At 42.1% G+C, this 62816-nt stretch overlaps 6 protein-coding genes and 1 long non-coding RNA gene across 12 annotated transcripts in view; 5 read left to right on the forward strand and 2 right to left on the reverse strand.

Moving 5' to 3' along the window:
• LOC109525408 (uncharacterized) overlaps positions 1-3885 on the forward strand; it is a 5413-nt gene extending 1528 nt beyond the window's left edge. Inside the window, exons 2-3 of the long non-coding RNA XR_002170144.1 lie at positions 2062-2278; positions 3803-3885. This is a non-coding gene — a long non-coding RNA (uncharacterized LOC109525408). The remainder of the gene's footprint in view (positions 1-2061; positions 2279-3802) is intronic.
• ccdc92ba (coiled-coil domain containing 92Ba) overlaps positions 1-4156 on the reverse strand; it is a 6967-nt gene extending 2811 nt beyond the window's left edge. The window contains exons 1-2 of the mRNA XM_019885850.1: positions 3784-4156; positions 430-477 (exon numbers count right to left, since the gene is read on the reverse strand). Of these exons, the coding sequence (XP_019741409.1) occupies positions 430-477; positions 3784-4147 (412 nt within the window). The 5' untranslated portion in view covers positions 4148-4156. The remainder of the gene's footprint in view (positions 1-429; positions 478-3783) is intronic.
• Positions 4157-5435: 1279 nt separating this feature from the next.
• On the reverse strand, positions 5436-22885 carry tlcd2 (TLC domain containing 2). Its single transcript, XM_019885851.1, has 4 exons — positions 22307-22885; positions 21985-22067; positions 17520-17602; positions 5436-8306 (listed from the first exon to the last, which is right to left on the reverse strand). The coding sequence occupies exons 1-4, from the start codon at positions 22483-22485 to the stop codon at positions 7926-7928; spliced, it is 726 nt and encodes a 241-aa protein (XP_019741410.1). The 5' UTR covers positions 22486-22885; the 3' UTR covers positions 5436-7925.
• Positions 22886-24418: 1533 nt separating this feature from the next.
• aifm4 (apoptosis inducing factor mitochondria associated 4) lies at positions 24419-31259 on the forward strand. Its single transcript, XM_019886059.1, has 19 exons — positions 24419-24585; positions 25074-25163; positions 25753-25862; positions 25940-26049; positions 26150-26194; positions 26274-26355; positions 26436-26548; positions 26927-27013; positions 27086-27177; positions 27263-27393; positions 28012-28127; positions 28206-28277; positions 28370-28433; positions 28917-28993; positions 29082-29199; positions 29270-29368; positions 29435-29510; positions 29910-30014; positions 30296-31259. The coding sequence occupies exons 2-19, from the start codon at positions 25075-25077 to the stop codon at positions 30324-30326; spliced, it is 1617 nt and encodes a 538-aa protein (XP_019741618.1). The 5' UTR covers positions 24419-24585; position 25074; the 3' UTR covers positions 30327-31259.
• A 307-nt stretch (positions 31260-31566) lies between these two features.
• On the forward strand, positions 31567-46429 carry prpf8 (pre-mRNA processing factor 8). Of its 4 annotated transcripts, none has more exons than XM_019885973.1 (43): positions 31567-31757; positions 32313-32436; positions 32531-32699; positions 32890-33054; positions 33220-33438; positions 33517-33729; positions 33865-33990; positions 34121-34226; positions 34547-34737; positions 34850-34969; positions 35100-35289; positions 35438-35557; positions 35651-35785; positions 35944-36073; positions 36364-36560; positions 36673-36879; positions 37169-37332; positions 37409-37535; positions 37807-37999; positions 38504-38691; positions 38830-39068; positions 39247-39393; positions 39479-39689; positions 39853-39969; positions 40129-40376; positions 40467-40646; positions 40955-41090; positions 41249-41418; positions 41556-41685; positions 41784-41930; positions 42012-42172; positions 42289-42480; positions 42607-42844; positions 42962-43090; positions 43275-43388; positions 43480-43653; positions 43814-44007; positions 44115-44354; positions 44580-44721; positions 44825-44965; positions 45083-45222; positions 45577-45779; positions 45908-46062. In XM_019885973.1, the coding sequence occupies exons 2-43, from the start codon at positions 32325-32327 to the stop codon at positions 46060-46062; spliced, it is 7020 nt and encodes a 2339-aa protein (XP_019741532.1). In that variant the 5' UTR covers positions 31567-31757; positions 32313-32324. The 4 variants fall into 4 exon arrangements, with proteins under 4 accessions (XP_019741532.1, XP_019741530.1, XP_019741533.1 ...); XM_019885971.1 differs by having other exon boundaries at positions 31567-31737; XM_019885974.1 differs by having other exon boundaries at positions 31567-31735; positions 32308-32436.
• A 1146-nt stretch (positions 46430-47575) lies between these two features.
• On the forward strand, positions 47576-52911 carry rilp (Rab interacting lysosomal protein). The gene is made up of 8 exons (XM_019885820.1): positions 47576-48123; positions 49365-49497; positions 50108-50229; positions 51064-51249; positions 51486-51649; positions 52138-52260; positions 52389-52466; positions 52758-52911. The coding sequence occupies exons 1-8, from the start codon at positions 47791-47793 to the stop codon at positions 52909-52911; spliced, it is 1293 nt and encodes a 430-aa protein (XP_019741379.1). The 5' UTR covers positions 47576-47790.
• A 2809-nt stretch (positions 52912-55720) lies between these two features.
• Positions 55721-62816, forward strand: part of scarf1 (scavenger receptor class F, member 1) — a 13127-nt gene continuing 6031 nt past the window's right edge. The window contains exons 1-6 of one of the 3 annotated variants that reach the window (XM_019885886.1): positions 55721-55827; positions 56007-56068; positions 58415-58516; positions 61204-61744; positions 61842-62060; positions 62420-62548. In XM_019885886.1, the coding sequence (XP_019741445.1) occupies positions 55727-55827; positions 56007-56068; positions 58415-58516; positions 61204-61744; positions 61842-62060; positions 62420-62548 (1154 nt within the window). In that variant the 5' untranslated portion in view covers positions 55721-55726. Of the gene's footprint in view, positions 55828-56006; positions 56069-57620; positions 58042-58220; positions 58283-58414; positions 58517-59841; positions 60263-60441; positions 60504-60635; positions 60738-61203; positions 61745-61841; positions 62061-62419; positions 62549-62816 lie in introns of those variants that run through there. The other 2 variants (XM_019885885.1, XM_019885884.1) reach the window with 2 other exon arrangements.

The following is a 62816-nucleotide window of genomic DNA, read 5'->3' on the forward strand; positions in this document are numbered from 1 at the left end:
TTTGTTATCGCCACTGCCCTCATGAATCCGCAACCCATTTGCTTTTTTCATTTGAGATTAGTGGGTCAGCTTCCATTGAAGCATATTCAGGATATGTGACAAGAAAGGACAGCGTTTTGTCTAAGGTTTGTCAGGAAAGCTGAGAGAGCGAGGGAGCAGAGAGAGAAAGAGAGAGAGAGACACGTTCTCTGGGGGATGGCGAAGAGGCAGGGACAGATGCAGGCATGTTGCTGATACGACATTGGGGGTTGTGCTTGGTTAGGGACTGAATGCTTATTCTCAGAGATATGAAGGCTAGGTTAAAAAAAAAAAAAAATCTCAGAGAGATGAAGGCTAGGTTAAAAAAAAAAAAAAAAAAGACTGACCATATAAATGTACAACAAATGATATTCATGCACCATAAGGGATTTAGATGATCTTTCAACATACCTATTTGGCTTCGACCCGGAGGTTTCACCTTCAGGTCATTTGTCAACTCTGAAAAGTGGAAAACAAAGCGGTTAAAGAAAAATGAATATGGTACATACAGAAATCATGTTGGAGTGTCAATGTTGAGCCAAAACATCTCATTAAAATGACACTGACATTTCAAGTTGATTTAATCTTTTCTTTGACAAGTTAACCGATGCTGCACGTTACTCCAAGCACATTTCCACATGTCCGTACATAAATAATGAAGCTAAATCTGAGACTTTGCGTTAAGAATCACTGTCAGAGGCTTGGCCAAGTTCCCTTACTTTGTCAAAACTGTCTTTCTTTGCAGTCAGACATACAGCTGCAGCTTTGAGAGTACTGTATTGCTCCCTCAAATCAATATGTGCTAAAAGAAAAACTGCTGCCGATGCACTCTTGCTAAGCATAATGTTTAATGATGGAAGACTGAATGCCACAAAATGATGTCATTGAAAGCAAATTCAGTCAAGTTCAAACGATGCAGTTGCAACAGATTTTAATTATATTCTATGGACAAGTGGGACACCACCCCGAACTCAACTAAGGTTTGGGAGACTGCATGTATATATTTTGTTCTTTTTATAAAGGCATTTTCTATGCTCACGCGCTTTGTGGGAACAATTTAGCACAGGAAAATTAGACAAGGTGTCCAAATACATACAATGTTCATATAACTTACGGTCAATTTCATCACTGCTTGAGAAACGCTGTCCACTCGGGATAGGTACATGGTTGTGGCCAAAATGATAATTATAATTATTTTGATCAATAGTGTAATCATTAATCCCAATTACTCATTATGATAGGGAAAACCTCTGTACATTTATTGCAACATATTATACAATATGTTGCCATTTTCAACGGGACAAGAAACTTTAAAACAAATTGATAATAATTTTCAAATAAATGATAAAACAACAGAAAAAAAAATATCAGGGATTAAAATTTACCATGGGCTGAGTAAGTAATATGCTATTACCCTTTGTTTGATGTCACTCGAACTGAATCCAAAACAAGCCTTGAATCATGTGCATGCCCCCTGGGGAGCTTGGCTGACGATACTGGTTGATAGAATGCTTGATTTAGTTATGCAGCAGAGCCCATATTTTAAATGATAATAAGGTTGATATCATGCATCCATCCATTTTCTGATCCGTTTATCCTCACAAGGGTCACGTGGCGTGCTGGAGTCGATCCCAGCCGTCTTTGGGCAGTGGGTGGGGCACACCCTGAACTGGCTGCCAGCCAATTGCAGGGCACACATAGACGAACGACCATTCACGCTCACACCTAAGGACAATTATGAGTGTTCAATCAGCCTGCCATGCATGTTTTTGGAATGTGGGAGGAAACCGCAGTACCCGGAGAAAACCCACGCAGGCACAGGGAGAGCATGCAAACTCCACACAGGAAAGAACTGATCACCTCTGCACTCTGAGGCCGACGCGTAACCAGCCGACCACCGGGCCGCCCCATTTTGCTCTTCTAAATCATATTTAAAATGTGTGTATAAAACCCTAAAAGAAAAAAAAAACAAGACTAAACCAAATAAGCTTTCTGAACAGGTTTTAATTTAAATTTTTGATTCCTAATTAATTCTGTTTTCAGGGAGACAGAGGGACATGTCTTTGCCAGCAAAGCGAGCCAACATTCTGACGCTTTACGACAGCAGACATCAGATCAACCTCGTAGTGACCTTCAGGAAAGAGCACATGAGCAAGCCAGCAGAAAGCTCCCCTTGAAGGACAGATCACAAATTCTCAACTCAACAAATGATCATCTATTCATCAGTGTGGGGACACAAAGCTCTTCAAGTCCCTGTCAGGTAGTAATAAACAACACAGGGGGTTCCTCACAATACTGGTTGTTGCTTGTGATGGCCTATTCATAGGCTGAGTGAGGTCAAAAGGTCATTCACTCTCTGGTCACAATTAATGATAAAACCGAATGATTTCTCTGAGCGTGTGTGATATGGTGCAAGACCCCATTGATACAGAGGGGAGAAGAGAACAGAAACTCCAATACACACAAACACACAATTATAGATTAGCGCAACAAACTGATGGAGGAGGGTGTTTTCGAGACAACTGCTGACATTGGCTCTGAGCCATCACACAGACATGCACCCGCACGCACTCACTCACGCGCACACATACAGGCCTACCCTCTCTCTCAGACAAGACCGCATTCATGTCGATTACTAAAACAATAGATTAACCATGGAGGATATACTTTGCATGTCCTTCTAAAGCCTTACCATATACCGTATGTGTAAAGCATTTCCTAAATGGTTAACATTTTTTTTTAATATTCAGGAAGCTTTAAAGGATTTAGAGAATAAATAGCTTACAATATATTTATATTTTATTGTATTCACATCTATCTTCCCTGGTGTGCGGTGATTGTGTTCGTGTGAGCTGAATTTGATCAATGAAATCCACTGGCGGGTAAAATGATGTCATCTCCTGGAATTGTAGTATGACATCACCACGTTGTCACTATCGGGCAGTGATTGATGCCAAAGGGACAGTAAGGATCTTGGCATAGTAGCAAGAGTGGAGGGCGTGCCTGTTTCTTGTTAGCAAATCAAGCTTTGCCGTGTATTATCAGGACTGCCAAGCTGCCTAGTCACTGTCGGATTACTGACCTTGCTTGCTGTTCGCTCACAAGAAATTTTCTCGTCACCTCCTTCATGTTTATAGTCGCTCTTGTTTCGATAATTTTCCTGATTAGTATTTTTTCATTTCTTGTTATTTTTGGATTAAGTTTCATGTAATTGAACTTTTACCATTTTGTGTTGTGTGTTTTCGGGAATCAAAAATTCCTGCCATTTGCAAAAATGTTTTTTTTTTTTTGATCATGTTGACTTTTCCTGGTTTTGTGTTGCCAGTGTTTTCTGTTTACATTTTGTCAGTCCTTTGTTTTTCTGCAAATACTTTTTGTACCGTCGTTTGTCTGAATCTACGTTTGTGGGATCCGCTTTCCATCTGGTCCATTTTTGGATCGTGTCACTAAGTTAAGGCTCCCTCAACTTTGGTTGACTCCAACTCTCGCTATTTACATCTTTTTATTTTTTTTACATCGGTGAAGGTTGACAGAAGTAATGAGTATATTTTTTTAAAAAAAGAGTAGAACATGCAGGCATCTGTTTTCAGTGTTGGAAGTGAAAAGTAAAAACATTTTCTCATGTAAAGGATATCTTATCTTAAAGTACAGAAACGTGAGAAATATACCTAAGTACATTAACAAAATACTTCCCACCAACGCATAATATAAAAAAAGCTGAATCATAATTTTATGCATACATTTTTAATTTACTAACCCACTTACCTGAGCATCGTCTCTGCAGGGCAAGAATCTCCATGTGGAGCCCGTGGAGCAAAGTGAGGTGCTCCTGCCTGAGGAACATCATGCTCCTCTCCACGCTCTCCAACTGCCGGGTCACATTACTCTCTTCGGCCATGGCTGGGTTTGCACTCACAGGAAGATGGACGGGGGTCCAAATGGGGCTTACCAGGTTGGGACTAGGCTTGGAAGTTGATAACTTTCCAAGGAAAATAGCAGGAATGAATGGGAAGCAACAGGAATTCACAAAATTGAAGGTTGGCTCTTCAGTGGGAACTTTGATCAAATTAGGGAAAATATATTTGAGCATAATGCTGAGTAAAAAAAAAAAAAAAAAATCAGATTTCATCCAAGTAGAGTTATGAGCTGTCGGTTGTTGGATTTTTTTGCTTTGTGTTGCAAGTCAAAATTTGAGGGAAGAGCCAACTTTTACGTATTGCATCTCGAACGAAGTCAAAAGCAAGTAGAGTCAGCCAGTAAGGCTGTCATGGACCTCAATGTGGGGAAGGAGAACTACCTATTTTGCATGACACAACAAAATTGCGTTTCTTTTTTTACCCGCAAATTCCAGGTGAATCCTCATTAATATTCATAATTCTCATGGAAAGTGTCCGATTTGGAATATTTCCAAAATCCTCTCGTTTTTTTTTTCACTGCTTTGAAATTATAAATGGTACATACATTTTACGCAAACCCGCGGAGCCTCATCACGGCTTTCAAATACGTCATCGCCACAGAAGTTCTCGGTGAGGTTCTGCCCTCGAGAGCAAAGGAAATTAACATTCGGTGAAGGTGGATAGAAAAATGTTTCAACTTACCTTAGGTTTTAATATAAAGCATTTAAAACAATAGACTCCCAAGGCACACAAACATGCAACTCTCCAGTATCGATCTTGCAGGCTGCATCCATTATGCGGCTCCGATTGACGTGAAGCAGTCTCAAAGTGATGAATGTGTTCACTTGTGGCTGCACAGAATAACCGAACATGGTTGCCACTCCAACTCGGCGTCTCCTTCGTTTCTATCGAGCACCAAAGCGCCCACCATCAACGTGCGCGACATCCTTTGGGCTCGCCCCCACGACCCCCGGTGTGAGGCGTCGAACGACTAGGGATGGATGAGTGCTGCTTGTGTGGGGGAGGGAGTTGGTTGTCTGGGTAGAAGGCGAAGGCGGGGGGAAACAACCACACCGTGATGAGATCACGCGAGAACTGACATCGGGCCACGGAGGCGACGTGACAGCTGATTGGAGACAACGTTAAAGTGACTTAAACTGTATTCTGTTTCCGAACTAATAATAATAATAATTCATTTTATTTAAAAGCGCCTTTCATGCCACCCAAGGACAACTAAGGCACATATTTTACATTCAATAAATTCTACGACACGTCTCATAAAACGAATACATACTGAAATGACACGGGTCAACTGCAAAATGTAAGAGATGGCTTTTTGTGTCCCTAAACGTACGTATTTTTGACGACTAAAAATGTTTTTTTTTTATTTCTAACACAAGATAATTGAGGTATTCAATTTTTTTTTAATTTGATCTTAAAGACTCTGCACAATATCGAACGTAACCCTAATTTATAATTGCTAAATATATTAACTAAGAACTAAAAAAGACTAGGAAAACGTTCTAGAATGATTCACTTTATTATAACATAAAAGAGTGTTATTTCAGAAACATAAATTGGAGTACAAGATACAAAATAATCTTCGCCAAAAAAATTTACATTGAGCAAAGGTTGCTCTCAGGCATACAAACTGGTATCTTGTGCTTTGTAATTCATGAGATAGTCTTCAATGAGATCAATGAAGTCCATTAAAAAATGAGGCCAAGAGTTGCAGATTTTCATATATTTACAATATTTAGTTAATAAAATAATTTTGATTAACTAAATACAGTACTGAAAATATAATTTCAATAATGTCATGATGCATGTTTGAAAATAATAGAAATCATGTTAAACATCCATCAAATTGTCAGAGTGTACATGATGCCAAAACTGCTGCCAATTATCAAAACGCCGCTTCACAATCAGAGTGCAATCACACTCACAAACACACGTCTAGTTGCAAAAAAAATGACAAATACATTACACTGGTCTAAAGAGGTACCGTAAACTGCCCACATTGGCTAAATATCTTGTTCTTTTTTTTTTTTTTTTTAAATAAGAACAGTATATTGATCTTTATGTAAGGCTGCTGTGATATAGACCCAATAGAGATTTCATTTCCTCATTTGAACTTGGAACTGCTGGTGTGCGTTCAATTGCGAACAATTTGAGGGGGTCAACTGCAAGTTAAGACCAGCCACGGTTTTCTAGTCCTTCTGCGTCAGTGGATTTCACACCGACGCAGATGGACTCGTCCTTGAACAGCAACATGTTGATAAAAATGTTAGGTAAGGGAGACAACAAAAACACAATTACTCGTTTCAAATGCTTTGAAGCAATCAGTTAATTTCATCTTCAACGCAACACTACTTTCAGAACAAATAAATTACAAATATGCACTACTGTATTTAACCCCCCAAACAAAACGCTAATATAATTTCTTGTTTTTCCTCAGGCCAAAGCAGATCAAGTGCGACTTTATGGTGAAATTTATGTGTTTAATAATTTAACTTCCTATACAGTCGTTAATGTAATACGGGTTCATGATCGTGTGCGACGCTAGATGCGTGGTGCTGATCTTATGTCAATCCTCTCTGTTTAAGGGTTTTGTCGCCATCTTGTGGCAACTGTTGGCTACTTCCGACAGAGTTCAGTCCCTGTCCCCTGCAAAGAGCAAGATGTTCAATGTATCCGCAGATGTCATTTGTTTTTATTCCAACATTAACCTCACAACCTGGCATCTAACATAAATAATATAACACGTCTACAAACACTAACGATTAAGAGAGTGAATACACTTCTCCTCTTTTGCCAATAAAGGAGACGTATCCAAATCTGAATTTGTTACTGTTTGTATTGAAATACTTGGGTCTCTGGAGTGCCTGCCCACCTATCATGCCTGACATTATGAAATTAAACCATGTTTAAATAAACCAGTGGGTGCCCTTTGCACAAACGCCGTTGATTTGACATCTGGAGATAAAGAAGACTCAGATAACATCAGAAAAACTGAATACATTTGAAGTCGCTAAGTTGGCTGCTAACTCATCCTCTGTTCAGCTTGGTGAGAAGAATTTTTAAAAAGTGCATTGATTGGCATGAGACAGAACTGCCCTCTACAATTAAGTGATTCCAAAACGGTGTGTGACGTGTGTGGATTTTAAGTGTGCTGTAATTCTTTGTCATTTGTGTACTTCAATGGAATAATATCACAGATATGTTACTAAGACATCTGGGAACCTTTTTAAACTATGAAAAAAATTAAATAAACTCATGTCCCCTTTAATGAAGTACTGTAATTGCTGAGTGTGCTGCCCTCTAAAGGCCATGTTAAGAATGGCACTTCCCACCAGTCTGGTCATTGCAGCAACGGCAGACAGACAACATCCAAGAAGGCTATTTATAGACTATTTCACAGGCTTCCTGTTTGATTACAAACATAGTGGTGACACTTGGTTGCTGCATTCCAACATTTGGATTAGCAAACGGGGCATTATGGCGCTCATTTGAGATCTTCACTGCTCAGGATCTCTTCCATGTTTGTGCATGGGCCAAGTATAATACGCCACCACCCTGAATTAACATTTTACAGGGATTGCTTGCGCCACATTTGACAATGATTAACAATGCTCGTTCTCAAAGAGGCAAACAAGTCTTAAAAGCTTCCTGAGGTAGCAGGTGGCTTGAAATTAAGAAGATGTGGGAAAATAAGAGAAAAAAGACATCACCTTTGCATAACTAGTTTAAATAAAGTTTAGGTCTGGTTGAGTAATTCATTCAGTGGTCAAGGAAGCCACAGCCATACGCCATGTACCGTAGCGCATACGATGATATGCATTTAACGCCATGAAGTGTTGCTTCAAATGGAGGTACTTGTGGGCTTCACTCACCATGAGCTACATTTTAGAACACCCAGTGGGCCTTTCCAATGATGCAGTAGTGAAGTGTTAGTATGTAAAGGAGTAGAAAAACAAAAATGGGCAAAAGTGAACCCAAAATGGATTCTCCCTATGTTTCTTTTTCTTTCTTGGCGTCCCGAGTACTGCTCTTCAGGAAGTCGCTCCTGAGCAGGCGGTAAAACAGAACGATGTTCATGACCGTCATGATGGCTAGGCCCACGCTGCCCAGCGTGTAAGCCATGAGGGGCACCTTATCTCTGTTGAGCACCAGCCAGCGGGTCATCCAGGCCAGCGTGTTGATGCGGAATACCACGTAGGTGCCCAGGTTGATCATGCTGTTGACCCGGTAGACGGTGCCGGCGGCCAGATTGGCCATGCGCAGGATCTGCCTGAGATGGAGGAACACCGAGTTGATCTCCACCAACAGGGCCACCACGGCGAACCCGATGTAGCAGGATGTAAACACAGACAGGCCAAAGCAGGTGATCACCTAGGGGGAGACACAGGAAAGAACCATGTTATGGTGGAGAACAAAACAGAAGAAAACCTTTGTTGCCTTGACTTGTGAGTCTGAGTTTATTTTGTGATGCTGCCCATAACTCAGCACTGCCATCATAAACTCTCTCTCCTCATTGAAATAAATGGAAATCTCATTTCTATGCCCCCCAAAATACCCCAATGTTTCTCATTAGGACGAGTGTTTATCATGCCACCGAGAAAGTTTCACGTTCTAACAACAAATGTTCTCATCCTAACGAGAAAATTTTTGTCATAGTTCTGTTCTGTCTATCTCCAGCAGGTGAAATTGGAGGGCCGTCCTCTCCCGTTCCATACCTGTTTCCCATCATGTCATCCACTCTCGCCTTTTCCTTGTCTTTTCTTGACAAGTGATTTTGCGCTTTTGGTTAGTCCCATTCTTATTCCTGGTTATTCGTTACCAGCGTTTTATGTTGTACTTTGTCGGTCTTGCGACCTTATTTTGCAAATAAACCATTATTGTATTCGATCTTATCCTGGTCTGCGTTTGTCCTATTCCGGACTGGTCCGAAATCTTAACAACTTTCTCGTTTTAATGTTACTAAATAGACTTAACAGTATAAAGCTTGCTCATGTCATCTGGCTATGTGTTTTATTTATAAATGAAGTTAAAATACATCAAGATATGAAGGAATATTGAAGACCCTGTCGAGACGTTTCAGCAGGTGACAGGATTTTGGGGAAAGGCTAAAAAGAAGGGAAAGGTTAAAATGCTGTTGAATAACAACTAACACTAAATAGCCACAAGATGGCAGCATCGAAAAGGAACGCAATTGAGCGATGAGGGCCTGAGGGCTTTCATGACGTGTGACAAAAATGACAAGGTAACATCCGATGTTTGAGCCCACCCACTCGCCATCCCGACTTAAGTGACGCAAGTGAACAAACAGTCTGACAAATTGGCGTCATGGGACTACGTTGAGACAGTTGCAAATGGAGCAAGTCACCCATGACAACTTGGCTTTGTTGTGTCAATTTGATTTGTCCAGCCACACTACAGTCAATAGTAAGAACAGGCTTGCTTATTTTCAATATCTAACATGTAATTCGGAGGAATGATTATTTCATGTGTATTTGAAAAATGGGCCACTCCTTGGGAGCGTGGCAAAGTGCAGAACTTTCTCCATTTATAAATACTGTTTTCCCGGAGACCAGGGGTGTCCGAACTTGGTCCTCAAGGGCCGCTGTCATGCCCGTTTTCCAGCTCTCTCAAGAGCAACACACTTGAGTTTAGATGATCAAATCCGGGGCAATTTCAGTTTATGTAAAGAAATAGACAAAAATTTACATAAACATTTAAGTGTTCCTAAAACATTGCGGGAAAAATGTAATTTGATGCTCAACTGTCGTCATCTGCAGGCATATAGTTATGCTCATATTATTATCAATTTATTATGGGGAAAATACCTTTTTTTTGAGAACTTTAAAAACATTCTTTTCGGCAGTACAATGTCATTGTTATTGATGTAATAACTGAAGTGAGTTTGTGTTACTATCATCAGGAAAACTATGGAAAATGGCTAGATAACAGCACTTAGATTGTCCAAAGAAATGAACAAGAAACTGAAGAAAAAAGTGTGTTTTACTAATAATGTTTTCCATGTCCATGTTATCTTTCTTTGGTTGCAAAATAAATCGCGCATGTTTTCTGCTGTTGTCCACACAACACTGCTATTCAAAGAAAACTAGAACACCAAAAAAAAAAAAGGCGCACACAAGTGCTGGTTGCCCACATATAAAACAAGCATGATAAACATTATGACTCAAATTTAATAATAATTAACAGTCAAAGAGGAGTGATCTCTTTTTGGAAATTAAAATTAATCCAAATTTGCTTCTGTTTCTCTTACACACTCTTAACGGTATACATCCAAACTTTCAACTCTCTGGACTAGATGACAATGGTGACAAACACCATTGCGTTTCTGAGGACAGAGTGCGCCAGCAGGGTCACAAGCAAAGGCTAAAGAGCAACGTGTATAGGACCCAATACTGTTGAGCATGGAACAAAAGGCACATTGATGAGTTGGTCATTTTAGAACAAAAACACTGGAGGCCACCAGCACATATCTGGCTTTGTTTTCACCTCCTGCGACAGGGATTTTAGGCAGAGGTAGAACTACGAACATGGCGGGTATTTACCACACTGCCTAATGTCTCTTTAAACTGCAACAGTGTCACCACTGTGCAAGAGGAGTCTCAAACTGAAAGCAGTGGGGCAAATGGGCGTGGCCAAAACAAGGATGGGTCTATCAGAAGATGGGTGTCAGCTCTTAGAAGACAACACAAGACTGAAAAACATCCGTATTGACAGTCATTTGGGAAACACTCCAAGGCGAATTTGACAAACATTTGCATGACAACGCTTAAAGGTCCACAAAACATCCTGATGTCACACAATCTTGGTGCACACAGAAGGGACTTAACACATGCTCTTTAGATTGATGGTGGTTTCCTCATTTATGGTTATGGTGTTTGTGCATATTGCCAGCAGCCAATCACAATCTCCCATCCCTATCTTGGTAGTTAAACCCTGATAGATGAGTCACTATCATGGCCATTGCATTGTGCAAGTGGCGAGGAATGTCATTAACCTCACACTCAAAAGATGCACCGTAAAAAGACACGAAAAGGGAGGAAAGTTCAAACGGCCCGGAAGCCATTCATGGAGCAAAGAGGCCAATTTCTATGCTGCCTTTGGCCACCCTGATAGAAGGGGAATCCCGGTAATACTCAAAACAGCTCTTGGAAACGGTTGGACATTTGGAATATTTTACATCGGTTGGAATTTAACAGTCAGAGAGAAAAAGCAGCCGCGCTGCAGCCAGACAGATGTTGTAGGGCGCCTGGGCTTTGAAACTCACAACTAAATGGGGAGTGAAAAGAAAATGAGGAGTTGTTTCCCAGCAGCCACTTTCTTAGAAAAGGCTTTGCACAAGATTCCACAAAAGTCCACAAAAGTACAGCAAAAGGTTCAGAAATGGGTACCTCTGTATTGTGAGGCCAACGCGCTAACCACAGGACCACCGGGCCGCCTGAATGTAATTGGTTACTTAATTATTTTTTTCAACTGAATTGTAGAGGATATACTGTAAGTTACATTCATGATGCTTTTTAAAATTATTTATCTAATTTTTTTTTTTAATATCACAAAATCCTGCCATTTTGTAGACCTTTTTTTTTTTAAATAGACACTAGGTAGAATTAGAGCATGGGTGTCAAACTCATTTTTGTCGCAGGCCACTTTGGAATTATGTCTTCCCTTGGAGGGTCGTTACAACAGTGAAACCGAATAAATGTTTAATTATCACATCATATTCTTCTACACCCAAAAAAAATGGATTCCTAGTTTTGAAATCAGTCAAATGTATTTTTGTTTTTTTTTGTTCAATTATTGTTCAAGTGAGTGTGAACGCCTTTAAATGACTGCAAAATCTCAACGTTGTTTATTACACATGACAATTTGACATTTTGGTTCGTTTTAGTAACGATCATGGAAGTTGACACACACACTTGATTTGCTTTCGCGGGCCACATAAAATGATGTTGCGGGCCGGATCTGGACCCCGGGCCTTGAGTTTGACACCTGTGAATGAGAGGATTCCGGACAACACCTTCGTGTAGAGGAATTCTGCAATAGCACCACAGGTGTGTGAAGATTATAACACCTGTCAATCACAACTCCCGCCCTGCTGTTTTGGTTACACGTGTTTTTGATATGTCATATCACACACACTGCAGCTGAACATTATCAGCATGGAAAATATTGACTCATTTCATGGAGTAAAAGCGCAATTACAAATCGATGTAAATGGATTCGTTGAAGTGTTAAGTCTGGGCAAGTGAGTAATGTATGTCAACCAAAATTAAATGACAGCCAACAACACTGTTGTCGCATTTTGTGCCTATGCTGCTTGCAACACTAATGCGTCCAACACGGTGCATTACTTGCACATGTATGTCAAATCCATACCGGAAGCTGACGAAGCCATGCATATACAGTAGTGTTTCTGAAGTTTAAAAAAAAAAAAAAAAAGACATGTATTTTATTTTTTGAAGTTATATGTGAACAGTAGACTATTGTGACAAAACTGTTGTCTTTGCATGACGGTTTTTCCCCCCCGAGTGTAGATCAAAAAAAGAATGGTCGCTTTTTCAGTCAATAGAGGGATTGTCAACCATGCAGCCGCTCCTTAGGAACAGTAATGATTAAACCAGAGTTCAACGTTTCAAAAGACAGGAAAACATCTCGAGGACAGCAGGTGGTGGTGCCCGTGACTGCGATCATGCGACTTGAATCAACTGCTGTCGCCTGACAGCAAGTCACGTTAAAGCTATGGGCATATTTGGATCCGATTCATCGGATGAGCCTTAAGGAGGTCATCCATCATATTTCCACGTTGCATCATAATGATGTTGTTGAGGAAATGTTCTCCTCTATTACAGTTGAGCCCGAATACCAAAAGTAAAGACACTAAATTAAGAGACTACAAGAAGAGCACTCAGTAGTGCAGACTGTCCTCCCGTGCATATATGAAACGATGATTGGAGCCATGAAACAAGGTGCGGTTGCCTTGCCCGTCAACATAGCTTGAAGGGAATAAATTCCTCCACAAACCGCTCATACGTCAGCTCTAAATAAATACCGCCTATTTCGTTGAATTAATTCATGCTTGTCTTTCCCTCTCTGCAGCCTCTTTAATATGGATGGCACATAACGTGTTGAACCGTGCGACCCACCCTCGGGCCTCCTGAAGACAAACAAGACCGGCTTGCTCAGTTCTGTGTGGCGGAACAGGACATGTAGACTGACACTCTTGTCTTCTAATTCCAATTGACTTGACAAGTGCCACTGTATAACAAGTGTCTTTCGTTGTTATGTTCTGAACCATACACTCCCTGATGAGTACCGGTACGTCCCATTACAACAAGAAGTGCAGCTATTGGTTTGTAGTTTTTTGAGGGGTTGTACAAGCTGCGAAGAGTGGGGGGACTTGAGGGGATGGTGTAAGATGTTTTGAGGCAGTACAAGCAGAGAGTACTGTCGGTAAAATATGGAGTAGGGTTACAAAACAGAAATATAGGGGGTGGGGGGGTGTGTACGTCTTTATGGAATGCTACTCAGGAAGTGAGAGGTTTGGTGTTGGGTGTGTTTTTTTCACAAGGGAGTTTGAGGCTCAAGTGGACACCAGATGTCTCTCCTGTTGAGTGGGTCAACACACAGAAAATGAGGGAGGACCCGAGGGGTCCCGCACTAAAGGCAAGAGACAGCTGAGGAATAAACACATTCATCATATCGTTTACCGCACAAAAATGTCCACATTGCCCTCCCTTCATTGTGTGAAATGTTTGCTCTTCATGCAATGTGTTGAGTTCTAATCTAATAGATTATTGCTGGAGGGTAAAAATGTCAGGAGTTCACGGTTAGCCAAAGGATTGTAAAGACCTTACCCTAAAAGCAAGTTGGAGAGCCATTAAAAAAAAAAGACACTAGACATATCTGAATACATTTGATTGTGTAAGAAACATCCGTTATATACGGTATATTCCTCAAGAAATCAAGAAAGGATGAACCACAAGGAGCTTCACTCAGAATATGCTCATGTTCAACATACAACACTGTTTATGCAAACGCAGACTTTTGTCGGACATCACAGTTAAAAGTGACAACATGAATGATGGCCTTGTATTTAAAAAAAAAAAACTTTACTTAAAACATTGTTTGGTTTTAACCCTGGTTTGATCTTTGCGCACATCACTTAAATTTATATTATTTGTCAATATTCAGTGGGTGATCCTGTAATACAAGGTGTCAAACTCTAGGCATAATCTGGCCCGCCGCAACATTTTATGTGGCCTGCGAAAGGAAAACAAGGAGATCAACTTCCACGATGCTTGCTAAAATCCGTACCAACATTTCAAATTGTCATATATATCAAACAATAATGCTGAGATATTGCAAGCATTTTCTTGTTACGTTATAACAGTAACTTCTACAACAGTTGAACAAACTACTATCCTTGACTTTTGATTTCAAAATGAGTTCCATCCATCAATTGTGTACTGTATATGTACTAATACGAGGAGGTGATTCAACATATAACCGGTTTCACAGTCAGAATAGCCGGTTCGAGGGAAACTGTGACCACAATAAATTTGACACCTCCGCTATAATGGATTGCCTCGGATGTTGGAGATTCCCCTGCATACTATTTTTGTTTGTTGGTTATACGAAACAGCTCTTGGAAATATCCATTTTTAGGCCTGTAAAACTGAAGACTCCCATCTGAGGTTACCAAATCAGATGACCCTGCCACAAGAGGAGGAAGAACAGGTATGTCCAAAACAATTTGGACATACACAAAAAAAAAAAAAAAACGGTTTGGAAAAATTGTTCTCCTAAAAATAAAAAAAGGGAACCAAGAACTGGTTTCAGATGGAATGACGGTCATGTGGCGATTAATGATGCAGTCTGCTGATCAGTTCTGAGGTTATGGTTTCCAACGTAACACATTCATAGCACTTGGAATGCAATTTAAAAAAAAAAAAAAATTCAACTATACCAAATAAAAGCGGGATGACATCGATTTCTGGAGACAAACATGGTTCAAACTGAAACAGAGCATCTGATAATAAGAAACTCACGTGTTAGTGCATGACATTAAAAACTGTGACCTAATCTGGTGGAAGTCCCCCTTCCATAACCATGACAATTAACCACAAAGAGTGGACTCCACAAGACAGCGAGAGATGACCTACGGTATCTGGCAGCAAGATTTAGTTCTTAGGAGTGGTTTTTATCCTGGAAAATCCCACAGCTGTTTGATTGTGTCTAGAGTTGGATAATTTGAATGTTGCATCAATGATTTTTATTCCTCGCTTAAACCATCCATCCATCTTATCCTATCTTAGCCTATCCCAGTAGACTTTGAGCAAGACCGCAACATTTCTTGTGGATCGTCAGGTACATTAGCATCCAAACTCCAAAAGGATGTTATTTTTCCATTGTTTCGTTTTTTTAAAAAAAATATTTTTAGATAGCGTTACAGAAGAGCACTCAAGATGGCAAGGAGGAAAAATAAAAGGATGACCACTGAAATGGGGCATTGGCATTTTAAGGCAACAGAAAAGTATTAGATATTTTTAGATGGCGTTACAGAAGAGCACTCAAGATGGCAAAGAGGAAAAATAAAAGGATGACCACTGAAATGGCATTGGCATTTTAAGGCAACAGAAAAGTATTAGACACGTCTAAGCCAATGCGTAATTGGATTTTGGATTTACCCTTATGCAAAGTACAAAAATATACTGACCACTACTCACACTGAGGCCATAGGTGACTAGCCTACTTAAAGCGCATGCTTTTCACATCCCTATTAGGGGGGTGGGGCAACCTACGTCTGGCAATAAAATAAGCAGACATCATTTCCCAGATGAAGCAATGTGGAATGACCGGGGCAACCTATGTCTGGCAATAAATAAGTAGACATCATTTCCCAGATGAAGCAATGTGGAATGACCATCAATAGTGGTTGTGGTATGCCCCCATAGCTCTCAAATAGCAATAAAAAGCAATAATATCCCTTTCAGTCATTAGGAAAGGCTAAAAGATTTTTTTTTTCCACTTGAGTATTTGCCCTGGCTTGAAACACTAGGAATGAACCACGCTCACCGCAAGGCATCTTGCAAATGCTAAAGACAGAACCAGCAACTGTCAAGACGACTGTGGATGATACAATGACATTTGTTTATACCTACATTTGATGGGGTAAATACAGACTGTGCCAACAAAGCAATTGCTCTATTTGAAATTAAGACAGTAATCCATTGCAATCCCAATTAGATTTTTCATCTGAGGCGCATTGTGCAGCATTCATTTCACATTCTGTGATAAGGTGGCGATGTTTGCGCGCGTGGAAAGCCTCACCCTCTTGAACCGTAACGCTAACCCACAGAGGAGTCTCCCAGGACATCATGTGACGTGTGCTGTCATGCTGGGATTCAAAACTTAACTTGAGTGCACAAATATTGGAGATGCTCCAGTTTGGTTAGCTCACTGACGATTATGCGCTATTGCACTATAGCCGGAGGAAAAGAAAGTCTCAAAGCTCAAGTTGGTTCAGGGTATTTTTATAGAATGAATACTGGGAGCAAACGTGAATAACAGTTGGGGAGGGGGGCAGGGGCACTTGGATGAAAGCAAAGTCTCATCCCTTCATCGCTCTGGTGACAAACTGCAGCCAGCTGGCACAAGCACAGCTTCCATTCATGGCTTTGCAGAAGGGCAAGGAAAGAAATGGAAGAAGGAATCGTCTTTTAACCCAACACTGAGATGGTGCGCAAACTGTTCAGGGCAAGTCTTTCAGAATGGTGTTCTTCAAAAACCATTTGATAAAGGGCTCCTACAATGATAATATTTGAAAATATTATCTATGGGGTAGGGAGAGGAATTACAAAAACGGTTCTTTTAAAAAAATACATGCTGTCAGTAACTACATATCTAGAAATCGTTTGTTTGGTCGCTCATTGTTCCGCTTATCGATTCCTCTTGAGTCACAAATGAGTGATGCCATCATACGCAAGAAATTTTAAGTTCCACTTTTAAGACATGGCATCAAGGCAGTGGCACTCTAAAGGTTGCTGTAATTTGACACGGAAAGATGTTACGCGGGAACTTCAAAGGGTTTCTGTAATCATGCAGAAGATATTTTGCAAACGCAAGTCAAATATGCTCCCTTTTTTTTTTTTTTTTTTAAATAGAGCACTTCTTGGGAATGTTAAGCTGATCCAACCTGTTCATGTTGATGACAATGATGTGCTGGCTAGAGAGTGCGAGTTTGACTTTGCGTTTCCCAACCGATTGTTGCTTTGTTCCGCCCTCACTTGTTCTTTGTAACAAGACAAGAAAGACAAGTATTTTGTCGTCGCCTCATTTACGCTTCTTGAGGGCCTGCTGGAGCTAGGGTCCGACCTACCTCTGTGTGTGTGTGTGTGTGTGTGTGTGTGTGTGTGTGTGTGTGTGTGTGTGTGTGTGTGTGTGTGTGTGTGTGTGTTTTAACGGTATTGCTGTGTACAGCCAGATTGTCCTCTTGCAACCTCGGGCTGCCTTTTATTGCAACCCAAATTACCGAAGAGCGTTAAGAGCTTATTGTGTTTTATGACTTACAACAACATGATGCGAGGCGAGCTCCCAGAACTGACTTAACTTCTGGTGTGTCACCATATCAAAGAGGTCATAGATGAAGTAACCTGTTGAGACAGAAAATGAATGTCATGATTATTTTTCGAAGGTTGTTCATTGATAAAAACACAATTCACTGTCACAACAGCCCCTATGGGCATATCAAGGCAATCCGGGGGGCTGCATCCATGACAACCATGATGGGAAACATGATGCGCCTTGGAGACCGGAGCTATTCATATCCACCGACACCCACCCACCCCCTCACAACCACGAGCCGTATCCATGGTGACAGCTTCTCAGAATGCTGTAAAAATAATGGCGTGGTGAGGTTGAAGGCGGCGGAGTGTGGGCGAGCGAGGTGCTTTGATGAGGCATGAACAAAGCCCATCATGTTGGACATATGACAAGATGTTTTTGTTTTAGGTTTACTTTGACCTGTTGTGAAGGTTTTAGGTCCTACCTAACACTGTACGTCACAGCAAACCAGGAAATAGTGCCTATTGTCATCCATTCAGAAAATATTCGGACATGTAGCTGTTATGGTGACATAAAAAAAAAAAAACTACCATATCATTCACTGCCAGCATTTTCAAAGCAGAGATCCCCATACTGTCGGTTTTCAAGAATTGTGACTATTTTTCCAGATCCAAAGAATATGCCAAAAGAAAGGGTAGACTCTTTCTGCACCATAAAAAAAGTTTGTTTCTACTTTCTTCCTTTTTTAGTAATCAGCAGAACATGAGATGGTTTCACCAATGGTTTCTGACCAAAAAGCTGAGAAAACAAGCTTGTAGTGAAACAGAACAACAGCTCACTGATGCTGATATTGTTGACGTTTTTGATGCCCCAAAATAAACAAAAATGAAAAACAAAAAAAACAAGTCAGAGAAAGAACATCTGATGGCCTTTTTTAAAATTAGTTAATATATTTAAAGATGAAATATGATGTGAACATGACTGACGGATGGCTTGAGTTGGATGTAAAGGGCCTTTTTACACAATCTCAGAAATGGGCGACAGACGTGCTAACCACTACTCACCTTGCCGCCCGTGTTTCTTCCATTCCGGCATATATCAATAGGAATAATTGCCCACCAAAATACTGTGATATTTTTATGTGGAAAATCAATATTTGAATGAGTTTACCATGAGTCTGCAACATTCCATCGTTCCATTCATCCATTATCCTCACAGGGGTGTGCTGGAGCCTATCCCAGCTATCTTCGGGCAGTAGGCTGGGTACACCCTGAACTGGTTGCCAGCCAATCGCAGGGCAGACATCAACGAACAAGCATTCACACTCACGGTCACACCTAGGGACAATTTAGAGTGTTCAGTTAACCTGTCATGCATGTATTTTTGGAATATGGGAGGAAACCGGAGTACCCGGAGAAAACCCGCACAGGCATGAGGAGAACATGCAAATTTCATACAGGAAGGCCAGAACCGGGATCGAACCCACGACCTCTACACTGTGAGGCGTATGGGCTAACCAGTCCGTCACCATACCACTTCTGCAATATCCCAATGGAGGGAAAATTCGAAGGGTGTCTAAACGTTGCTGATGCCAGAATAATGTTTCTGTGCATCATCAGCACAGGAGTCAGACAAGTTTCCACTGACTTCCATCCAAACCATGATTGGAGCCGTTGGCTGAAAAAAAAAAAAAAAAAGGCTTTCGATGGGGCGTTTTTTTTCCTCTCAAGCACTCTCAGGATCCTTAACTATTTAGTCCCATTTACAGAAAAACCTTGGACACATTGTCAGTCATCATAATCCTCACATTCAAGTTCAACCATTTAGTCTCCAGTACAGTGACATGGACATGGATGATTTTTTTTTATGAGTAGAAAATATTGTAGGAATTAGAAACATAAGACAGTCAATGTGTTCTGTCACTGACAAGTGCCAACATAATTAAACTATTACTCCTGCATGTCTCCCTTGTGGCTGCATTTTGTTTCTGCTATGAGCACACCCATGAAGAGAGAACAGAAGCTCATATTAACAGTAACACAAGCTGGATTTATCCTTGAGATGGCGGTGGAGTCGACAAACAAGGCCTTCATTCACCAAGCTATGATCGACTGATGAAATGCCATAACAAGGGTCATGCGGTGTCCCAGCGAACACGCGGAGCCAACTTCTCTTCAAAAATGAGCGTAACCTCAGAATCACACCACAGTCGTTAAGGGAGGCCTCAATTAACCAGCGGAAATAAACGGTGCAAACCAGTGACATCTTGGACTGTTGTTGCCCCAGTGACCTCACACAAGTGAGTGGGTGTGACATGTGGTGCCACAGACCGGTCATAATGCCCTCCATTGAGGCTCGTCTCAGCAACGCACTGCACACTGCGAGTTTGCAAGGCGGGGCTTCTTGACGGAATGTTAAGCATCCTGAGAATTCTTAGGGAAACCCAAGCAGCGTGGCACATGGCCAATTAAGCTGTGTTTCAGGGGGCCGGGGGCAACCCTTAAACTGTTGAAGGATTAATTAGAAAATAGCAACAGATGCTATTTTAGTACCATGGGCGGGCATGTGGACTCTGGTTTGGCAGATTGTTATTTAAAAAATAACTCAAGAACATCTCAGAATGGCCTAAGCAGACAGTGTCACATGCAGAACCTTTTTGCTGTGAGGTAACCACTGCAGCTTGGTATGAGACAAAAAGGGCAAATTTGATTTACACAAGTCAACAACCGAGTTGACATGGGAATAAGTCAATTTTAATTGGGAGTATATTGTGTGGAAGAAAGTCAAGTTTAGCAGGTAGGGCTTTTTTTGGAGACAAAATCACACGAATGAAAATCTGACAATATAACAGCAGTGCTCACTAAACATGGGAAGTATAGGAGCCACTATGACCTAAAATCGATTTGTTTGTTAATGCTTGCATTTTGTACATTTGGTCAGTAATCATGACTCTCCATTCAGGGTGGATGTGTTTTTTTTGACTGTGTTGTTTCATGTTAATTTCTGTATATTTTTATGGATTCTTTGTTTACTTTTATCGAAACGAGGTTCTTTTACACTCTATTCTTATGATGACATGTTTCTGGCGGTGATCCTGGTTTCGGATCTCAGCCAACCTCATCCAGATTCCTCCTGGTACTTGTGTGGGATTTCTCCTAGGACTTTGGCTTCCTCACACACTCCAAAAACATGCATGTAAGGCCTGCTGCTCACCGCACAATGTAGCCAAAACTGACTGGACTGTTGTGCAACATGTGTGGTTGATGAATCGTTTCTTCTGAGTAGCTGTCTGCATCTGGTTTTGTGGCGATTCCAAAATGGGATTGCCCATGACTGGCATCGCGACAGTGCAGGCACAACAGCCAATCAAAAATATCCATGAAATGTCATGAGGAAAATAAATAAAATGTGGAAGCGTAAGCACACTTTTCCTGTTGCAGTGTGTGTTTTGATTGAATTTTGTAAATTTGGTCAGTATTTACTCCTGACCATTCTGAATGGATGGGTAATCTAGCGCTCGTAGTTTTCTGTTTGTAATTGTACAATGTCCCTTTATTTTCTTTTATGCATCCTGTTATGTGAAATTGTATGTACACTTTTCTTTTGTTTTTTTTTTTTTTATGTTCACAATGTATGGTTATGATGTGAATTGCGCTCCATCTTCTAGACCGGATCACTTTTGGGGAAAAAAAAAGACCTTGGTGTCACAATGAGGGTTTTTGTTTTATGGTTAAATAAAGGTTTTGATTCGATACTTAAGCCGCCTGAATGGCTATTTTCCATGTGTACCCGGAGGAAATGACTGGCAACCAGTTTAGGATGGACTCTACTTGTTGTATTGCTTGCCTGAAGTCAGCTGGGATAGTGCAGCTCATCTCAGAGCCAAATGAGAGGATAGAAACAGAATGGCTTATATATCGGAGACAGGATGACTCCTAATATGTAACCAAGATATGGCTGTTGTTGACAAGAAGGAGTTTGAGTGCTTCGTGTGTCAACCTCACAGTGCAGAGGTGCAGGGTTCGATTCCAGCTGCGGCCTCTGTGTGGAGTTTGCATGTTCTCGCCGTGCCTGCGTGGGTTTTCTCCGGGTACTCCGGTTTCCTCCCACATTTAAAAAAACCCATGCATGGCAGGTTAATGGAACACTCTAAATTGTCCCTAGGTGTGAGTGTGAGCGCGAATGGTTGTTCGTGTGGTGTACCCTGCGATTGGCTGGCAATGGGTTCAGGGTGTCCCCCGCCTACTGCCCGAAGACAGTTGGGATAGGCTCTAGCACCCCCCTTGACCACCACACTACCCATTACATCAAACACTTTAATAATTCACCACATTCTAAAAGTATGCTGAATGTTGTGTGTGTGTGTGTGTGTGTGTGTGTGTGTGTGTGTGTGTGTGTGTGTGTGTGTGTGTGTGTGTATACACGAGGCACCCACCCATCTCGTATCTGTCCGTGATAGTTAATTACTCACCAATTGAAAAAGACACCAGTGCATGAGAAAACGCAGAATGTGTTTCTATCAAATCTTCAGCCATTTCTGGTTGCAGGAAAAAGCTGGAAAAGAAATAGTGCAATCAGTCAAGTGATGTCTCAACAGTGTGCGTGTGTGCACGCGTGCGTGTGAGTGTGTGTGCGTGTGTGTGTGTATATATATATATATATATATATATATATATATATATATATATATATATATATATATATATATACACATACATACATACACACGCACACACATACATATAAATATATACATATATATAAATCGTTGATTAGAATAGGAGGCTCATTACCAAAGCACTGCCCATATCGCGGTGACGAGGCTGTGCACGAAGGACGTGGAGATGTTTCTCCATTTTGACGTATTCCTGCGTGCAGCTTCCGGTACAGGTAGTCTGTCCAATCCAATGTTGAAAGATCGGAAAAATCCGTAGGATCCTCCAATGGTGAGAAGCACCGAGCTCAGCTCCATGGCCCCAAAAACGCGTAAAGAGCGCTAAGGGTTGACGGCCAAATGCACTTAATGTGACCCTGGCCGCCGTGGCTACCTAGCTGTTGTCAAGAGTAGCTCTACAAAATCACATGTCCGTGAAGTCACGCTCACACACTCTTGTGAAAGCCCAAAAGGGCGTTTGTTTAGATCTGTTGCTCTTCAGTGTTGAAATTAAGTGATGGTGAGTTCCGCGGCTTGCGAGGACTGGAGGTGTTTTGTGCCTCCGTGTTATCAGGCGAACACCCCGCTAGAGACGAATGGCCCGCCAAGGTGTGACAACTTGTTCAAAGTTGTGAAACAGCTCCTGTAGTAAAATCTCGCCCCTTGCTTGTGTAACTTTTTTACACCGAGCGAAACCAGACTGCTTCTCTCCACCCTACTACAAGGGGGCGCGGCCACGACAAAGCAAGACTTGTGCTGCGTTCAAGTTCCCCCAGAAAATCCACAGTCGTGGGTTTCTAATGCTATACGTACGATACAACGGCACGGAGAGAACACGCAAACTCCTCACTGGAAGGCAGGTAAATCGAACCCCGCACCTCTGCTCTGTGAGGCGGACTCACAAGGGTGAGGGTGTGTGTGTGCTGGAGCCGATCCCAGCTGTCTTCAGGCAGAAGGCGGGGGACACCCTGAACCGGTTGCCTGTCACGCTCACACTGAGGGACAATTTATTTTAGAGTGTTCAATCAGCCTGCCATGCATGCTTTTTTGGAATGTGAGAGGAAACCAGAATACCCGGAGAAAACCCACGCAGGCACCGGGAGAACACCGGGATTAAACCCACGACCTCTGCACATGCTAACCACTGGATCACTGCATTCTGTTACTGTTACTGCTTATAAATAAAAGGTTTGTTAGTAACTGTGTCATCCTTGACCACATACACGAGCTTTATAGAGCAATTTTAATAAGTCCATTTACGAATTATTGAACTCAATTGCTGCCAGCCATTTTAGAGCATTTGGACATTTTCAAAGACCCACAGGATATCGTGGTCATTGATCATGTATTTACACAAAACTACCATATGAAAGAAGAGACTCTCTCCTTTCATTAGGAGAAAAAGTTGGATTCTGACTTTCTGAGTTCTTTTATAATCAGCAGCAGAATAAAGGCAGGTTGCACAAAAGCTGCGTTGATCTCATTTCTAAAAATGGGCATCTATGTCATCTACTGGTGGGTGTGCATCACTACATGTCAATCGCGGCGAATGTTAGAGGGGTTGGAAAATAAAGTGAAGAAATTTCTTAAATAAAAGTAAATTTGGGAAATTAGGGAGGAATAGCTAAATTAAAGAAACTAATAGACAATCCAAAAAATGTACTCTAAAAATGCTCACCAGGCAGACTTAAAGCAGTATTGGTGAGGCTTTATTGAGCCTCACTTTTAGAAAATATTCACTGCACACCATCAAACAAAAATGTCTCAAAAAGTACTTGTTGCGACACTTTGCCCACACCTGTTATAACTAACCTGAAAACTAACATATTAAGTGATGCAATGTATCTGTAAATCAGCCCATCAACGATAAAAATTACAACTAAATTGAAATACACAATATACCACCAAAACCGAAGTTACAAATACTGTACAGACAATTGAAAAAATGATTGAATCAGTTCTCATTTATTCACTTTTACCACACACACAGTCGTTAGAAATGTGCTTTCAAAAACTTTTGGCAGTCATAGTCATTTTCTTGCTTTGAACAAAATATATTTCTGTAATATGTAGATTGGGTTAAATTCAGCACCAACCCATTTTACAAATCTGCGGGGGGGTTGCATTTCAATTTTACGTTTTAGCGTTGCCTCGTTGAAATGACAAATTACGAAGAGGTTTGAACGCCTCAAACTTTACAAAACAACTGATACGTCACGATGTACCACGGAATTGTGGGAAGAAATAAAATCAACAAAGACCAACTTCCGGGTTGTCCTAAAGTCGGTCACGAGCAGAAGAGCAGAACAGTCGAGTCGACCGGCACACGCTCTTGAACGCATCACACAAGTGTTGTTTGCTGTAAACACAGGTCAGGTTGTTCCAGTTGTATCTAGTATCTAATCATTAGGGGGAAAGGTGAGCGTCTATTCTTTTTAATACACTTGTTCAGCGATTTCAACTATTTTTAACATCTATTTGGGATGGTTGTATGACAGTAAAGTCACTCAGGGAACTGAAACATCTGGTTGAAAAGTATTTTATTTTAACTAAAAATACATAGTCCTACATTGTTTTGTCATTATATTAAATGGGCAGTTTGGTTATTTTGCATGCATTTTTTTTGTGATACCATTGCATGCGTATACAGTACCTCACTTACAGTGTGGGTGTTTGTTTTTTTTTTTTTTAGTTAATCGTGTTTCATGAATTATTAATTCACATAAATATTGATATTAATCTTACACGTCAGACATAATCTTAAACATATTGAATTTTGGGGAATGCAGTGTGAGAATTCATCCCTCACAAAAAGTACAGAAGTTCAGTGGAGTATTTGTAATAGCAAAGCCAGCAGTAACCCACCCAACTAGTGCATTTACAACATGTGATCCATGTTTCGACAGTATGAATCCTAACGAAGCACAAGATCAAGGTGAATATTTGGAGGCGGTGACTGCAATGGTTTGTCAGGAGGACGACCTCACAGATGGGCAGTATGTCACATGACACCACTTCTGACAGGAAACTGCAAGGTGTGTCAGAAAGGTTCTAGGACTGATGTCACAAAATTTCAAGTCTGAACTTTGAGCTTTCCTCTTCACTGTGGGCTAAATGATAGCACATCTACAAAAGAGATCCTGAGATATTTGCCTCATTCAGTACGCGAAAAGATGTGATAGTTCTATCAAAACTCGTCATGCCAACCTTCCTGTAACACAATGCCCGAGCATCCTGCACTTCCTGGCGGAGAAGAACATTGCTGTGCTTGAGCAGCCTCCCTACTTATCCGATCTGGCCTTTGATTTTTTTTTTAACTCATATTTTCTCTTTCCAATGCTTAAGGGGTTTTGAAGACACAAATGGGCAGTTTTGTAGACATGAAACATCAAGTTTGCCAGAAAAGGTTGGGAAAATGTGTTCGATTCCAGTGGGATTACTTCAGCAGTGAAACCTTGCGCTTGGGATTTGAAATGTATCTTTTGTGACTGCGGTCATAGAACTTTTCTGACACACTTCGTACATTCATAGGATTAACATTGCAGGCTCTATAAATATGACTCCCCCTTTTTGTTTGTAATCAAGGATGAAAGTAGTCTCTGTGGCAGACCAGAAAGTGTTGCTCGTCCGCACTGAGGGTCAGTACAGTGCAGTTGGAAGTCAGTGCTCTCATTATAATGCTCCTCTGGTTAAAGGTAAAATTTCTACTTCTCCAAATTGCAACTGTTCAGCTCAGAAATTGTGTCAGTTTACACATGTTTACACATTCCAGGAGCACTGGTTGGCAACAGAGTGAGATGCCCTTTCCATGGTGCATGTTTCAATATTAAAACTGGAGATATTGAGGAGTATCCAGGCCTGGACTCTCTACCTTGCCACAAAGTAAAATTAATCTTAACTTTTTATCATGCCTTTTTTTTCCCAACATCTTATTTAAAGTATCTCGTCCTTCTTCGTCATAGTATGTTAACCATTTTGACAGGTGAACGTTCGAGATGGAAAGGTGTACGTTTCCATCAAGAAACAGGCAAGTGAACGTATGTTAAGTAGATTGACGTAATGCTGTATTGGCACATGTTGAACAATTTCTTTGTGTCTCCCCACAGGCTCTTAAGCAGACCAGACGTGTGAAGGAGATGTGCAGTGTTTTACCAAACATCACACATACCATCCTGCTCGTAGGAGGGGGTAAGAACAGGTTCATGCTTCCGTCTGTGAATGGATCTGCTTCTGGGGATCAGTTTCATACTGATATTCTGTGAGTTCAGGGCCCGCGGCCTTGGTGTGTGCGGAGACTCTCCGCCAGAACTGCTACCAGGGCCGAATTGTCATGGTAACTAAAGACTCTTTGCCTCCTTATGACAAGCCCAAGCTGAGTAAGGTAAGACTTCGCCCCACCTTGCGCTTTTCTTTAAAGAAGTACATTTGGCTTATAAATTGGAACCTCGAAGGTTGAACACAATTTATTACGGCTTGCTGGTTGACACTGATTATTTCAGATTTAGAATACTTGTTCCCATTGGACATAATGGAAGTGACATTCTCCTGAGGTCAAACTACCATCATAAAACCATCATTATCTGTACAGAAAATTCTAAAAGTATCTGTAATGGGTTGAAGAAATAAAGGGGTACTTTTCAAATTCCAATTCTACCACCTTAAGGGCATTCAACTGCAGAGGTTCCACTGTATTTCCATTTGTGCCATTAGATAGTAGATTTCCAAGAAGAAAAGCCAATGAAATGTTATCTTGTTTCAGGCGTTGAATGAGGACAGCGGCAAAATTGTCCTCCGCTCTAGTGAATTTTTTCAACAATATGGGATAGAAGTACAGCTGGAGCAAGAGGTGACAGAGAAAGATTGTGCCATATGTTTAACAATGTGCAACAAAGGCTTATGTTTTCGGATCTAAATTCAGGTGGTGAATGTAAACACAAGCGATAAAGCCGTGACGATGAAGGATGGCTCGTTGCTGCGTTACGACCAGCTTCTTATCTCCACAGGCTGCAGGCAAGACTTATCTTTTTTCTCAACAACAGCTTTTTATTTCTTTTCAGACTGCAAAAACACGTGTGAAAAATGTTGATATTGACAGAGCGAGGCCACTCAGTTGCCCGGGTAGTGACCTGGCAGGAGTGAAGTTACTGCAGAGGTATGAAGATGCCAAAGACATTCATGCTTCCTGCCTGGGCCACAAGGCTGTTGTCGTTGGAACCTCCTTCATAGGTTGTCATGTTTTTTCTTCGTACATTTTAACGAAATACACACACGTTTTTTTTTGTTTGTTTTTTTCAGTTTTTTTTTTTTTTTTTTTTTAACACCTTAATCTCCACGCCTCTCATCCATCCATGCATTTTCAATAGCACTTGCTAGGGTTGTACATCAGCTGGAGCTTGTCCCAGATTACTTTTGAGTATTTTTGTCATTCAAATGTTTCATGGTTGTTCAGAACACTGTTTTTGTGACATCAAAGTTCAAAGAAATGTATTCATGTTATGTAAAAATAATTCAAACACTACTGGTGGAAAAACACGTTGACAATAAACCACTTTGTCTTTGCATGGTTAATGAGTTACATTTGAATTCCCTAATTCTCATACAAGTGCTCCTATAAATCAATAAAATCCTTAAGACATACAGTAACTTTTGTAAGTGAAATGGGATATGGTGAAGCTGAAGTGTTAGTTTTTAATGCGAGTCCATTCATGAACTTATTTTTCCTTCTGTGTTGTTTTTGCCGATTCATGAGTTATTCACGTGTGTGTGTGTGTGTGTGTGTGTGTGTGTGTGTGTGTGTGTGTGTGTGTGTGTGTGTGTGTGTGTGTGTGTGTGTTTTCTACCTAGGTATGGAGGTGGCATCCTATCTAAGCAACAAAGCTTCCAGTGTGGCCATTGTTGGGACCACCAAGTACCCATATGAACACTCTCTGGGTTCCCAGATTGGCCACATGACCATGCAAGTAAGAAAAAATGGTGAAAGAACTGTGACTACAACGATGGTTGTTATTGCAACAATTCTGCAACACCTCGTCTTGTAGATGTTGGAGGAGCATAATGTGAAGTTCTACATGAATGACGCCGTCACTGAAATCAGAGGAGAGAACGGCTCGGTAATTCTGGTTTTGTACCACTGCTTTGAACCTGTGATTGGACCACCTCAAACCTGGATAAGTTGCGGTAGGCAAAAATTGTGTTTTTGTAGGTGAAAGAGGTCCTGCTGAAGAGTGGTACAGTTCTAGAGGCTGATGTGGTGATTGCAGGAATAGGTAATTAATTCTGTCGTATTCTATCTAATCTAATGTTTGTGCTACAGCATTGGTAATTACTTGTTATTATTTCTGTGCATTTCTCAATAGAAAAAAAATAACTCAAGTGCTTGATTATTTTTTTTTTTTTTTATGAACGCAACAGGCTAAATAAAACACTGTAGAGCAGAAATGTGAAAGAGCTGTAAGCTTCTGAATATGTCACATTTGATTTATTTTTATTTTTTTTAATACCGGCGATGAGTGTAGCCCACTTCTCTCATCTGAAATCTGCTGGTAGAGAATCCAGCTTATCCATGACCCCTTATAAAGACAACAGCTGTGGAAACTGGATGGATGAAATTCCGGGTCAAAATGACGTCATTTAGCATCAAAGCATCTGAACCTGCATACACTTTGAGAATTTAGATCAAAATGGACAATTTATTAAATAGATGTGTTCTATGATATGACTTCGTTGGCCTACGTCTGTGTATGTTTCAGGTGTGATCCCCAATTCTGACTTCCTAGCAGGAAGTGAAGTTGAAATAGATTCCAGGAAAGCAGTAGTTGTAGACAAGGTGAAGTGAACTGTCCATCACTGCTGTGTTTAACGATCGAGTGCATGTTGCTTATTGGGACGAGCGTACGTGACACGTCTTTCTTCAGTTCATGAGGACCAACGTAGCAGATGTTTTCAGTGCGGGAGATGTTACTTCCTTCCCTTTGACCATACGAGGTGATCAACGGGTCAATGTGGGTCACTGGCAAATGTCGCAAGCTCAAGGTAAGACTTGGTTCATTCTGATGAATTTGCAATCAACATCAAGCTTGTGTCACTTTTTTTTCCCCCTCAGGAAGAATTGCTGCCCTCAATATGCTAAATAAACCTACCAAAATCGAGTCTGTTCCTTTCTTCTGGACTGTGTTGCTTGGAAAGAGTATCAGATACACAGGTAGTGTTCTTCTTTTTGACTTTCAGATCAGTTAAAGCTCTTAATGCCATTTTATTTTTTACTTAGGGTATGGGGAGGGCTACACTGAAATCATAATCAAAGGCAAAGTGGAGGAAAGAAAGTTCCTGGCATTTTATATCAAGTAAGTGGATGTGGAATATGTCCTCATATGAACTATCAACACACTTCTTTGTCCAATTATTTTCCCTACCAATTGTTCTTATTGTCCTGTCCCAGCTGACTTTGGGCTACAAACAGGGCATACCCTGGAGTGGTTGCCAGCCAATTGCAGCGTACATACTGTATATATAAACAACCCTTCAGACTCCTATGGACAATTTAGATTTCAATTAATCATATTCTGCTTGGTTTTATTACCCAGAGAAAATCTACACATAAGCACAGGGAGAACATGCAAACTTCACACAAGAAGGCCAGATCAGAGTTTCATGCCCCAAAACTCAAAAATGTGAAGCAGACTTGTTTACCACTATTACAGGGGATGGACCGGACCACTTATTTCACTCTTGTTTATCCACAGAGATAATGTGGTGGTGGCGGCGGCCAGCCTCATGTTTGATCCTGCTGTGGCTCGGCTGGCAGAACTGATGGCAGCAGGTCAACACATTACAAAAGCTCAGACTCAGTGAGTGTTATTTTTGTCGCCGTTATTCCAAATTCAAATCTAAAAGGACACCACACAAGAAGTCATTTTACCTCTTTCGTTCAGTTAGCAGCAAAGCATAACTCTGCCTCTGCTTTTTCTTTGACTTTTTGTGACACAATAAGCAGTATCATGTGCTGACAAAGAAAATAATATTCACTGGGAGTTGCACAATAATTTTTTTTTTTGTTTGATAACATCTCTAGTTATTTTTGTAAGTAGTTACATGTATGTCGTATGACTTGACTCTTTTCTCTGTTCAGAGCTGAAGACCTGAGTTGGCTCCAGATGTAACGTGTCAGAAGTGCATCTCAGTGGTAAAGAACACAGCTGCCTTCCGTCTTGATCCCATCCCTTCACTGCCTCTGGCATTCTCAAAGCTGGTCAATGTCTGGCATGGTCTTACTTGATTCGTCCTGTTGTTACCATGACACCCACAACGTCAGAATGGATCAACACGTTATGCCACTAGGTGCTTTCTGAAGATGCAAGTTACAGTGAATTGTATTTGAAAAAAGATCAAGTGCAAAAAAAAAAAAATGCCAGAAACATTTAGGCCTCATGACCTTGTTTACATTTGTAGTGGCTTGGAATAGCTTTGCGTCTTTTGTCTTTCTGATTTACAGTAAAAGGTCAAGTATTTTATGATGTAAAAGCGTAACATGAATGGGTAGGTAGCATTTTAAGCAAACGTAAACATTAACAACTTGAAAATAAAATGTCACTAATAATCAGGTGGTAATTAATCAATCATTCCCATTCAGTCGTATAAAAATCGATGATTGTTCATGTAGGAGACTGGACTGTTACAGAATTGTCTGTTATTTATTCCTTTGTTGTGTGTTCACAACCCCCCCCCCCCGAATTTATTTTGTGATTTCCTCGCTGGATTTTCTGTTTTGGTGCATTATTTTTCGATTTTCTTAGTGTCATCGAAGCTATCGTTACTTTACGTTTTTCTGAGGCGGTCTTTGAACGCCTCTCGAGCGGAACGGCAGAAGTGAAGGCACGTAGTCGGACACGAGATGTGTCTGTATTTGTTTGAGAGTCTTAAAAAATTAATAAAGTGTACGTTTAAAAAAAATCAACACTACAGCTCTCATTTAGTTAGTAGTTCTTCCTTTATATCAGTTCTGATGTACTCCAATGACCATGATTGTTCTGTCATCTTTGTGTTTATGCATTGTTTACATCGTTGTATCCCAATTCTTATAAAATATTTCACACTATTGTGTCATCTTTGCTTGTTAATGTGCGATGTCGTTGTATAAAAAAATCCTTGTTTTAATTTGATCTCTTTGAATTATGAGCGGTGTCCCTAGGACTGCACCTCTGAGATCTGACAAAAACTAACTAAAATCGGACGTAAAGTGTAATTAATCACGAAAAGGCATGCTATGGGATATACTCCAACACTGTAGATGGCAGTAGATATCCAAATCGCCACATCCGGGCGTTCGTGGGTAGCGTTTGCGCATTTTTTTCTACGTAAGCTCATTTTATTTTAGTAGGAAACGTCATTCATCTGACGTATTTGCGCCGGGAATTCAACTATTCGGCGTACGTCGTGTGATCGTCGTTACTCGTCGTGTGTAGTGCGGTTTTCGGAAGAGGAGATGCATTGAAAGAGGCATGTTTTGATGAACGAGAACGTGCATTGAAAAAAAGTTTTTCAACAAGTCATCGTGGGATCGAAGGGAGCATCGTGGGATCGAAGGGAGCACGGTGAGCGACACTTCGTGTATTGAGTTTGTAAATTCCTAGCCGCTAGGCCGCTGTGCTAATTGATTAGCGTTTAGCTTGCGCGCCGCCATTACCACGTTCAGCCTTCGAGCGCCATTGTTGCGCGTTGTGGAAAAGATCGAAACCAGGAATAATTATATCCCATAGCAATAGAATCGAACATGCTGCTAGCTTGTTATACTTTAAACATAAATATTCATACAACCGGGTATGATTTATGTTTACGCCGTTGCCGTTACACAATTTGTTAGCTAACGTTAGCCATGCAGCCCGATGTTAGCTTAACACCAGCTCTTCTGTCAATTATTATACAAGTTTTTTTTTTCTCAAAACTGTGTCTGAAACTGTTTTCTTAATCATACACATATTTACACTGGAGAATAAAACTGAAGTGATCAGAGACTTGATTTGCGCATTATGAGCCGTGTTGTCACTACTTGGCCATTCGAGGAGAGCTAATACCTACTACGTCCCTACGTATTTAGAGACTCCAGTATGATCTATTGATTGTTCCGTGTTTACTGGTCTTCTTTGCAGTTCTGAGGCACTATGGCAGTTGCCTTTCCCTTCCGCGGGGTTCCTGCGGGGATCCCACCTCCGGGTGTCCCTCTCCCACCACAAGTCCCAGACTACATGACTGAGGAGAAACTGCAAGAAAAAGGTTGGGTGTCGATCCGCAGATTTATTTACGTGTGCTTGAGATGAGACACTGTGAGATTGTAACATCATGTGTGAAATGTCTTCTAACCATACAGCGCGGAAATGGCAGCAGTTGCAGGCGAAGCGCTACTCTGAGAAGAGAAAGTTTGGATTTGTGGATGCTCAGAAGGAGGACATGCCTCCTGAACATGTCCGGAAGATCATCAGGGACCATGGTGACATGACCAATAGGAAGTTTCGACATGACAAAAGGGTCTACTTAGGGTAAGAATTGAAAAATAGAACATTAATTGTGTAGTACGTTATTATTAGTAACTCACTCTGCAATATTCAGAAAATTGAGTAGAAAAGAACCCATGTGTATGCAGGGTTCTAACATGAGTCAATTGGGCTAAGATCTTCAACCGTCGCGACTGCCTAAACTAAGCTAGTTTCCCTTTTTTTTTTTTAACAGTGCCCTGAAGTACATGCCGCATGCAGTGCTGAAACTGCTGGAAAACATGCCAATGCCTTGGGAACAGATCAGAGATGTACCAGTACTTTATCACATCACTGGAGCCATTTCATTCGTAAATGAAATACCTTGGGTTATCGAACCAGTCTACATAGCCCAATGGGGGTAAGGAAGAGTCTGTCTATTTTAAAAGAACAAAAAGAACTGTGTATTTTAATTAAACTGCTGCTACCAGTTAAGACCTGTCCTATTTTAAATGAGTCTTTATCAGCCTTACTGACTGTATGCTTCATTTGATGAGAATTTTCAGTAATCTTGGCTTTCTCTCAGCACAATGTGGATCATGATGCGCCGAGAAAAGCGTGACCGGCGACACTTCAAGAGGATGCGCTTTCCACCATTTGATGATGAGGAGCCGCCGCTGGATTACGCAGACAACATCCTCGATGTAGAACCACTGGAGGCCATTCAAATGGAGCTGGACACAGAGGAGGATGGCCCTGTTGTGGAATGGTTGTATGAGCACCAGCCCCTCAAAGACACGACAAAGTAAAAGCCTCTTGAAATGTTATTAGTGTTATTATTTCCAGAAAGTCACCCGAAAACTGCTTTTTGTTTCTTTTTCAGGTTTGTGAATGGTACCACTTACCGTCGATGGCAATTCTCACTGCCCATGATGTCGACATTGTACCGTTTGGCCAACCAGCTGCTTACAGACTTGGTTGATTACAACTACTTCTACCTGTTTGACCTCAAGGCCTTCTTCACGTCCAAGGCTTTAAACATGGCCATACCCGGAGGACCAAAATTTGAGCCTCTCGTTCGGGACATTAACCTCCAGTAAGAACTCTCAGGCTTCCCTATAATACATTATTTAGGGACGGCCCCCCCCCCCCCCCCCCTACTGTGCCACCCTCTTTTTTTTTAATTTCATGCAAAATATGTTTAAGCTTCATATGTCTTTATCTCCTGTAGGGATGAAGACTGGAATGAGTTCAATGACATTAACAAGATCATCATCAGACAACCTATCAGGACAGAGTACAAAATCGCCTTCCCCTACCTGTATAACAACTTGCCGCACCACGTCCACCTCACCTGGTAGGTTTTTCACCTAAAGTGACATTTGGTTTGAAATTCTATTAATTTTTGTCAAAAAAGTGATTGAGTGTGAGGCTGAATTTGTCTTTCACTGCTTGTAAAATGGTTCCGTTAATTGCCCTGTGTGAAGGTACCATACGCCAAATGTGGTGTTCATTAAGACGGAAGACCCAGACCTGCCTGCATTTTACTTTGATCCACTCATCAACCCTATTTCACACAGGCATTCAGTCAAGGTAAGTGTGCTTCTAAGCTAATCACAATGTTTAGGCATTTATGTCAATTCTATTGATTCAAAATTCTTGCAATTTTTTTAAGCAAAGTTGTCAGCATTACACATCCTGTTACCGAGCCGCACTTGCATTGACCTGCTTGCCTGTGCGTAAGAATTGCAGGAATATAAAAATGAATGGTGGCTTTTATTTATTGATGGCTGCAGTTGCAGTTAGCCTGTCACCATTTATACATTGCAAACGATTTCTAATTTCTGAATTTTTGTGACCATTCGTATGTTTCTTCCGCGACATCGTCATTGCTATATCCTGCTTCCTATCAGAGTCAAGAGCCTCTTCCAGACGATGACGAGGAGTTTGAGCTTCCTGAGTTTGTGGAGCCCTTCCTCAAGGAAACTCCTCTCTACACCGATAACACAGCCAATGGCATCGCTCTGCTGTGGGCGCCAAGACCTTTCAACTTGCGTTCAGGTCGTACCAGGAGAGCAATCGATATCCCTCTCATTAAGAACTGGTGAGCGAACAAAACAGTCACATTTACAACCTTTGACAATGATAAACCCCCCTCCCCCGTTAAAAAACAATTTATATATTTTTAAAAATTTGGCGTGTCATTTGTTTTACAGGTATCGTGAGCACTGCCCAGCAGGACAACCGGTAAAAGTGCGTGTGTCCTACCAGAAACTGCTGAAGTACTACGTGCTCAATGCTCTCAAACACAGACCGCCCAAGGCCCAGAAAAAGAGGTGTGCCTCACTGGATATTTCAATTCTATTTAGGATGGTCTCTCTCTCTCTCTCTCTTCCTGACTCTCTCTGAAGCATATTTACTCGTCTGCTAGCATCGTGTGTTAACATTTGTCTTGCTGCCTTGTAGGTATCTCTTCCGTTCCTTCAAGGCCACCAAGTTCTTTCAGTCCACCAAGCTTGACTGGGTGGAGGTTGGCCTGCAGGTCTGCCGGCAGGGTTACAACATGCTCAATCTGCTTATCCACCGAAAGAACCTAAACTATCTGCATTTGGACTACAACTTCAACTTGAAGCCTGTCAAGACACTGACCACAAAGGTGAAAATTAAAAGCTAGAATCGTTTCTTTTTGCATGAATACTTCAACATCAATCTGTGAACGGCGACATTTGAAGCATTGCTTTGTTTAGGAGGCCCTCTCTCCTTTTTTTTTTTTTTAACCACTTGACACTGTTTTTGTCCCCTAGGAGCGTAAAAAGTCAAGATTTGGCAATGCTTTCCATCTCTGTCGAGAGGTGTTGCGACTGAGCAAGCTGGTGGTGGACAGCCATGTTCAGTACAGACTGGGAAATGTGGATGCCTTCCAGGTCATATTAGCTACTTAAATCCCAAAACGTTATCATTCAGAGTTTTATAAGACGTGTTGTAGAACTAAATGCAGAATTGTCTTTGCACTTTAGTTGGCTGATGGGCTGCAGTACATCTTTGCCCATGTGGGGCAGCTGACCGGCATGTACCGCTACAAGTACAAGTTGATGAGACAAATCCGGATGTGCAAAGATCTGAAACATCTCATTTACTACCGCTTCAATACAGTATGTATATATTTGTCAGCCACACCGCAACTTACTTGACTCTTCACATCTTCTCTTGTTTGTTCTTGTATCCAATCTATATGATTTTCATGGTGTCACAGCAGAGAAGGTGAAAGTCTACGTTGTGTTTTGATTTTGTGTTTTGTTTGTTAACTCAGGGTCCTGTTGGCAAGGGACCAGGTTGTGGTTTCTGGGCACCTGGATGGAGGGTGTGGCTTTTCTTCATGAGGGGCATAACACCACTGTTAGAGAGGTGGCTTGGAAATCTTCTGGCCAGGCAATTTGAAGGTGGGTTCTTATGATGCTCATGATTATATTGAATTTAACATTACTTTTCAAATATATACCAAGCTAAATATGCTGCAGGACGAAGCAATGCAACAGGTTTTCTGTAACCATTGAAATTGTTGGTAATTGGAGGTATAAACATTTCTCTCACCAAGCAGGTTATGTAGCATCACTTGATCCGATGATATTGTCATCATTCAATTATATTGTGTGAAAAGTCAAAACTGCAGTGTTCTGGGCACTTGAAATATCATTTTGCGTGAAGACATTTTGTTTAAATCTCCCTGCAGGAAGACACTCCAAGGGTGTGGCCAAGACCGTGACCAAACAGCGTGTGGAGTCGCACTTCGACCTGGAATTGCGTGCTGCTGTGATGCACGACATCTTGGACATGATGCCCGAAGGCATCAAACAGAACAAAGCCAGGACCATCCTGCAGCACCTCAGTGAGTCTTGGAGGTGCTGGAAGGCAAACATCCCATGGAAGGTGGGCACTTTGTAAACTTGTTTAAAAGGACATAAATATAATCAAATATTCCACATAATAATAGGAACTGCATATGTTAATTCTATATAACTAAAGAGTTCAAATTCTGCAGGTACCTGGTTTGCCAACACCCATTGAGAACATGATCCTGCGCTACGTCAAGGCCAAAGCTGACTGGTGGACCAACACAGCCCACTACAACCGTGAGCGAATCCGCCGTGGGGCCACTGTGGACAAGACGGTCTGCAAAAAGAACCTGGGAAGACTAACCCGCTTGTACTTGAAGGCTGAGCAGGAGAGACAGCACAACTACTTGAAGGTATTGCATAGAGAAAAAAAAATACAGTACTATTTGTCTTATCTGAAAACCTCTTACTGAGACGCACTTGCATTGGTCTGCTTGCATATGCGTAAGAGCTGGAGGGATATTACATTTACTGGTGGCTTTTGTATACTGGCGGCTGCCCCTGCAGTTAACTTGCCACCATTAAGACATTGTTTGTAATATAATTCAACAGCCTCTTTAATTTTTTTTTTTTAAAGGTAGAAACATTACCATTGTGTCTATAATTTTCTCACGTTTTTAAAAAGTTACGGTTTGGTTTCAGGATGGTCCCTATATCACAGCTGAGGAAGCTGTTGCCATTTACACCACAACTGTTCACTGGCTGGAAAGTCGCCGTTTCTCACCCATCCCCTTTCCTCCACTGTCATACAAACATGACACCAAGCTGCTCATCTTGGCCCTAGAAAGGCTGAAAGAGGCTTACAGGTAAGCACCCATTCAACAGTTCATATTAATTGCCACTTAGAAGATGCCTTCAGTGATGTCCCTTTATTTTCTCCAGTGTGAAATCCCGCTTGAATCAGTCTCAGAGGGAAGAGCTCGGGCTGATTGAGCAGGCTTATGACAACCCTCACGAGGCCTTGTCCAGGATCAAGCGACACTTGCTCACACAGCGAGCCTTTAAGGAGGTCAGCAAAGATCAGAAACGTTTTTACCCCCACCCCCAAGCAATTTTCACACGGGATGGATGCATCTGTTCTTGATATTGACTTAGAAATAATTTGTCTTCTAATACAAATCAGATGGGAGGGGAGTTCCCTGTGAGGGTTTTTATCCCCAAAATATATGCATATTACCTCATTTAAATACACGCTAATACACTGAGATTTTTGCCGTGATCTTAACCATTGCATCCAAACCCGCCCTCATCACACCCACACCTTGTTCTTTCTTGTATAGGTGGGTATTGAGTTCATGGACCTGTACAGCCACCTGGTGCCAGTGTATGATGTAGAGCCACTGGAGAAAATCACAGACGCCTACCTTGATCAATATCTATGGTACGAAGCAGACAAGAGGCGGCTCTTCCCACCCTGGATCAAACCAGCTGACACTGAACCACCTCCCCTGCTCGTCTACAAGTGGTGCCAAGGTCAGACTGGGCATAGAAACAATTTATAGAGTCATCTTTACTGACCTTACTGAGGGCCCTTACCTGAGACATTGCTCTGGCAGTGCTTCACCTTACTAAAATTGAGTGGTGCCAATTTTACACCTGCTTTCTGTTGATATTGTTTGGCCCCCGTGAAAATGTGTGTGGCTATTAGTGCTCGTGTTAGTGATTTAGACATTATCACTGAAGCTCATTTGCACAAAGGTGGGCAATTTTTGAGCCAAATGTATGCATATGATCTCATTGAAATACACAGAAATACCACCGGTGCACCAAGATGCACTCTACTTGTTATCTCAGTGATGCATTTAACCATCTGCGTGTGCTTTGTGGATTAGACGTTATCTGATTGCTTAATTTTTACTGGTTAACGCCCCGCAAAAGCCAGAAAATCCTTTCGTGAATTCAGCCCTGAATCTTTTCTAACATAACCCAGCCTTTACAAGGTTATTTGGACTAAATTGTAATACTTGTTCTTTGCAGGCATTAACAACTTGCAGGATGTTTGGGAAACTGCAGAAGGAGAGTGCAATGTGATGCTAGAGTCACGCTATGAAAAGATGTACGAGAAGATCGACTTGACGTTGCTCAACAGGCTGCTACGTCTTATTGTTGACCACAACATCGCTGATTATATGACAGCCAAGAACAATGTTGTCATCAACTACAAGGTAAACAACGGTGGTTTACTCCAAACATTCTTCAATCTTTCCTTTTCCCGCATTACTTCACGTAAACACGATTTTTTTTATTTATTTATTTATTTATTTTTTTGCGTTAATATGTGTGTGTGTATAACTCGTTTCTAGGACATGAACCACACAAACTCTTACGGCATCATCCGGGGACTCCAGTTTGCCTCGTTCATTGTGCAGTACTACGGCCTGGTAATGGATCTGCTGGTGCTGGGCTTGCACCGTGCCAGCGAGATGGCAGGTCCGCCCCAAATGCCCAACGATTTCCTCAGTTTCCAAGATACAGCAACAGAAAGCGCCCACCCAATCAGGCTGTACTGCCGCTACATTGACCGCATTCACATCTTCTTCAGGTTAGACTGATTCAGCCCTTTCTCTGTCCGTGTTTGGAAGTAGAACTCTGTGGCAGCACATATCTGATGGATAAAATTACTTTCTCAAAATTGATGTCATTGTTTGTGATTCCTGCGTATGTCAAGCTTTGCTGGTGAAATGAAACAGGAACTGAAAATGTTATTTTGTCTTTGTCAGGTTTTCTGCCGACGAGGCAAGAGACCTCATTCAGAGGTACCTGACAGAACACCCTGACCCCAACAATGAGAACATTGTGGGTTACAACAATAAAAAGTGCTGGCCACGTGATGCTCGCATGAGATTGATGAAGCATGATGTCAATCTGTAAGTCCTCAGCTCACTATAGCATAAGTTCATACAGGTTAAAGAGTCTCTGACAATTGGACATAATTGACTATTTTTTTTCCAGTGGGCGTGCAGTCTTTTGGGACATCAAGAACCGGCTGCCAAGGTCAGTGACCACGGTCCAGTGGGAGAACAGCTTTGTGTCAGTATACAGCAAAGACAACCCCAACTTGCTCTTCAACATGTGTGGCTTTGAGTGCCGCATCTTGCCTAAATGTCGAACAAGCTATGAGGAGTTCACCCATAAGGACGGTGTCTGGAATTTGCAGAATGAGGTGAGAAAACACCAACTTTTCTCATTAATACAAGAGTTTAGGGATCTCACTAGCAAATATTTTTCCAATGTATTATCCGTTTGATTATTCTGTCAAATAATCTGATGATTTTTCATGTCCCATTACTGTATTGTAGGGCTAATTCTTACTTTTCCATTTGTAGGTAACCAAAGAGAGGACCGCTCAGTGTTTCCTGCGTGTGGATGATGAATCAATGCAGCGCTTCCATAACAGAGTGCGCCAGATCTTGATGGCCTCTGGCTCAACCACATTCACAAAGGTAAACCGACCAAAGATAAAAATCTGATGTGGTAATTGTAAATTTCCCCAGTGTGGGACAAATAAAGGATATCTTATCTTATCTTATCTTAACCATTGGAACTTGTGGTTGTCACACTAGAAACGGGTATCATCATCTACCATTTATTTCTGCCTCCAGATTGTGAACAAATGGAACACGGCTCTTATTGGCCTCATGACCTACTTCCGTGAAGCAGTAGTAAACACACAGGAGCTGCTGGATCTGCTGGTCAAGTGTGAGAACAAGATTCAGACCCGTATCAAGATCGGGCTGAACTCTAAAATGCCGAGCCGTTTCCCACCTGTTGTTTTCTACACTCCCAAAGAGTTGGGCGGCCTGGGCATGTTGTCCATGGGCCACGTGCTCATACCCCAGTCTGATCTGCGGTAAGTCATGACGCATACATTTTACTGGACTCTTAAATTAATTTTTGGTCAAGTTGGAAAGTCTGAAAGCCTTCTCTCTCTCTTTGCCAGTTGGTCCAAGCAGACAGATGTGGGGATCACCCACTTCAGGTCTGGAATGAGTCATGAAGAGGACCAGCTCATTCCAAATTTGTACCGTTACATTCAGCCATGGGAAAGTGAGTTCATCGACTCCCAGAGGGTGTGGGCTGAGTATGCCCTCAAAAGGCAGGAGGCCATTGCACAGAACAGGTATGTTCCTCTGCCGATTATTGGTTTTAAATCTCTCTCCACCAATTAACATTGGATTTAGTCATTTGTCTGCTGTTGGGACTTTTATGTGCAGTTATTTTTTTCCCCAGTAAACTTGTCAGCATGATAATTCTAATCCCTCGAGCTGGCGATTGACTTTACACTGCTATGCTTCTTGGAATGCACGTGAACTCAACTCGGCTGCATTTTGGTCATCTTTACCTCAGCATTTCTAGTTTGCATTAACAATACAGAAAGAGAGCTTGAATTCCAACTGAAACAAATGACCCATTGTGTCTGTTTCCTAGGCGACTGACCTTGGAGGATTTAGAGGACTCGTGGGACAGAGGAATCCCGCGTATCAACACTCTTTTCCAAAAGGACAGACACACACTGGCCTATGACAAAGGCTGGCGAGTCCGGACAGATTTTAAACAATACCAGGTACGATCGGACGTGTGATTGAAATGCATATTATTTTTTTCAAGTTGAACCCACTTCCTGTCAGCCTGAACGCGTGATGAATAAAGTGATACTGACACGTAAAGGTAGATGGTAAACATCGGTGCAAATCTGCATTTTAATTTCTCTGTGGATTTCAGGTGTTAAAGCAGAATCCGTTTTGGTGGACCCACCAGAGGCATGATGGTAAACTGTGGAATCTCAACAACTACCGCACAGACATGATCCAGGCCTTAGGTGGTGTGGAGGGCATCCTGGAACACACGCTCTTCAAAGGCACTTACTTCCCCACATGGGAGGGTCTCTTCTGGTGAGAAAATACGGGAAAACAGTCATCTTAGTTTTTCAAACATAATAAATAAACATAACAAAACATCTGTTTGGTGGATGTTTTGTTAATAGAGGATGAAATTAATCATTTGCATCCAATGTCTTTCTGGCATGTAGGGAGAAGGCCAGTGGGTTCGAAGAGTCCATGAAGTGGAAGAAACTGACAAATGCTCAGAGATCTGGTCTCAACCAAATCCCCAACCGTCGCTTCACTCTTTGGTGGTCGCCCACCATCAACAGAGCCAATGTAAGTCCTAATATAAAGTTACTCCTTGTTGTTGTTATCATTTGTTAAAGGTGATACTGGCACAGATTAATAGTTTTCCTCCCGCTACTTGTTTGTAGGTATATGTGGGTTTCCAGGTGCAGCTTGACCTGACCGGAATCTTCATGCATGGAAAGATTCCCACCCTGAAGATCTCCCTCATTCAGATCTTCAGAGCTCACTTGTGGCAGAAGATCCATGAGAGCATTGTCATGGATCTATGTCAGGTTGGTTTGACTTCACTTCTGTGGTATTATTGCTGTGGTAGAACAGAAAATCAAAGATTACCGTCTCATTTTGTCTTTCAGGTGTTTGACCAGGAGCTCGATGCTCTTGAGATCGAGACTGTGCAGAAGGAGACTATCCACCCCAGGAAGTCGTACAAGATGAACTCATCCTGTGCTGACATTCTCCTTTTTGCATCCTACAAGTGGAATGTATCTCGACCGTCTCTGCTTGCAGACTCAAAGTATGACATTATGATATCAGAAAATACATCTACACTGCACCAATGCGAAAGGTTTTGTATGATCATGTGTAAAAACAAATGATCCTTGTGTAAATTTGCCGCTACTCTTGTTGCAGGGATGTTATGGACAGCACCACCACACAGAAGTACTGGATTGACATTCAACTGCGCTGGGGTGACTACGACTCGCATGACATTGAGCGCTATGCCAGGGCTAAGTTCTTGGACTACACCACGGACAACATGAGTATCTACCCTTCCCCTACTGGGGTGCTCATTGCCATCGACTTGGCATACAACCTCCACAGGTTAGTGATGTTTGGAGCATGAGTAAATTGCATGTAAGAGTGGATGTAACTATTAACCTCAACATATGAACATGATTGGTTTTTAGTAAACCCGTGTCAAATTCTGCATTTCCTCTCTTTGTGCAGTGGCTACGGAAACTGGTTCCCGGGCAGCAAGCCTTTGATCCAACAGGCCATGGCCAAGATTATGAAGGCCAATCCTGCCCTGTATGTGCTCAGGGAGCGCATCCGCAAGGGTCTCCAGCTGTACTCCTCCGAACCCACTGAGCCTTACCTGTCCTCTCAGAACTACGGGGAGCTCTTCTCGAACCAAATCATTTGGTTTGTGGATGACACCAACGTCTACAGAGTCACCATCCACAAGGTGTGTGCTGATTCATGCTCCTCATGTTAATGATAATAATCTTGCTCCAGTCATATACTGTCAGTTATCTCTATCCAACTCGTCTAATGTTCAGAGGCCTCTTTCACCTTTCACCAGACCTTTGAGGGCAACTTGACCACCAAACCCATCAATGGAGCCATTTTCATCTTCAACCCCAGGACTGGACAGCTCTTCCTCAAGATCATTCACACATCCGTGTGGGCTGGACAGAAACGTCTGGGCCAGGTAAGAGCATTGAACATAAATTGCCCGTGCTGAAATTCAGTGATCACAACTAGACTGCTTGTTTTCAATTAACAACCATTATTATCGGAGAAGTGACAAACAGTACCGTCCACTTAGTTGATCATTTGACATGAAAATGAAAAATCCTGCTACCCTTGAATAAAACGGTGTGATTTCCTTGTAGCTTGCTAAATGGAAGACAGCTGAAGAAGTTGCTGCCTTGATCCGCTCTCTCCCTGTGGAGGAGCAACCGAAGCAGATCATTGTGACCAGGAAAGGTATGCTGGACCCTCTTGAGGTAAGACAGTCACACCCAGTGCTACTGGATTCATTATTAGCTCTGAATGTTGACGTAACTTTCTCATGACATCCTCCTAATCTTTCCTCAGGTCCACTTGCTTGACTTCCCCAACATTGTGATCAAGGGCTCTGAGTTGCAGCTGCCCTTCCAGGCATGTTTGAAGGTGGAGAAGTTTGGAGACCTGATCCTCAAAGCTACCGAGCCCCAGATGGTCTTGTTCAACCTCTACGACGACTGGCTTAAGACCATTTCGTCCTACACAGTGAGTCTTCCTTTGTGCCACAAAAAAAGCTGATATTTGAAGATTTGTTATCCCCTCATAGTTCTTTGGCTGTCATGAATTTACCAGAAACGCTTAACAGATTCCATACTTATTTCGCTGTGTGAGAAGAGTTTGTGTGATTTGCTTCACCCATCTCTAGGCCTTTTCTCGACTCATCCTGATCCTAAGAGCACTCCACGTCAACAATGACCGTGCCAAAGTGATCCTCAAACCCGATAAGACCACCATCACTGAGCCTCATCACATTTGGCCCACTCTCACAGATGAGGAATGGATCAAGGTGGAAGTGCAACTAAAAGATCTCATTCTGGCTGACTACGGCAAAAAGAACAAGTCAGTCTCTCGTCTGGGCTGAACCAAGTTTAATTTTTGTGTCAACTACGAGTAACAGGACAAAAGAATTGAGCACCCAACACGTTTCTCCTGCTTCTCCCCTCCAGTGTGAACGTGGCATCATTGACCCAATCTGAGATCCGTGACATCATCCTGGGTATGGAGATCTCTGCTCCCTCGCAGCAACGGCAGCAGATTGCCGAGATTGAGAAGCAGACCAAAGAGCAATCGCAGCTCACTGCCACACAGACACGCACTGTTAACAAACACGGCGATGAGATCATCACTTCCACCACATCCAACTACGAGACGCAGACCTTCTCCTCCAAGACGGAATGGAGGGTCAGGTATGTGGCATTTTGGTTTGTCCTGAAACTCAAATCAAATATGTTAATATGAAACCTGGATATGAATTTACCGGTTCTATAGTGTGTAGCATATTAATGTCTTAGTTATAGATGCAAAAAAAAAAAAATCTTTGTAAATTCACAACAGGGCTACTCCCTATCTATATGGTTAACTGTAGTTTCTTGACTGAGTAATAAACCTGCTCGTTGTACTTGCCCTGCCAGAGCTATCTCCGCTGCCAACCTCCATCTTCGCACCAACCACATTTACGTGTCCTCTGATGACATCAAGGAGACAGGATACACCTACATCCTGCCCAAGAATGTTCTCAAGAAGTTCATCTGTATTTCAGATTTGCGTGCACAGGTATCTCCCAGTAGTTTTACAAATTCATCGCGATTAGAGTTGTCTTTGCATCTTTAATAACATCTGTGCAGAATAAACCTCACTGGTATGTTTTCTGTTCCAGATCGCAGGCTACCTGTACGGCACCAGCCCACCTGACAACCCTCAGGTAAAGGAGATCCGCTGTATCGTCATGGTGCCTCAGTGGGGGACCCACCAGACTGTCCATCTCCCCAACCAGCTGCCAGGACACGAATATCTTAAAGTAAGATTAGATAAATCCCACTTCCTTCTAAGCAAGGGCTCTATTATTCTGATTACAATGTAACCAATGTCTAAAATATTTGAAGTATTCATACTGAAACATCTTCGTCTCCGAAAGGAAATGGAACCCCTTGGTTGGATCCACACACAGCCTAATGAGTCACCACAGCTGTCCCCCCAGGATGTCACTACCCACGCCAAAGTCATGGCCGACAATCCCTCTTGGGATGGAGAAAAGACCATCATCATCACGTGCAGGTAAACTTTTTATCCCTGGATTTTTGTGCTTGCACTGATAGTCTTGATTCAATTTGATGCCAAAAGAAGTTGGGTTTTAAAGTTGCGTAGTTTTATGACTTGAAGTTGTAAAATGACAGTGAACTACAGCATTTGGTTGCATTAAAAAAATAAAATAGTCAATGTGGAACCGAGGCCCGTGACATTGGTAACATTTTTCAACCTTGTATGAAAGAACTAATTCTGCTTTTTAGGAGTTCGGTGATTTTTGAGTGGAAAAGTGTGATTCCAACTGTTAATTTTTTTTCTTTCCCTCTCCCCCTCCAAGTGCCCCTTTGTTCCAATGGCACCAAATTAATATTGTTTAATTTCCAGCTTCACGCCAGGCTCATGCACGCTGACGGCCTACAAATTGACGCCCAGCGGCTACGAGTGGGGCCGGCAGAACACGGACAAGGGCAACAACCCAAAAGGTTACCTGCCATCCCACTATGAGAGGGTCCAGATGCTGCTCTCTGACCGCTTCCTGGGCTTCTTTATGGTACCAGGTCAAGTTTCCTGGAATTACAATTTCATGGGTTAGTACCTTTTCCCGTTATTTTGCTTTACAGTAGAGGTGTCATTTGTCAGCATCACAATACGCCTATTCAGCTTTTAGAAATAAGATTTTTTTTCCCCACTCTTCCTTCCCCCTCCGCCAATCTAGGTGTACGTCACGACCCTAACATGAAGTACGACCTGCAGCTGGCCAACCCCAAAGAGTTCTACCACGAAGTCCATCGGCCATCGCACTTCCTGAACTTTGCCTCGTTACAGGAGGGTGAAATCTACAACGCCGATCGTGAGGATATGTATGGTTGAACGGAAAGACTCATTCTTATGGGTGGCCCTGTCAGAATCACTCTTGTAAAAAAATTCTCCTCCACACATGTAACTGTTTGGACATTTTAATGTTAAAATTAGATGGACACTTTTGGTATTCCTCCCATATTTCCTTCAGTTTGTTTCCACAGTGCCCTCTAGTCAATACGCGCCTTTTTATTTTTTTTGGTTATATGTACACAGGACTATAGTGTAGTGTAATATTCTCATAATTGTTTCAAAGGCAGAAGTACTCGTTCCTGACATTTGAGAAGTAAAATGTTGATTTCCCATGACAGTTAATTCCCAAATGTTATTCTGTGACATTGTTGCTTGGATTTAAATAAAGATGTTTTTTTTTTATACATTGCAAAGTGCCTTTTATTTTCTTTCACTTAAGTTTCAACCACCTTACGGTGGCTTTGAATTTCCCCCTTAATAGCCATCTCGGACAGGCATCCATCTCCCCATCCATTTTCAGACTGCTTATCCTCATGAAGGTCGTGGGTGAGTCGAAGTCCATCCCAGCTATTTTTGTGCAAGAGACCTGTTCTACCCTGGACTGATTACCAGACAATCTCTGGGCATGTATAGACTGGCTACCATTCACACTTCTCAGTTATTTTTTGTGACGCATACTCCAGGAAGAAGAAAAAGACTTCAAGAACGCCTAACTTACAATTATGAGTATTATTTGTATATAAAAGTGTTATAAGTACATCGCTGCATGACATTACACAATTTAAAAAATATATAGATCAACCTACACTAAAGAATAACTTTGAAAGTATGACTTCAAAAACGAGTTTACTCACCCATCGAACCTTTTGAGAATATCTTAATACTGTAGTCGATTGCTTCAAATTTCTGTTTTAAGAAGACTGAATAAGGTTGCAAATAGGCCAAAAACAACTTCTTTTTCCTTAACTTGATTTTAAAAGTATAGTACATATTCGTCTTGAGTGGCACGGTGGACGAGTGGTTAGTGCGTCGACCTCACAATGCAGAGGTGCAGTGTTCGATTCCGGCTCTTGCCTCCCTGTGTGGAGTTTGCATGTTCTCCCCGTTCCTTCGTGGGTTTTCTCCCGGCACTCCGGTTTCCTCCCACATTCCAAAAACATGCATAGCAGGTTAATGCAACACGCTAAATTGCGTGAGTGTGAGCGCGGATGGCTGTTCGTCTCTTTGTGCCCTGCGATTGGCTGGCAACCGGTTCAGGGTGTCCCCCCGCCTGCAGCCCGAAGACGGCTGGGATAGACCCCAGCACATCCGCGACATTCGTGAGGATAAAGCGGATCGGAAAATGGATGGATGTATGAATATGTGTCTAAAACCGACCAACATACAGCAAATATACTTGAAAACTGTCGTTTTAAGTGAAGAAACTCGACTTTCACGCTCCAGAGGCTTTACAAACACACGACCTATCACGCAAATGCTCTGCGTGTGCGTGTGTTCACTCGCGCGCACAATGCGCGCTTGTGCTACATTGGTTGGAACAGTGGGCGGATCCAACAACGGGTTGACTTCAGCTAGCCAGTATTATCATACAGTTTGGTACACATATCAGATGTCCCAATTCTTTCCTCCTTAATATTTACTTGAGCACACGAGCAGGTTGCATTGAAGGCCACCCCTTTTTTTCTTTTAAACAATTGATTGCTCCAATGAGCCACCTTTGGTTTAGTTGTCGCTGAGCATGACAAACTGGAGCGTTCGACTTCAGACATGGAGCTACCTGCGTCTCACTGCCAAGCAAACGGCAGCGGCTGTTTCGACAAGAACTGCTCGTCTCTCACGGTGGACGACGTCTACGAGATTGCCAAAGTGATCGGGGTCGAGCTGGAGAAGCTCATCGACGGCTACGGCAAGGAGAGCGTGCTGGGCCTGGTGCCGAGGGTGGTGAAAGTGCTGGAGCTTCTGGAGAGCTTCACGGCCAGGAATCACGCACACAAACACAGGGAAGAAGAGCTGCTGCGGACCTTCGAGAGCTTAAAGATGCAGCAAAAGAAATGGGCGGCCAAGGACAACGACGAAGTCAACGAAAATCACGAAACCAGGGTGAGAATATATAAATAACTTTCAACCCGTAAAACGTAAAGGATCGCTTTCACTTCTGACTGGCGCCGTGTTGAAAATGGTCACACGATTCAGCGGCGCAAACGTAATGACCGTGTATTACATTCACGTGAACCAGCTATCACAGATAGCTTGTAACAAACATTATGACTCAGTACTGTACCAAAGTCAGTTCTGATTTCTCCTTTGATGAAACGAAAGTGCTGTCTTTTAAATATGAAACAGTGAATTTCTGTAAATACTGTACTTCCCAAATGGTCAAAAGTATAATCAAATTGAAACTACCGTGCAGTTCTTTTACTCTGAAAATTGACTTTTTAAACTAAACTGTACATTTTACGAAGGACAGCATCATCTGGTTTACAGCATTGCTTTGAATAGAAGCTGCATGGTTACAATTACCACTAATTAAAACAAGGGAGGCCGTTACCTGCGTTTCACTAAATTTAAGTGGTTGTTTTAGGGCAAAATAACCACTGCCGTTTCTGCTCCGCGCAGCTTCTATTTGAAAACATCTTTTTTCCCTCATTTTTAAAGATCAAATATTACTCGTGCAGTATACTGTAGATAGTCTTAGCAATGCATATAGAGGCTGTCTTTCGACTGTACTGTCACGTTGTACTTTCATTGTTTATACAGTATTTTAGCTACACTACACTTTTATTACACTTACGATGTAGCCTTTCAATAAAAAAATAGCAAGACAGGCTGAATGTTGACTGTTCTGCTAATTTCTATTTTCCTTGGTTCCGATACAGTCTCAAGTTGCTGTTTGTATAAAAAATCCGAACGCAGGCAATCTTATGGCATTACTGGCACTTTGTAATTTCTTTGCTCATATTTCAATTATCCTACACTTCTAGTTACTATGAAAAACACTTAAACATAGGCTACATTTTCATAATGCAGTCACTCTGAACTTCCACTATGACAGTGACAGTTACACTAGATAAAAGATGTTCACACGGGCTGAATTTAGACTGCACTTTGTACTTTTCTTGGTTCTGTTACAGTAACACAACTCTTTGGTTACAATGATACTCCATTTAACATTTAACGTTCGTTTGATTCCTTCTAAATAGTTTCCTAAGTCTGGCCGCACCTTAAAAACTCTCCAAAGGACGTGTTAATACAAGTTTACAGTTGCTCAGGCTGTGTGTATTAAAACCAGTGAAACACTCATTTCTGTCCCGTCTGCGATTGTGTCCTGTTCTGTCAAGCAGGAGCAGCAACAGCAGCAGCAGAAGGAGCAAGAATGGAGGAGCAAGTGTGAGGAACTGCAAGTTCAAATCCAGCAGCTCCAGGAGGACAACGGGGAGCTCCATAGCAGGCTAAAAGGCAACCATGCGCAGGATGGTATGTTGAAGTATGCCACAAAGTAGCATTTTGTGGCACCTGTAGGCAATTCTCAACCTTTTTGGAGTGGCGTCATTTACTTTCCAGATTTTCTCTATTTGCGGCACACTTCAATTAATAATAATCATTTTCTTGTTTGAATGGAACAAGGTTGAGGGACAGGTAGAATAGCAGTGAGGGAGGGTGTGGATGACGGTGTGAATGGTTGTTTGTCTCTATATGTGCCCTGCGACTGACTGGTGACCAGTTCAGAGTGTAGGCTGCCTTCCGCCCAATGTCAGCTGAGATAAGCAGCTCCAAAGTTTTCAAAGTGACTTATTGTACATGAAGCATGGCAGAAATTGGAGCTGAAACAATCACGAGCAACACGCAGTCAGAAGAAGCACAACACCTCTGGCCCAAACTGATGAAGTGGTGTAGAAAATGGCTCCATAGTTGAAGTGATATTGTAAAGGAAATATCTGAATTTGCACATTTCTGTTTTGCATTTTAGTCTATCACTGCCTATGTTCTGATTAAAAAAAAAGTTATTTATCCTGGAGTAAGCACATGCTTAGTCTTGACAGAGTGAGTACAATTTTTGGTTCGTGTCCACTTGTGATGAGTGTAGATCGCATCCAGCGGCAGGAGCGAGAAGTGATGCTGAAGCTGAAACAGGTGGTGGACAAGCAGAGAGATGAGCTCAGGTCCAAAGTCCAAGAGATCACCACCATCTCCAAGGAGGTGGAGGCGGTAAGCAGTCCTAAACGCTGTGGCCTTCGTCTTCTGTTGATATGACATTTTACCCACCAAGTGGGCTACGTTTTGGTTTGACGTTCTTACAGATCCAGACTTGAATCTGGAAAATTTCACATCTTGATTTCTGCAGATTTCAAATTCTTGAACCTTTGCAGAAGTTTTAACCTTCTCAGCTGTCTTATTTGAACTGGTTAAAAAAAAAAAAAGAAAGACTATTCTTGGGTTTGCGCATCTGGTAAGGCGCAAAAAAAGTTGCAACACATTCAAATGATTTCGGCATCCGACTGGCTAAGTGATGGTCCAAACGTAAAGCTCTGGACAAAACATGGCTTGAAATTTAATTTTGATATTTATTATTATTTCAACATTATGAGAGGTGCACACAAAAGCTCAGTGCATCAGTATGTGATGTTAGAAAGGAACCTCAATTCATGACAAGGGCGCTGTGTTAAAGCCAAGATGACAGACTGCCCTTATATTTCCTGGTTGAGGAATAGTTGCACTTTCGACCAGTCTGAACAGGTTTTTCCCCTCCATTTGTGAGCGGGCGGCGTGCTATTTGCACCACATGATGTCAATAGCTGTCGTAACTGGGTGTGTGTTTGTTATTCATCTACTGACTGGCGACCTTCACGACAGGATACTCAAAACACATTTCTCGGTCTGCTCAAATAAATGCTCAGTGATGTAATTGTGATGACTGTGTTTTGATATTTATTTTGTCTTTTCTGCCATTGTTATGACCTGCCGGGCAAAAATGGTTATCATTTTGTCTTCATTGCTGCACGTGAAGTGTACTGAACTTGACGGACATGTGTTCCCGTGTAGCTCCAGGAGCAGTTGGAACGCTTCATGAAAATGAACGCGGAGCTGCGACATAAGCAGAACGTGCTGCAGGCCCAGCTCAAGAGCACGGTGGAGAGAAAGGCCGACATGGAGGCCGACCTGAAAGAGAAAGTCAAAGTGATCGAAAAGCTGCAAGCACAGATGGACAGAAACCACAGCAACAGTCACGTACGACATTTATTTCTTTATTCCTCATCTTTTCTTTTTACAACTGTGCACGCATTGAGAACATATAAAGAACAGTGCTTACAGGTTAGCGTAAACGTACAACTTTTGACCATCGGTTATATTGCTAGACTTAAAATGCAAAACTGAATCAGCACACCTATTCTAAACAATTCTAACCAACATAAGTGAAGTGTAGTTGTGTGAATTAATTTGGTGCCTTTTTGGATCCTTTTCAGTCCAGTCCAAGTCAGGTGAATATGAAGACAGAGCCTTCAGATGCCCATAAGAATCCTGACCAGCCTTGCTTCACCAAGAAGGAGGTGCGGGATATCATTTTCGAGCGGAATGAGCTCAAAACCAACCTCTTCCTGGTGCAAGAAGAGCTGAATTACTATCAAAGGTATGTCAACTGTCTATTTGTGTCTTTTGCATTTACACAAAGTAGATGCAATCTTTGTTTTCTAGACTTAAATGCAAAACCATTTTTTAAAATTCAAGGCCCTAAGATGTCACAGTGGAGCATGTCAGACCAAAATAAAGACACTGCGTCCCCTTTCTTTGACCTCGTGTTTCTCTTTTCTTATCACGTTGGAAGGGACCACAAACAAGCACAAGTAGCTGTTTTTTATCATACCACTAGGGGGCAGCAACATGGAGCAAAATTTGTAGTCCCTTCAAGGTCATCCTCAGCGTTAAGTAGGATGTTTAATTCCTAAAATATAAGATTTCAGTTGGATTTTTTGCACATCAAATTGCCCAGTCACATGGAAAGAATCATTTAAAAAATGGGCATGAATCGTTGGATTCCTGTGAAGACTGCTCAGGATATAATTCCAGCATATTATTGAACAATTTATGTTAAAACAGCTTCCATTTGTTCCTCTCTAGGGAGATTCTGAGCGAGGAAAGGTGTCCCGGGTTCCTCTTGGAAGCCGTGCGAGCTGCCATTCATAAAAGAAGAAAAGTCATCAAAGCCAAGATGCTTGGAATTCCTCCCCCTGATAGCAGCAGGTCAAGCCTCTTGATCCACCATGATCCCAAAACCAACTCATAGAAAATGCGTATTTGTGGAAAGTTTTCATCTCACTGAAAGATACAATCGACATGATTCGAATCAAAAATGTGTACGTCTCTTTTAGTGACGAGGAAGAAGACAAAGGCCCTGTGACAGAAGTGGACGGCACTGAAAAGCCAGCGGAGTCACGCATCCGAAACCTGTGAGTGAAATCCACAGCTGTACAAAGGAGAACGTGTTTCCTCGCTATTTTGCGTGGCCCCGCTGTATCGCAGATTTTTGAGTGGGATGTACGTTATGTATTTGCCTGATTCAGGATGCTACATTGATGGTCACAACCTGGGTGAAGCAACTCCTCACCGCGTTGCTCTTTTGTGCGTTATTCTTCTCTCCCATTATGATCATGGGAGCTTAGCCAACCCTCCGCTATATTTAGCGTTAATCCCCGCCCCATTGAGCTGACCTAAGGCCTGTCTGTCTCTGTGCGGTGCAGCTTTGGCTTCCTGACGTGGTCGGGCAGTGGCCGGGGCCCCACCCACATGAGCAACTCCACGTCCAGCTGGGAGATCACACCCCCACCGCCCCCCGCCACCACCGTCACCCACCACCTGCAACTATTTGATCCCACTGCTTGTTCTAATAGATGACTTGAATGTGCTGCTGCGAGCTTTCCTGCATTATCGCAAGAATACTATGCAACTGTCAAAAGAGACAGACCCTCTCCCATTTTCTTATCACATCTCATTTTAAATGCACTCAATTTTAAGTCATGAAAGAACTTCTTCATAGTAGGATGAAGTTCACTTATCTGGAAAACAGTGATCACTAATGTTTACATGCATGCATTATTTATTTCTTTTAGAACCAAAGACTAACCAATACACACTTTTTTCAATGAGAAGTGCACTGTAAGGGGCGGGTGGGGGTGTGGGCTTAAAAATGTAAAGTTGAGCACTTATAAATTCTGATAAATTATCAATTGCGGGCAGCGTGGCTTAGTGGTAGAGTGGTCGTTTCCAAGCTTAAAGGTTGGTACTTTGATCCTGGCCAGTGCGACCATGTCCAAGTGTCTTTGAGCAAGATAATGAACCCCAAGTTGCTCCTGATGCTGCGTCATCAGTAGGTGAATGAGGTAAAAGTGTAAAGCACTTTGAGTACCTGAGAGTAGAATCATAATTTCGTCACACTACTGTTTTGCAACTTTTACTTAATTCGGGGAATTTGAACTCAATTGTGATGAGGTATCTTCCTTCATTTATCAGCCACTGTATTTTAACCCCATGGGCCTTAAACTGCTGCTTGAATTGCTTAATGTGCTGTATGTTTGTATGTCTTCAGAAGCTATTCTCGCAAGGATTTATTTGGATTTTGTACAGAAAGTAAAGCAATGACATGAGTCGAAAAAAAAAATTTTACTTAATTCGGGGAATTTGAACTCAATTGTGATGAGGTATCTTCCTTCATTTATCAGCCACTGTATTTTAACCCCATGGGCCTTAAACTGCTGCTTGAATTGCTTAATGTGCTGTATGTTTGTATGTCTTCAGAAGCTATTCTCGCAAGGATTTATTTGGATTTTGTACAGAAAGTAAAGCAATGACATGAGTCGAAAAAAAAAAGCATATTTTATGGGTTACTTAACTTTTTTTAAATGATGGAGAGAAAAAAATATATATTTATGTGTAAAATGTATATCTATATTTGCCATAACCCAAACTCCCAACGCCTAACTGCTTTGAGATGAGGATGAATATGGACTTTTGTGGCAAAATGGAGCATGTCCACTCTTTCAGATCTTATTTCTACAGTGCTCTGCAGCCTTTATTTGGATTCCAGACATGCACGCTCATGGTGTTGGCAAACAGTCCATTTGGAACACAGTCTAATGCATGGGTGTCAAACTCAAGGCCCGGGGGCCAGATCTGGCCCAGCACATCATTTTATCTGGCCCACGACAGCAAATCAAAGATGTCAACTTTCATGATGCTTCCTAAAATCCCGACCAAAATGTCAAATTCACATTTGTAATAAATAAAAGGGATACTGTTGTAAACATTTTCTTGTTTCCAAACCCCTCATTATAGTAACTTCAACAATAGGTGAATAAACCATTCTTCTTGACTTCTTCATATGGTTTCAGTCATAACGGCCCTCCAAGGGAAACTAACTAAAATCTGGCCTGTGACAAAAATGAGTTTGACACCCCTGGGTTAATGCTTCCAAACACATTCAATTTCTTGGTTAATGCTCTTGAAAAAACATTGGTACTTGCAAATTGTATTTAGAGCAGGGGCGGGCAACTCCGGTCCTCAAGTGTCCTCCCTCCTCCCACACAGCTGATTCAAATGAGCAGGATCTTCTGCACAGCCTGCCGGTGAGCTGATGTATTTTATGCTGGTGCCATGTATGTGTATTAGTTGTGAAGTGAATGACATGCCAGTCACAAGTTCAATCTGCCTCTGTTGCCCACAGCAGTGCTTGGCCAGTGAGCGAAAGTCGGACCACTCAATCCTTACACAGTCATTTTCTTTCCAATTGCATTTGCTGTTTGTTTTTTTTGTAAGGATGCGTTTTATTTCTGTCAAAAGAAATGGAATTACATTTGAATGCAAGTATACTGACAAATACTGACAAATTGAATAATTAAAGTCTATTTCACACATTGGGTGTTTGCATTGGAATGATCTTCTGTAATTTAACCACTGAGGTTTTAGGCGCCACCGCAAGGCAGTGCAGCTTTATTTATGTAGCGCATTTCATACACAAGGTGCTGTCAATCAATGTGGCTTAAAAATAAAACATTTAAAAGCATTTAGAAACAAAAGAATTTCAGACATTTAAGGGGGAATAAAAAGTAATTTACTAAAATGGACTTCAAATCAAACAATCCATGTAGACTTTGATTTCAAAAGAAGGTGACTGCATTGAATGCCTTGCAAAGCATTTCTAAAGAGCAAGTCCTGCTTCCGAGCCTCTGGAAATTCAGGTCCAACTCTTCAATCGCATCTTGACCATTCTATTTCAAATCCATTGTTGCTTTGGCCAAATATATCGGAACCTCCCTCTCTGTATTTCATCAGTTGCGATTACACTTGCCGGTGAATGAAAACACACTTGGCCGCACATACTGGCCGGGTGGGTCATCTCCTGGATGATGGGACCCGTGTAGCTTCTGGGAACAGCACCAGCATTTAGGGTTGTGCGCTTGTGTAACGTCAGCGAGTCACCGCTGATGTGTGCGGCCCCCCATCTTTAAAAAGCTTCATCTGGCTGAATAGAAGGAAGCGGCTTCAGCTTCCCCAGGAAATGGGAAGAGGAAACCCGGTGGCTCTGACCCCTATGCATAACGGCCACAGGACGACTCGGTGTGGAGAGAGAACGGGAACAAGGGAAGGGTGGAGGGTGGATCTCGTTAAACCGAGACACTTGAAGGGAGACATTCTAAAGAAATATTTGCAGAAGATGAAGCTTCTCCTCACAACTCTGACTACTTTATGCTGCTGTTGGCTGTCTTGCTCGCTCACGCTGGACTCTGCTGGAAGGAATGTCTGCCACAACCCCAGGTACATCTTGACTTCAGTATGCGCGAGAGTGATGAGGGCAGGTGACAATGTGTTTATAAGCACGCAATGAAGTTGACTGGTGGTCATGCGGGTTCAGAGCTCTCTTGTTTGTCTCCTTTATGAGCCTTTGTTAAACGTCCACTCTATCAAGCTAATTTAGTTTATGAACACTTTTACAGGGATCCATCCACCCTTGTGTGCTGCACAGGCTGGCGTCAGGATGGAAAAGAGTGCACGATACGTGAGTTCGAGCATCCCTATTAATATTTTTGTATGTTTACATTCTTTGTGTAGGCTTTGGTTGTAGTGGCCTCCTTCATATATGTTGTGTGTGTGTGTGCTTTTTAAATGATGGAGAGAAAAAAATATATATTTATGTGTAAAATGTATATCTATATTTGCCATAACCCAAACTCCCAACGCCTAACTGCTTTGAGATGAGGATGAATATGGACTTTTGTGGCAAAATGGAGCATGTCCACTCTTTCAGGTCTTATTTCTACAGTGCTCTGCAGCCTTTATTTGGATTCCAGACATGCACGCTCATGGTGTTGGCAAACAGTCCATTTGGAACACAGTCTAATGCATGGGTGTCAAACTCAAGGCCTGGGGGCCAGATCTGGCCCAGCACATCATTTTATCTGGCCCACGACAGCAAATCAAAGATGTCAACTTTCATGATGCTTCCTAAAATCCCGACCAAAATGTCAAATTCACATTTGTAATAAATAAAAGGGATACTGTTGTAAACATTTTCTTGTTTCCAAACCCCTCATTATAGTAACTTCAACAATAGGTGAATAAACCATTCTTCTTGACTTCTTCATATGGTTTCAGTCATAACGGCCCTCCAAGGGAAACTAACTAAAATCTGGCCTGCGACAAAAATGTGTTTGACAACCCTGGTCTATAGGGACACTAATCATTGTCTTCTCATTACATAATACTCAGCAGGGCCTAATTTATGTCCTCCCTCCTCCCACACAGCTGATTCAAATGAGCAGGATCTTCTGCACAGCCTGCCGGTGAGCTGATGTATTTTATGCTGGTGCCATGTATGTGTATTAGTTGTGAAGTGAATGACATGCCAGTCACAAGTTCAATCTGCCTCTGTTGCCCACAGCAGTGCTTGGCCAGTGAGCGAAAGTCGGACCACTCAATCCTTACACAGTCATTTTCTTTCCAATTGCATTTGCTGTTTGTTTTTTTTGTAAGGATGCGTTTTATTTCTGTCAAAAGAAATGGAATTACATTTGAATGCAAGTATACTGACAAATACTGACAAATTGAATAATTAAAGTCTATTTCACACATTGGGTGTTTGCATTGGAATGATCTTCTGTAATTTAACCACTGAGGTTTTAGGCGCCACCGCAAGGCAGTGCAGCTTTATTTATGTAGCGCATTTCATACACAAGGTGCTGTCAATCAATGTGGCTTAAAAATAAAACATTTAAAAGCATTTAGAAACAAAAGAATTTCAGACATTTAAGGGGGAATAAAAAGTAATTTACTAAAATGGACTTCAAATCAAACAATCCATGTAGACTTTGATTTCAAAAGAAGGTGACTGCATTGAATGCCTTGCAAAGCATTTCTAAAGAGCAAGTCCTGCTTCCGAGCCTCTGGAAATTCAGGTCCAACTCTTCAATCGCATCTTGACCATTCTATTTCAAATCCATTGTTGCTTTGGCCAAATATATCGGAACCTCCCTCTCTGTATTTCATCAGTTGCGATTACACTTGCCGGTGAATGAAAACACACTTGGCCGCACATACTGGCCGGGTGGGTCATCTCCTGGATGATGGGACCCGTGTAGCTTCTGGGAACAGCACCAGCATTTAGGGTTGTGCGCTTGTGTAACGTCAGCGAGTCACCGCTGATGTGTGCGGCCCCCCATCTTTAAAAAGCTTCATCTGGCTGAATAGAAGGAAGCGGCTTCAGCTTCCCCAGGAAATGGGAAGAGGAAACCCGGTGGCTCTGACCCCTATGCATAACGGCCACAGGACGACTCGGTGTGGAGAGAGAACGGGAACAAGGGAAGGGTGGAGGGTGGATCTCGTTAAACCGAGACACTTGAAGGGAGACATTCTAAAGAGATATTTGCAGAAGATGAAGCTTCTCCTCACAACTCTGACTACTTTATGCTGCTGTTGGCTGTCTTGCTCGCTCACGCTGGACTCTGCTGGAAGGAATGTCTGCCACAACCCCAGGTACATCTTGACTTCAGTATGCGAGAGAGTGATGAGGGCAGGTGACAATGTGTTTATAAGCACGCAATGAAGTTGACTGGTGGTCATGCGGGTTCAGAGCTCTCTTGTTTGTCTCCTTTATGAGCCTTTGTTAAACGTCCACTCTATCAAGCTAATTTAGTTTATGAACACTTTTACAGGGATCCATCCACCCTTGTGTGCTGCACAGGCTGGCGTCAGGATGGAAAAGAGTGCACGATACGTGAGTTCGAGCATCCCTATTAATATTTTTGTATGTTTACATTCTTTGTGTAGGCTTTGGTTGTAGTGGCCTCCTTCATATATGTTGTGTGTGTGTATGCGTGTGTCTGTGTGCGTGTCTGTGGGTATACAGCCGTTTGTGAGGGTGATCAGGCCTGTCTGAAGGATGAGCTCTGTGTCTATCCTGGAGTTTGTCGCTGCCCACCAGGCTACTATGGAGCTCATTGTAAAACACGTGAGTATAGGCGAGCAACATTGAATATTTTCGACGGAGAAACTTTAGATTTGGAAGGTATTTTTAATCAATATTACATTCATTTAAAATAATGAAATGGAAAATGAGAATGTGTTTTTGTGTTATTAATGAGTTAAACGATTTCGCAATTTTACACACACATTTTAACATAAAAAAAAAACCCGACCAAAATGTCAAATTCACATTTGTAATAAATAAAAGGGATACTGTTGTAAACATTTTCTTGTTTCCAAACCCCTCATTATAGTAACTTCAACAATAGGTGAATAAACCATTCTTCTTGACTTCTTCATATGGTTTCAGTCATAACGGCCCTCCAAGGGAAACTAACTAAAATCTGGCCTGTGACAAAAATGAGTTTGACACCCCTGGGTTAATGCTTCCAAACACATTCAATTTCTTGGTTAATGCTCTTGAAAAAACATTGGTACTTGCAAATTGTATTTAGAGCAGGGGCGGGCAACTCCGGTCCTCAAGTGTCCTCCCTCCTCCCACACAGCTGATTCAAATGAGCAGGATCTTCTGCACAGCCTGCCGGTGAGCTGATGTATTTTATGCTGGTGCCATGTATGTGTATTAGTTGTGAAGTGAATGACATGCCAGTCACAAGTTCAATCTGCCTCTGTTGCCCACAGCAGTGCTTGGCCAGTGAGCGAAAGTCGGACCACTCAATCCTTACACAGTCATTTTCCTTCCAATTGCATTTGCTGTTTGTTTTTTTGGAAGGATGCGTTTTATTTCTGTCAAAAGAAATGGAATTACATTTGAATGCAAGTATACTGACAAATACTGACAAATTGAATAATTAAAGTCTATTTCACACATTGGGTGTTTGCATTGGAATGATCTTCTGTAATTTAACCACTGAGGTTTTAGGCGCCACCGCAAGGCAGTGCAGCTTTATTTATGTAGCGCATTTCATACACAAGGTGCTGTCAATCAATGTGGCTTAAAAATAAAACATTTAAAAGCATTTAGAAACAAAAGAATTTCAGACATTTAAGGGGGAATAAAAAGTAATTTACTAAAATGGACTTCAAATCAAACAATCCATGTAGACTTTGATTTCAAAAGAAGGTGACTGCATTGAATGCCTTGCAAAGCATTTCTAAAGAGCAAGTCCTGCTTCCGAGCCTCTGGAAATTCAGGTCCAACTCTTCAATCGCATCTTGACCATTCTATTTCAAATCCATTGTTGCTTTGGCCAAATATATCGGAACCTCCCTCTCTGTATTTCATCAGTTGCGATTACACTTGCCGGTGAATGAAAACACACTTGGCCGCACATACTGGCCGGGTGGGTCATCTCCTGGATGATGGGACCCGTGTAGCTTCTGGGAACAGCACCAGCATTTAGGGTTGTGCGCTTGTGTAACGTCAGCGAGTCACCGCTGATGTGTGCGGCCCCCCATCTTTAAAAAGCTTCATCTGGCTGAATAGAAGGAAGCGGCTTCAGCTTCCCCAGGAAATGGGAAGAGGAAACCCGGTGGCTCTGACCCCTATGCATAACGGCCACAGGACGACTCGGTGTGGAGAGAGAACGGGAACAAGGGAAGGGTGGAGGGTGGATCTCGTTAAACCGAGACACTTGAAGGGAGACATTCTAAAGAGATATTTGCAGAAGATGAAGCTTCTCCTCACAACTCTGACTACTTTATGCTGCTGTTGGCTGTCTTGCTCGCTCACGCTGGACTCTGCTGGAAGGAATGTCTGCCACAACCCCAGGTACATCTTGACTTCAGTATGCGAGAGAGTGATGAGGGCAGGTGACAATGTGTTTATAAGCACGCAATGAAGTTGACTGGTGGTCATGCGGGTTCAGAGCTCTCTTGTTTGTCTCCTTTATGAGCCTTTGTTAAACGTCCACTCTATCAAGCTAATTTAGTTTATGAACACTTTTACAGGGATCCATCCACCCTTGTGTGCTGCACAGGCTGGCGTCAGGATGGAAAAGAGTGCACGATACGTGAGTTCGAGCATCCCTATTAATATTTTTGTATGTTTACATTCTTTGTGTAGGCTTTGGTTGTAGTGGCCTCCTTCATATATGTTGTGTGTGTGTATGCGTGTGTGTGTGTGCGTGTCTGTGGGTATACAGCCGTTTGTGAGGGTGATCAGGCCTGTCTGAAGGATGAGCTCTGTGTCTATCCTGGAGTTTGTCGCTGCCCACCAGGCTACTATGGAGCTCATTGTAAAACACGTGAGTATAGGCGAGCAACATTGAATATTTTCGACGGAGAAACTTTAGATTTGGAAGGTATTTTTAATCAATATTACATTCATTTAAAATAATGAAATGGAAAATGAGAATGTGTTTTTGTGTTATTAATGAGTTAAACGATTTCGCAATTTTACACACACATTTTAACATAAAAAAAAAAATCCATCTTCTGTACATTTTATATGTCCGTTTAAAAAATACTATGGCCGCCCCTTTTCATCATTTGCATGTAGGGTAATTGAAGAAATATTCCTGTTTAAGGAATCTTCTTAAATGATCAAACTTTCATTAATAGGGCCACTCATGACAATTATGTTGAATTGGCGTTCGATTTACAAGGTCTCCTGGATCCAAAAGGTTCGAGGCCCTGTGCTTTAAGAGGTTATTCATCTCATAGTTTTTTTTCTGCCATTAAGGTCAAGAAGTCCTGTGTTCTTTTTTCCAGGGTGTCCTCCAGAGTTTTGGGCATCAGACTGCCATCAAGTGTGCCCGTGTCACCCACACGGCCACTGTCACCCTGTCACGGGCGAGTGCACCTGCAACCCGAACCGCTGGGGTCCTCTGTGTCAATACGCCTGCAAATGTGCCCGTCACGGAGTCTGCCACCCTGTGTACGGAAACTGCACCTGCGACGAGGGCTGGTGGATGTCCACTTGCATCAAACCTTGCCAGTGCGTCCCCGGGGGTTCGGTGGGTCCTGGCTGCGATCAGCTGACGGGCCGCTGCCAGTGCCACAAAGGACACTGGGGGCTGAAATGTCCCGTCACTTGCAACTGCTACCTGTCGCAGTGCAACCAGCGCACCGGCGTGTGTGAGTGCGAAGCCGGCTGGTGGGGGCCCAGCTGTGACCGGCGATGTAATTGTGACCTCACACACAGTAGCTGCAACCCTGTCACCGGGCAGTGTTTGTGCCACCCGGGGTACGAGGGCGACTACTGCAACCAGCCGTGTAAACCCGGGATGTTTGGCAGCGGGTGTAAAATGAGGTTTGTGTTCACAGGGTTGCCCATAATGTTGCAGTTTTTCATTCCCGGCCGTCATATTACATAACATCAGCCCTCTTCTTGTACCATCCCTCCTCAGTTGTGGACGGTGTCAAGGAGATGAAGCGTGTTCCTCCACAGATGGCGCATGTGCGGCCTGTGAGACCGGCTGGAATGGGACACGGTGCGACCGCCTGTGCCTGCCTGGTTACTATGGCAACAACTGCCAGGAGACGTGCCCGAGGTGCAGAAACAACGAGCCCTGCGATCCCAAAAGTGGGGAATGTTGGAGCTGTAATCCGGGATGGACAGGACCCAGGTGTGTGCATGCAGGGATCAAGCTTTTGTCATCGCCTAAAAGTTGAATACAGCAAAAACTTATGACATCCAGTACAAAAGAGCTGTTTTGAATTGGCTTGGTAGCGCAAAGTATAATCCAATGAAAACTACAACAACAATTATAAACATATTATGAATAAAGTACCACACCCACAGCTCTTGTTTTGGACCTCATTTGAGTTTGCATTTGTAGGTAATGACATGTCCGTAAGTAAGTAAATTACAAAATATGTGTATGCCGTTCTCAGTGTGTTGAATAATACACACAAACATGCTTCCAAACATATCAGGTGATTGAGGCATGAATTAAAAAGTGGGTCATCATTGCGCCCTTGCCAGGTGCAAGGAGGTCTGCTCTAACAGGACGTATGGAGAGGCTTGCCACTTCCTGTGCAGCCCATGTTACCATGGTGACTGCCATCACGTGACAGGAAAATGCGTCTGTCGATCGGGCTTCCAGGGGGAGAGGTGAGCTGCATTTCACTACACAAATGCACACACACAGTCACGGTGATGTTGCCTTCCGTTAAATTCATCCACAATTATGCTTCAATTCAATCACACACACGCACACATCACAGCGATATATTCTTCTTATGAGGAAAAAAAAAAATATATATATATACTTGATATAAAATAACTAAGTACTGTTCAGCATATAATTCTGGAAAGCTGAGATCATCCCAATTCTGGTGGTGACTCAGAGACTATATTTTACTGTGGTGACATGACATCA

The sequence above is a fragment of the Hippocampus comes genome, unplaced genomic scaffold (genome assembly GCF_001891065.2).
Source record: "Hippocampus comes isolate QL1 unplaced genomic scaffold, H_comes_QL1_v1.1 scaffold29, whole genome shotgun sequence".
Taxonomy (NCBI): Eukaryota; Metazoa; Chordata; class Actinopteri; order Syngnathiformes; family Syngnathidae; genus Hippocampus; species Hippocampus comes.

Coding starts and splice junctions, on each gene's coding strand:
- tlcd2 (XM_019885851.1), bottom strand. CDS start 22,485: ATGGAGCTGAGCTCGGTGCTTCTCACCATTGGAGGATCCTACGGATTT. Junction 17,603..21,984: donor ACTGGTGTCTTTTTCAATTG/GTGAGTAATTAA, acceptor CTGTCTCAACAG/GTTACTTCATCTATGACCTC. Junction 8,307..17,519: donor TCGCCTCGCATCATGTTGTT/GTAAGTCATAAA, acceptor GTCTCCCCCTAG/GTGATCACCTGCTTTGGCCT.
- rilp (XM_019885820.1), top strand. CDS start 47,791: ATGGAGCTACCTGCGTCTCACTGCCAAGCAAACGGCAGCGGCTGTTTC. Junction 48,124..49,364: donor ACGAAAATCACGAAACCAGG/GTGAGAATATAT, acceptor TCTGTCAAGCAG/GAGCAGCAACAGCAGCAGCA. Junction 52,467..52,757: donor GAGTCACGCATCCGAAACCT/GTGAGTGAAATC, acceptor TGTGCGGTGCAG/CTTTGGCTTCCTGACGTGGT.
- aifm4 (XM_019886059.1), top strand. CDS start 25,075: ATGAATCCTAACGAAGCACAAGATCAAGGTGAATATTTGGAGGCGGTG. Junction 28,128..28,205: donor TTGGCCACATGACCATGCAA/GTAAGAAAAAAT, acceptor CTCGTCTTGTAG/ATGTTGGAGGAGCATAATGT. Junction 29,511..29,909: donor TTCCTGGCATTTTATATCAA/GTAAGTGGATGT, acceptor GTTTATCCACAG/AGATAATGTGGTGGTGGCGG.
- prpf8 (XM_019885973.1), top strand. CDS start 32,325: ATGGCAGTTGCCTTTCCCTTCCGCGGGGTTCCTGCGGGGATCCCACCT. Junction 39,394..39,478: donor ATGAAGCATGATGTCAATCT/GTAAGTCCTCAG, acceptor TTTTTTTTCCAG/TGGGCGTGCAGTCTTTTGGG. Junction 43,091..43,274: donor GACAGAAACGTCTGGGCCAG/GTAAGAGCATTG, acceptor ATTTCCTTGTAG/CTTGCTAAATGGAAGACAGC.